Source organism: Cetorhinus maximus, chromosome 19 (genome assembly GCF_964194155.1).
Source record: "Cetorhinus maximus chromosome 19, sCetMax3.hap1.1, whole genome shotgun sequence".
NCBI lineage: Eukaryota > Metazoa > Chordata > Chondrichthyes > Lamniformes > Cetorhinidae > Cetorhinus > Cetorhinus maximus.
This window is the reverse complement of record NC_135897.1, coordinates 81,893,004-81,953,951: the sequence shown is the minus strand read 5'-3', so window position 1 is coordinate 81,953,951 and position 60,948 is coordinate 81,893,004. Positions and strand designations below refer to the sequence as shown.

At 43.7% G+C, this 60,948-nt stretch overlaps 2 protein-coding genes across 2 annotated transcripts; both read right to left on the bottom strand.

The window, feature by feature from the left end:
* Positions 1 to 497: 497 nt before the first annotated feature.
* Positions 498 to 14,736, bottom strand: cpb1 (carboxypeptidase B1 (tissue)). Its single transcript, XM_078564573.1, has 11 exons — positions 14,635 to 14,736; positions 14,439 to 14,514; positions 14,216 to 14,340; positions 13,982 to 14,084; positions 9,518 to 9,619; positions 8,938 to 9,042; positions 7,769 to 7,879; positions 5,725 to 5,815; positions 4,224 to 4,426; positions 2,680 to 2,764; positions 498 to 732 (listed from the first exon to the last, which is right to left on the bottom strand). Exons 1-11 carry the CDS (start codon positions 14,703 to 14,705, stop codon positions 545 to 547), a joined length of 1,260 nt encoding a protein of 419 aa, XP_078420699.1. The 5' UTR covers positions 14,706 to 14,736; the 3' UTR covers positions 498 to 544.
* A 10,620-nt stretch (positions 14,737 to 25,356) lies between these two features.
* Positions 25,357 to 51,717, bottom strand: agtr1a (angiotensin II receptor, type 1a). Its single transcript, XM_078564241.1, has 2 exons — positions 51,434 to 51,717; positions 25,357 to 28,832 (listed from the first exon to the last, which is right to left on the bottom strand). Exons 1-2 carry the CDS (start codon positions 51,515 to 51,517, stop codon positions 27,681 to 27,683), a joined length of 1,236 nt encoding a protein of 411 aa, XP_078420367.1. The 5' UTR covers positions 51,518 to 51,717; the 3' UTR covers positions 25,357 to 27,680.
* Positions 51,718 to 60,948: the final 9,231 nt, after the last annotated feature.

Sequence of the window (60,948 nt, the reverse complement as noted above, 5' to 3'; positions counted from 1 at the left end):
GGATCAGTAACCAGGGGACACAAACTTAGGATAATTGGCTACATAACTGATAAAAGAGATGAGGAAAAGGTCTTTTCATGCAGTGAGTTGTTATGACCTGGGATGCATTGCCTGAAAGGGTGGTGGGTGCAGATTCCATTGTAACTATCAAAAATTAATTTGATACATACTTGAGAAGGAAAATAAATACAGGGATACGGGGAAAGGCCAGAGGAGGGACTGATTGGATACCTCTTTAAAAGAACTGGCACGGACACGATGGGCCAAATGGGCTGCTTTGCCTTGTTTGAATCTATGATTGGACAATAACGATAGCATGCAAATATAATGCTGAATATTTCTAAAAGTGTTTAAATTTCGATAGAATTTTTGCGTATATGACAAAAATATACATTTTACTTTACTTTTACTGCACTTCCAATGCAAACGCTATTGTAATCCTTGAAAAGATTAATGTTGCTCCATACTGGTCTCCCCATATAGAGAATACTGGACTATTGATTGTTAGATTTCTTTATTTTAACATGCTTTATACATATTTATTTCAATACAAATTGTTGACGACATAGTTGGCCACGTACTTAATGGCCAACATAGTTTCTTCACATGTCGGCTTGATTTGAGATTCAGGCAACATGAAGCCATATCTGCCAGTGTCACGGAGTTCAAAGGTGAAGGAATATTTAATGCCCAGATCATAGGCCCAGTCATCTGAACCTCCAGACGCAAGATCTGTACAAAGGCAGCGTACGAAACATTAGCATTGAGAAGATTTCAATCGGGCAATTTTGCATCTTCCACGCAGACAAAATCCTCAAATTAAAACCAGCAAGTACTAGAAATGCACAAGGGATCAATCTGTAGTCTGATGAGAGCAAAGTTAGCTTAATGTGCCAGGTAGAAATAAAGGGGCTAATATTAACACCATCTTCCCATCCACTGTGCTGACAGGCAGGAATGCTGTAGCTGGGAGGTAAAGATGGCAGGGGAGAGTATGCTCTGCATTCCTGATCTGTTTCCCACTCACCCTAGTTTACTGAAATCAGGCAGCCTAGCCCAGAGGATCAGCGGCCTGATTAAAACACGTTGGAATGTGATTTCACTATTTTAATTTCACGCTAACTGAGGGCCATAGAAACTTGTCAGTTGGCAGCATCCTTTTACAGGGGGCTGAGGAAGGTGTTCTTATTAGTTTTTAAAGGTTTCTTCAGGCCAGGAGGGAGAAGTGTTACTTCTTGGTCTTCAGGGCTAACTTGGGCCTCTCCTGTTCCACTCTTCTTGCACCCCTGCCAACAGTTCCCCCCACCCCACTGAGTGACCTAGCCAATCTCCCCTCCCTCACATTCCCCAATGCATACCATGCTGGGGAGTGTATTTATGGGTTTCCTGGCAGTGGTCTGACACCTGCCAATGTTGACATTGTCCCCACCATGTTCAGGTGAGAGCCCACGCCGAGACTTAAAAGACCTGGGAGTCAAAATATTCTGGGCCTCATGTCCCGGCGGGAGTGAGGAGTGGGGAGTGCAGGTGGTTTGACATCTGCTTCAGTCCCCACTACCCAATTCCTTGTCCAAGTTAAAATCATGGGTTTCATCTGTTCTCCATCAATGTGCTGTAAGGATTGGATTTAATTCCTTGCTTTGGGCCTATGGTTTTCTATAGAAGCACCAAAACAGCTGGTTCTTGCTGGTTTGAGACTTCTGTCCAACTGGCCTATCCTAATTAGAGTGGCACGGTTGATAGGTACAGTGAGGACTCAGAACTCATTTCTGAGGAGATTTCCAACATTTCCATTGTTTGAAGCATCCCCATGACCACAACTTGTATAGCACCTTCAATGTGTAAGCAAAAATCCCAAAAGCAATTCACTGTCAGAATAGATCAGGAAAGAGAAGCTGAGCAGTGGAGGAGGAGGTTAGGATAGGCGACTGATGGTTTGGATAGAAAGATGGGTTTAAAATGGAAGAGAAGCCAGTAAGAAGTGATAGGTTTAGGCAGGGTGTTCCAGAGAGTAGGGGCAAGGCAGCTGAAGGATGTGACAACATTGATAGAGTGAAAGAAAGAGGCTACACAAATAGCCAGAGTCAGAGGATTTAAGTGTGCAGGATTGGAGAACAGGCTGGAGGAGGCTGCAGAGATAAGATGGGGAAGGATTTACAAATGGGGATAGGGAGCTATTGTACATCCATTAAAGCACGGGTTAATAGACAAGTGGGACTTTGTACTCTCTGCTTCACTGTCAAATCTCTTCCTGACACGCCAGATTTCAAGACGTTCTGCCTCCTTGGCATGAGTTCTGCTGAAGGATTTCCCTTGAAGTGTTAAGCTGTTTATCTGTCTTAGAAATAGCCTGCCTTATTGTGCATTTTCAACATCAGAAGGTCACGACGATTTGTATTAATGTGGTACCTGATAACTGACTCCAAATGCTTCACACAGGGATATAATCGGAGAAAAACAGACTCTTAAGGGAAGGAAGGACATATCAGGAAGGGTGGTGATCAGAAACAAGCTCATGGAGGCGTGTTCTAAGAAAGTTTGTAAAGGAGGAGGAGAGGTTTGGGGTGTAATTTCCAGACTTTGGGATATCGACAGGCATTCATTTTATATGAATATTATTAACAAATAATTTTCTTGTTTAAAATGGTGAATAAATGTAGAAAGAAAGCAAAGGCTTACATATGGTGGTAGCTCCAGGACCATAGGTGTATTGTGTTCCATAGAGGCTGGCCAGACTGCTAATTGCTCCTTTAGCAATGCTATTCTGGGACAGAGAATGTCAATGGGAAATGGTTATTCATCATTTCGAGAATGATCAAACACTAAACAAAGATTCCAGATCTGTTTCATAAGGAGCTTAGCAAAACTTAAGTTACAAGTGGTGATATAAGAACAGCCATCACCAGAGCTGAGATCTTCTTACTCATAAATGTGGGACAATCCCAGCATTGCAGTTGTGTAATGGGAATGTTTATATCCAGCTAAACAGATAAGTAGGTCCTCTAAATTAATGACTTATCTGGAAGATGGCACCCTCGAGAGTACAGCACTTCACTGGAGTCTCAGCTTGGAACACGTGCTCAAGTCCTGGAATGGGGGACAAACCCACAAATCAATGACTCAAAGCCGAGTCTACTATAGTGAGACTAGCCGACCACCAATGAAGTTCACAAAACGCTGCTCTTAAATGCATTTAAAATAATGATTATTTTAGAATTGCTTTTTAAAAAAAGTAGCTTTATTCCTATTGTGCCAGTTTCCCCTTATTCTTTTTATTTCCATTTTCTCCTTCCCATTTTCCTCTCGTGTTATGAAGGACTGTGAATCCAGCCGCCATTCTGTTACCTTGACCAAATGGTACAGCAAGCAATCAGGAAAGCAAGTGTCATGTTGGCTTTTATCGTAAGGAGATTGAAGTACACGAGTAATGAAGCCTTGTTACAATTGTAAGGGGCTTTGGTGAGACCACGCCTGAATAAAGTGTACAATGTTTGGTCTCCATATTTAAGGACCGGTATAGTTGCATTGGAGGCAGTATGGAGAAGGTTCACTAGCTTGGCCCCTGTGATGAGAGGGCTGTCCTATGATGAGAGGCTGAGTAAATTGGGTCTATATTCTCTGGAGTTAAAAATAAGGTGTCTCCCAGTTAAGATGGTGATAGAGAGGAATTTCTTCTCTCAGAGGATCGTTATTCTTTCAAACTCTGTTCCAACGAGAACACAGTGCAGGCTGGGTCTTTGAATATATTCAAAGCCGAGTTAGATGGATTTTTGATCTACATGGGAGTCAAGGGTTATGTTTGCAGGCAGGAAAGTGGAGTTAAGGCCACAATCAGATCAGCCATGATCTTATTGAATGGCAGAGCAGGCTCGAAGGGCTGAATAGCCTACTCCTGCTCCTATTTCTTATGACCTTATGGATCTGACGCATAAGACATCACCTGACCAAGCACCTGTTCCCAGGTGGTGCGTGAAGTCACCCGAGGTGTGTTGGCATCCGGCCTATCCGTATTCTCTATGGGAGGAAGCATCTTTATTCCTCAGAACTTCCTGATAACACTGGGGAAATGCATTGTGAAAAGAGAGACATGTACCCAAACTGAGGACCGAGCAGCCCACCTTCCACTGAAGCCAAATGTCACTCAGGGAATATAAATCGAAGTGTTAAATTCTGCCATGCATGGTATTACTGTCTGTGAAGTACTAATATGCTGAGACACATACCAGTTCATTATGATTTGGCACTAAGTCATAAGTGTAGGAGTAAGGGAAGAGACACATCTGAGAGTATGAGTGCATGGTGAGGTAAGCTTTGATGCTTTCTTTGTGGAGACGGATGAAGTTAGCAACAGCCTGGACTTCCTTCTCAGATTCTACTCGAGGACCACAGTATGTTTCAGAACAAGGGTTCGTTGAGGCACCTCCAGCTGCAGGACACAATGTAACAGTTAGCAGCAGTACATGCGATGGTCCCTATTTGTCCCTACTTTGTAATATAGCCCAAACACAAACAGAAAGCTTTGGGAGTGCACCACAGGTCAGTCAGCACCTATAAAGAGAAGAAAGATAGGCCAGCATTTTGTGCAAGACTTTTCTGAAGTTCAGGTTATAGTTGAAACATTAACCTTTTTTTTCACATAACCTCTGGCATTCCTGTTGATGGGAAGGGCTAGAGCTAGGGTAAGCAGACATACCGGTTGTAATAATGTACATGTTTAAGTCTTAGATTTCTTTACAGCCTTTTACTTTGGTTACTTCAGCGATGGTTACAGAGCTCAAAGATATCCTCTTATTCCCCCAGGCATCAGGGAGTGCACTGGAGTACTGGAGGGTGAGGGGATCTTCTCCAGTGTCTTCACTGTCTCAGTTACTTTTAGTGCTGAGATCACAGTGTTTACTCTGTATATGGGGTGACAGTGGGATTTTTTTTCAGTCTTTGCTTAAACATGATATTTCAATAAGGCCTAGAAGAGAGACATGTTGCCAAAGCTTTTTGCCTTGAACTCAATCAAGACCAGCACAAGAATGCCAAATTTCAAACGATCACAACAATCTATATTACAGGAGGAAAGGGTGCCGATTGGTTGGCAGGTCGAGTCTGATTGGCCAAGGTGTTGCCATGGAGAAAGCAATGGGGAACTATAGGTTCCCCAAGCTCTCTGATGAACGCAAGACAGAAAGCTTCAGTAAGATGTCTCTCTTTTCAGCAATATTCAAGTTCTGTACTACCAAGAGAATATTCCAATAAATAGGGGATGCATTTCTGAGGGGAATCTCCAGCTGGCGTCTGATGAAACTTTGGCAGAAGTGGTGCAGAATCTCCAGGAAAATGCCTTATATGGCATTTGTTGAATATATGAGGTGAATTTCTTTATAGCCAAACACTATTAGCTTGGTTTGACAAAGTGCTTAGGGATAGAAAATCCTTTTGCGTTCTGGGCAATATTGTGTCAACTGCCCATTTAAATCCCCTCCTGATATTTAGTTCCATTAATATCGATAGAACAAGAATCAAATGGACATATAACAGGTGGCCAATAAGACATCGCAGGTTCAGCATTATTTCCCAAGATGAATGTTTATCCCCATGATTCTGTTTTTAAAATTCTTGCAAAAAGGTAGAGGAAATATACCTGTTCCATTTATCTACATGTTCGGGAATAACTCCTCTCAGCACCCTGCCACCACCAGCCTTTGCAACTAAAACAATTAGGAAAGTACTTACTGCACCAACCGGCATCCCAGTTTCTATTAGGGTCAACTCCGCGGCAACGACTGCCAGGAACCTTAGAGCGGGTTTTCCTCCACATGCGATTCTTTAGATAAATGAGTAACAAATGAGGGCATGTTATATACGTGTACAATGGACCTTCCACTTCCCAACATAACATCAGGGACTCCATGGTGGACACTTGTATATGGACTTGAAAAGAAAAATAAAATGCAGGGCTATGGGACAAAAGTGGGGGCGGGGGTGGAGTGGGGGGTGTGAGATGAGCTTAATAAAATTGCACTTTCAAAAAGCGTGCACAGGCATGATGGGCTGAATGTCCTCAATCTGTGCTGTAAGATTCTATGTGTGACTCTATGGTAATGGGAATCAATGGAGCACCCAGGCTTTGCATTCTTCGTGTGAGAACGGAGATAAATGCAACGCAAATAACAAAAGCCAAGTTTATTGCTTATTGTCTGGTTTACCTCAGATAGGGAAAGATTTTTGCGCATTGACATTAACCAGCACAGGTTGTGACAGATAGTGGAGGTTCTATTGCCCAGGTCTAGAGAGAGCATTTGAATCTTAAGCACATTCATCGTATATCTGCTGTGAATGTGCACAGAAAGCAATGAGAACTTACAAGAGGCGGTGTTTGTGTGCGTCTGTGTGCATGTGTGCGTGATCTCAGAGATTGGGTCGGAAAGTCCCAGCTCTCTGAAAACATCCTAAGCTACAGAAATCCCAGGGCAACACACAAGGGGTAAGCATTTGGAGCAACTGGTCTTTGCCCTTTTTTCTGACCTTTGCACTCGGGGAAATGAGCACTCCTCGGGGCACAGGTCAGGATCTATCTTGAGATTTTAAACCAAACTTGCTGAAAAGGTTTTGATTTCAAACTTCTTTGCTTCCTCTCTCTATCTCTCCTTCCCATGGCTAGTATGCCCAGAGAACAAATCAAAACAAAATCAGTGATTTACTTTTCAAGGAACAATGGATAGGATGTAGAACGAATCCCCCAAAGTCTGGTATTAAACCTGGAAAATCCTCTAAATGTATGGAATGGACATTGAATTGTTCAGTCACCATAGAGCAATATATTTAATTACAAATTAATCAATTCAAACTTTTAGAATCCCATAAGAATAAAAGTAAATTTAATCAATCATTATATAAGTGACCTTGAGAAACTTTCCACAACGGCTCCACTAATACAGGGAACTCATTTGTAACTGGATCATGCTAAGTACTGATATACCAAAACACTAATATACTACTAGCATACACCAATACAGGTCGAATGTCCTTTATCCATAACCCTTGGGGCCAATTGTGTTTTGGAATTCAGATATTTTCATTTATCAGATCTACAGTATATAGACCTACTTACACACAATAGCTTATGCCTAGGCTAGTTATAGCCTACAACTTTTTTTTTTCTATTCGTTAATGGGATGTGGGCAACACTGGCATTTATTGCCCTTGAGAAAGTAGTGGTGAGTTGCCTTCTTGAACTACTGCAGTCCATGTGGTACACCCACAGTGCTGTTAGACCATTAGACTTTTTTTGTGGTTTGATACAACTGAATGGCTTGCTAATTACATTTAAGAGTCAGCCATGTTGCTGTGGGTCTGGAGTCTCATGTAGAGCAAGACTCCCATTAGGGGACTGGATGAGACAATTGAAAATGATTTCATAGTCATCCTTAGACTTTTAATTCCAGATTTCTAGTGCTCTTGTGGGATTTGAAATTGGGTTCCTGAAACATTACTCTGGGTTACTAGCCCAGTGATAATACCACTACAGCATCACCTCCCCTAGAATACTAGGTTGTTTCTCCTTTTGCCAACTCTCACACACCCTACTTCTTACTTATTACACCTGTAATATAATATCGCATTGCTATATTAACATACTAACATAACTGACTGCATAGCCATTCAAAACAACATTCAGTTTCTGGACATGTTTGGTTTTCAGATGTATGAATAAAGGCTATTCGACCTGTAGATTGCACCATTTTAAAAAAAATACTGTGAAAACATTAGTACCTACATTAGACCAAGTGAAGGAGTAGCCATCAACATTAATGACTGGCACAACAAAGAAGTCCATGGTATCCAGAACATTGGTAATGATGGGATCAGATCCATAGGTGGCAATAGCCTAGAGGGATCAAAAGCAGCTCTTACACTAAATAGAACTTTAATTCAAGAACATAGGATTTGCAAGCTTAGTTGTTACATAGATGCACCGTTTGGATTTTCTCCCAATAAATTATGATTTCACTCCAGCAGCTAATTTCCCTTTTTTAAGTAAACAATTAGCATGGTCCGTGAAAATAAGAGCAATTGTGCTATTTAAGATTTTGAATACTGTGAAGTAAAATGTTAATCACTTGAATTAATGATACATGGATATTTTAAAATGCTGTTCTTCATTGTGCATTCAGACTCATGCATGGGAGGATTGATAGGGCTGTGTTCAGGCCCATGCATGGTGATCTTTCAGTAGGTCCATGCATAGGCTGTTTTCAGACCATGCATGGTAGGATAGATAAGGCTGTGTTCAGACATGTGTGACCTAACTAGTGTAATCTGGAAAATCATTCAATTTGAAGATTTTTAAATTTTGAATTAAAGGACTATCCAGGATTCTTCAGCCTTTTCGAAAACTACATAGAAAGATCCCAATACTGCAGGGGATGAAAAGTTCACAACAATGTATTTTTTGGCAGTGGGGTTAAGTTATTTAGTGTTTAACCTTTTGAAGTTTTCAGCAATAGATGCGACTGTAATTAGATAGAAAAACAGAATATTGCATTGAAATAACCCTCTAATAAACATGCCAAAGTACAATGAAGCTGTCACTGATCACCTTATGTTCATCTGGATGCATACCTAGCAGAGCATCTAGTTAACAATGCTAGCCCATAGCAATGTGACTTTTGATACAACTTGACGCAAAATGACAGACTTAGAAATATCAAATTATATAGGAGTTGGAATTTGTAATTCTTTTAAAATAATCTATAATAAAATGCAATTATTTTAAGTTTTGAAGAAGGGTCATACAGACTCGAAAGGTTAGCTCTGTTTCTCTCTCCACAGATGCTGCTAGACCTGCTGAGTTTTTCCAGCATTTTATGTTTTGTTTCAGATTTCCAGTATCCGCAGTATTTTGCTTTTATAACAAAATGTAAATATTATAAGTTTTGCGCTAACCTCTTTCACAAACCACTGGCAAAACGCTGGAGAAATCCACTCTCGAGCATGCATTCCACAGTCCATGAAGATCGCAGGTTTAGGCTGACCTGTTTTCTTGCCAATCTTTAACAGAAGAGTAAAATAAATAACTAAAAACAGTTTTCAGACAACCGGACTGTAGCAAACCATGCTCACACTCCATTCAAGTCAATGCAGCAGATCCACTTAGGTCACTTTAGCCTTCCCCTTCCTCAGCTTCAAGCAAACATTCTTATTATCTTCCTCTGATTATATAAGCAGTCACACCATTTCATTTTTTAAATGCTTCAGTCAAAGTCACATTATCTCGGGAATATATTCCATAAATTGGCCACTGTAAGTCCTCAAGTTGCATTTAGCTCAAGGTGTCCTTTAATTAGATCAGTTATGCTAGTCCGCTTTTCCTGGTCAATACAGAATGAGTGGGCTGCTTTTCTTTATGATTTTTTTAAACAACTTCGATTATGTCTTTTTCAACCCATGAGACCAGATTAAGTTTCCTTAAGCTCTTACATAAATTTTCTTCCATGAAAATGCCCATTGCAATAATTCCAAATACCTTGATGACATAGATTGGCCGTCCTTCATAGCTGGTTCCAATCTCCGTAAAAGACATTAGGTTTGAGTGACTGGCAACGGTGCTGGCAATCCAAGCGTTGATCTGTTCCAGGTAAAAAATAACATCTTAAAATGTGACGACAAATGATGATTTGGTAAGGCAATCCTCAACACTCACCATCCAACACCCCAAGTGCCCTTCAAAAATTAAGTAACTCTGGAATTTAGAAAAAACTAGCATCAGAAATGGTGACGGTGAAACTACCAGATTATCGGTAAAAACCCATCAGTTTTGTCAATGTCTATTAGGGAAGGAAACTGGCCGCCTAATCTGGTCTGACCTATATGAGACTCCAGGTCCACAGCAATGTGGTGGGCTCTTAGCAGGCTACCCAGTGTACCCAGAAGGCAGTCCACAATGACTTTCTCAAGAGTAATTAGGAATGGTTGGCCTTAGCCAAAAATGATGTCCATATCCCATAAATGAATTAAAATAAATGCATCTGAGTTGGTTCAGTGGTAGCACTCTCACTTCTGAGAAGTTTGTAGGCTCAAGGTCCATTCCAGAGATGTAAGTACATAGTCTAGGCTGGCACTTCTGTGCAGTCCTGAGGGAGTGCTGCTACTGGAGGCGATGTCTTTCAGATAAGGTGTTTAACTGAGTTATCTCCCTCTCACTATGATCTATGCTACCTAGAACACTGACAGCTTTATTTTACACTGTAGGATAAGTATGAATGTTGAGTGTATCAGGCCTTCTCAGGGACATCAATTTATTCACTCTAAAAGGGTCAATGTCTCTGCTTAAACAGAAGTGAGAGAAGTTTTGAACAAATCCTTAACAAGTTTGTTCTTTACTATTTTACTGTGTAAGTCTAAGATTATACTTAGTTCACTCTATGGTGAGGTAAAGCAATCATGTACTTTGTCATGTGTGTTAATAGTAATATAAAAGCACCAATCACTCATAAGGGATTGTGCAAACACACTGTGGGTTCATTTATTAACTCTAGACACATGTGTACATATATATATGGACAGAAAGCTTGAGGACATCAGAGTTGCAGTGCTGTACGTCTGTGTTCAGCTCCAGGCCGAAGTGAAACTGAAGCTGGATTACACGGCACACTTGTCAGGAAGATATAATAATTTGCGTTATGTTATTGGAATTTATTGTAAAGTGGAGGAATAGTGGTGTCTGTGTCTATGGGTGCGTGTGTGTGTTTGTGTGTGTGTGTGTGTGTGCACGCACACGTGCGTGGGACTTAATTGAATGTGAGGTGTAAAGAGAAGATTTGCATTTTTAAATAAACAAGACTAGCTTGAATTCAAAAGAGAGGGTGAAATGTTTCACCTAGCCAGGAGAAGTTAAGAAACAGTGTCTTTATTTTTCCCAAAGGTTACTGGTAACATTGGTGCTATGATAAATTTTTATTATTAGAGAAGCAAAGTGCAAAGACATAGTGAAGCAATGGAAATTTGCATTCAAAGGGGAAATCTGTATAAAGGAAATGAAGTTGTGTGTAGGAAAGAAGGAATTCTAAGATCTAACAAGTGTGAAAAGCCTCCAGCATATAATCCTCAAGCTGCTGTCTAAAGAAATTGAAGTTAAGAAAGCTCACTTTGAATTGGGTTGTTCAGGGTATCATGTTACTTTGCCTGGGTCTTTTAAAATACATGTGTTTTTATTGTTACCTTAACGGAAGTGTAACTGGGAGTAGCTTAATTAGGGGATTTTGAAGTTATCATAGTAGTAATTTGTAGATCAATGTATGTGCTTAAAATCATTTCTTCTATTAATAAAGGTTTAATTTAGTTTTGTAAGAAACCTATAAGACTTCCTGGCCTTATTTTTACTGAATTCAAAGCCCACATCTCAAAATAAGTAGAAATTGCAAATAGTTGTGGCAGCTGATTCAAGTTTCCCTCCGGGATTTGGGGAGCTTGGCATTTACCATGTGCCTGCCGTAACATACTTCCCTTAAAGTGATAGCATGCTGCTATCCCTTAAAGGCATTTTACAACATACTTCATACAACACTAACGTGGAAAACCATCCCAAGGCACCTCAGAGAGGTGTAATCAAAAGTAAATGAATGCCTACCTAGAGAAGTAAATTCTAGGGAGTGTTACCACAAAATTGATCAAGCGTGTGGGTTTTAAGGCAGCTTTAGAAGAAATGGAGAAGGTGAGGAGAAAAGACAAGCCCTAAGTGTGGTAATGGGTGGGGAAAAACATGTTTTGCTTGCTGGCTGCAATGGTGGGTTTTAATGCCGTATTGTCCCAATCCTGCCTCACTAATCATGCATTCCCGGGAAACACGTCATTTCGCTGGTGGGCAGCCTCCAATTTGCCCACCATGCTGTCATCTCGCCACTTCCTCAGGCCAGGTGCCATATTTAAAGTGCAGCCACGCGCACACCTCTCAGTGCTTTCAGCCCAGGGCTGCTGCACAGAAGACATGGCCCCGAAAGGCAAGATGACTGCAGCCTCCCACCCCCCGATTCAGTGACGCATCCCTGGGACGCCTTCTGGACACTGTTGGAGCCCTCCTCTACCCTTGCTCTGTCTGCAAGAGGTCCATGAGTGTCACCACTCCGGCTTGGGAGGCGGTGGCAGTGGTGGTCAGTACCAACGCTGCACACAAGAGGTTCGCCATCCAGTGCAGAAAGAGGATGAATGATCTAATCCGTGTGCCAGGGTAAGGCAACCATCTCATCACTCTAAACTCACACACTCACAAGCCCATCACACATTCACTGGCATCTCACTCACTGCCAGCTCAAGGGACATCACCACTCACTCTCTCACACACATCCTCACATCTGGGCTCATCTCCTCTGGGGACTGACTCCTCAGCCCTCACCATGTTGAGGCTACTTGCACAGGTCAACATGTGTCCCCACACACACCCTTCCCCAGTAATGCCCTAACCCTGCAGCCTCTTCCCTTGCCTGAGGCCATTTCTCCCCCTTCGCAAAGCAAGCCCTAGCCCTGCAGCCATTGAAAAGCCACCCCTGCCTTACTGTTGGTCCTGTACGTAGAGATCTGCCTGTGGGCACCCCCTAAAAGTGATGCGGTGCTACCTGCGAAACCTGGCGCTGATGACCGCGAGTGCTGCCCAAAGCAAGGTAGGCAAACAAACCTCAAAGTCCCGAGCAAAGTGCAGCTCACCAGGGCATCTTGCTTATATTCCATTGTGAAACACATCAGTGTGCAATCACGCTGAAATGCCCAGATGATCCAGCATGAGGAGATGACTCCAGTGAGCTGAGCTTTTTATAATATGCAGATGTATTATAATGAAGTTCCTGACATGCGGCGGTGGGAAACATGGCCCGCTATTGATGGGGGGAGTGGAAGATAGCAAACTGGTTTCACATGAAACTGATTTTCGGCCTTCCTGCCATATTGTCTGCTCATGCCCACCATGATGCCTGACGCCAGCGGGCACAGAAAATTCCACCCATCGGCTACAAATTTCAGAGCGTGGGGTGTAATGAAGACATGGCCACCGATTGTGAGGAAAGGGGGGAGGGGTGATGCACCGAAGACTAGAGTTGAGGGACCTGAGTTTGGAGAGCCGGATTGTAGGACTAGGGGGAGCCTATAGCGATGAAACCATGACGGGATTAAACACATGAGAATTTTGAATTGGAGGTGCTGGTGAACCAGCAGCAAATGTAGGACAGGAGCAACATGTGAGAATGACTTGGTTCAGGTTAGATTGAAGGCAGGTGGAAAGAAAACTATGTCTAACATCAGGCCCTGATTCTTCTGGCCAACAAGGAAACTATAAAACATTTAAAAGAACTTCCCTTGTGGGCTCTGTTTTGGGTCCAGGATTCAATTTCTCTGGCATTCAGTGTAAATCACATAATTGCATCTAAAATCACATTTGGCTCCTATTTGCATGGCAGAGCTTTAATGTTTAATTTATATGAGGCCCTTGGATGCATGTAGAGTGCATCCCACGTACCTCCCAAAACCTGGGAGTTCAACAATGGCCAGAATGCCAGTGCAGCAGGAAGAAGGAGTTAAGGACTCTGTCCTACTTCAGTCCTTTCTCCGCATGTCCCATTCTCATTGAATGCCAATAGTTAAAGTTGGGTTTTAACAATTAAAAAGCACCATCCTCCCAACATGTCCCAATGTATATCACATGCAATATTTGACAGTGCACTCACCACTGTAATGTTGCAAGTGGGAAAGGTACTTCTCATACAACAGTTCAATGCTGTAATACTCTGTTGCACTGTAGCCTCCAATAAAATTAGTTCTGTCTTTCCCCAGTGTTGGATCCAATTGTCCACGCTATCATACCAGCTGCTGTAAGAATCCCGCTTTCCCTTTATCCTAACTGTCTATCTCAGCAACAGTTACTCTCAACCTAACCAAAACAAGGACATGGTCGTAGAGCAGAGGAGGGGCGATGTATCTTTGGAAGGTAGGACGAAGGCATTACCGTATCCATGTGATTGTACTTCAAGTAGCTGTGCGCATTGGTTGAACGCTCCTTATTGTCAAGTTGTTGTTCAATGACTGTCTGAAGATCTTCAATTAAAACTCTGGATGGAAGGAAGAAGGTGGGGGTGGGGGGGGAAAGAAACACGAAATGTTACACTTGTGACTGGCATCGGTATAAGCAGCTGGACACTACCTTGCGAGCGGAAACATCGGAGGCTTTGACAAACCGTACTCATATTCCAGTCCACTCTTCTCCAGCAGATCTTCAGTCTTTGCAACGTCCTGAGCACTGACTCGGAAATCCACATCCACGTTTACAGCCACTTGATCAATGGAATCGGGTCGCCATAAATCCACCTGGATTGGATGGGAGAGAACGGGAGAGCTACTTTAGTCAGTGGGTTCGAGGGGAACTTTTGGGGGATATGTTGATAGCTCACGGGTGGGTGTCGAACCTTTGCAAAGGAGGCCAGGCTTTTCACAAACCACACTGCCCGATCACTCGTAGGCTTCAGGCGAAACACTTTCTCCCTTTGCGAGAAAAAAAAAAGAAGCAGAGCAGAAATAATGAGCAGGAGCCAGTGAGTGAGACCCATTAACACGTACAAGCCTTTAATATTATAGGATGCACAGGAGAGAGAGGTCTGTTACCCATCGAATCGCTGCGTGCCAGGACCAGCCAGAACGGCTGAAATCAGCCCGAGGAGACAAAGTAATTTCATTGTCAAACGAGCAGAGAGATGGACTCAATGCTGCTTTTTATATGCTGGAGTTACACTATCGCTGACAGCAGAGGCGTGTCTAGTCGTTTATCATTTGCTGATATAGTAGGATTTATGACTTTAATGACCTTGAGGGCGCCTTCTCTCTAGATTCAACCTCCCTAATCATTTGCAAAAGGAAAAAAATACCTGGAAAAAAAACTCAGCAGGTCTGGCAGCATCTGCGGAGAGGAACACAGTTAACGTTTCGAGTCCGTATGTCTCTTCAACAGAACTAAGTAAAAATAGAAAAAAGGTGAAATACAAGCTGGTTTAAGTGGGGGGACAGGTAGAGCTGGGCCAGTGATAGGTGGACTATCAGGTTAACTGTGCCCCTCTCCGCAGATGCTGCCAGACCTGCTGAGTTTTTCCCAGGTATTTTTGTTTTTGTTTCAGTGATAGGTGGAGATAGCCAAAAGGTGTAATAGACAAAAGGTCAAAGAGGTGTTGAAGATGGTGATATTATCTAAGGAATGTGCTAATTAAGGGTAGAAAACAGGACAAGCAAGGTACAGATAGCCCTAGTGGGGGGTGGGGGTGGGGTGAATCATTGTAATGGGATAAAAATTGGCACCTCCACAAACACAATTTCATCAGCCACTGCCTGGGTGGCCCATTCCACACACACACACACACAGAGAATCAGATGGATGCACCTTGTAGACCATAAGACCATAAGACATAGGAGCAGAAATTAGGCCAGTTGGCCCATCGAGTCTGCTCTGCCATTCAATCATGGCTGATAAGTTTCTCAACCCCATTCTCCCACCTTCACCCCGTAACCTTTGATGCCCTTACCAATCAAGAACCTATCTATCTCAGTCTTAAATACACTCAATGACCTGGCCTCCACAGCCTTCTGTGGCAATGAATTCCATAGATTCACCACTCTCTGGCTAAAGAAGTTACTCCTCATCTCTGTTCTAAAAGGTCTTCCCTTTACTCTGAGGCTGTGCCCTCGGGTCCCAGTCTCTCCTACTAATGGAAACATCTTCCCCACGTCCACTCTATCTAGGCCTTTCAGTATTCTGTAAGTTTCAATCAGATCCCCCCTCATCCTTCTAAACTCCATCGAGTATAGACGCAGAATCCTCAAACGTTCCTCATATGTTAAACCTTTCATTCCTGGGAACGTGAACCTCCTCTGGAACCTCTCTAGGGCCAGCGCATCCTTCCTGAGATACGGGGCCCAAAATTGCTCACAATATTCTAAATGTGGTCTGACCAGAGCCTTATGAAGCCTCAGCAGCACATCCCTGCTTTTATATTCTAGTCCTCTCGAAATAAATGCCAACATTGCATTTGCCTTCCTAACTACCGACTCAACCTGCAAGTTAACCTTAAGAGAATCCTGGACTAGGACTCCCAAGTCCCTTTGCACTCCAGATTTCTGAATTCTCTCCCCATTTAGAAAATAGTCTATGCCTCTATTCTTCCTACCAAAGTGCATGACCTCACACTTCCCAACGTTGTGTTCCATCTGCCACTTCCTTGCCCATTCTCCTAACCTGTCCAAATCCTTCTGCAGTCTCCCCGCCTCCTCAATACTACCTGTCTCTCCACCTATCTTTGTGTCATCTGCAAAGTTAGCCATGAAGTTCCTTCATCTAGATCATTAATGTATAAAGTGAAAAGTTGTAGTCCTAACACTGACCCCTGCGTAACTCCACTAGTCACCGGCCGCCATCCTGAGAAGGACCCCTTATCCCCACTGTCTGCCTCCTGCCAGACAACCAATCTTCTATCCATGCTAGTACCTTGCCTCTAACACCATAGGCTCTTATCTTACTGAGCAGCCTCCTGTGCAGCACCTTGTCAAAGGCCTTCAGGAAGTCCAAGTAGATAACATCCATTGGCTCTCCTTTGTCTATCCTACTCGTTACCTCCTCAAAGAATCCTAACAGATTTGTCAGGCATGACATCCCCTTGATGAAACCATGCTGACTTTGCCTTGTTTTATCATGCACTTCCAAGTATTTTGAAATCTCATCCTTAATAATGGACTCTAAAATCTTACCAACGACCGAGGTCAGTCTAATTGGCCTGTAATTTCCCGTCTTTTGCCTCACTCCCTTCTTAAACAGGGGGGGGTTACGTTAGCGATTTTCCAGTCCTCAGGGACCCTCCCTGACTCTAGTGATTCCTGAAAGATCACCACTAACGCCTCCACTATTTCTTCAGCTATCTCCTTCAGAACTCTGGGGTGTAATCCATCTGTTTCAGGGGATTTATCCACCTTCAGACCTTTCAGTTTTCCTAGCACCTTCTCCTTGGTAATGGCCACCATACTCACCTCTGCCCCCCCGACTCTCTTGAACTTTGGGGATGTTACTCGTGTCTTCCACTGTGAAGACTGATGCAAAGTACCTATTCAGTTCCTCTGCCATTTCTTTGTTCCCCACTACTACTTCTCTAGCGTCATTTTCCAGCGGCCCAATGTCCACTTTTGCCTCTCTCTTACCCTTTATATATCTAAAAAAACTCTTGCAATCTTCTTTTATATTACTGGCTAGTTTACCCTCATATTTAATCTTCTCCCTCCTTATTTCTTTTTTAGTTGTCCTCTGTTGGTCATTGTAGGCTTCCCAATTCCCTGGTTTCCCACTGCACTTCGCCGCATTGTATGCTTTCTCTTTAGCTTTAATGCTGTCCCTGAATTCCCTTGTCAGCCATGGTTGCCTCGTCCTCCCTTTAGCATGCTTCTTCTTCCTAGGGATGAATTTTTGCTGTGTCTCCCAAATTACTCCCAGAAACTCCTGCCATTGCTGTTCCACTGTCTTTCCTGCTAGGCTCATCTCCCAGTCAATCTGGCCAGCTCCTCCCTCACGCCTCTGTAGTTGCCTTTATTCAACTGTAATACCGTTACATCTGATTCCAGCTTTTTCCTCTCAAATTGCAGGGTAAATTCTAGCATATTATGGTCACTTCCTCCTAAGGGTTCCTTGACCTTAAGCTCCCTTATCAAATTTGCCTCATTACACATCACTAAATCTAGAATTGCCTGTTCCCTAGTGGGCTCCACCACAAGCTGCTCCAAAAAGCCATCTCGTAGACATTCCACAAATTCCTTTTCTTGGGATCCACTACCAGCCTGATTTTCCCAGTCTACCTGCATATTGAAATCCCCCATGATCACTGTAACTTTGCCTTTCTTACACGCCTTTTCTATCTCCTGGTGTAACTTGTGCCCCACATCCTGACTACTGTTCGGAGGCCTGTACATAACTCCCATTATGGTTTTTTTACCTTTGCGGTTCCTCAACTCTACCCACACAGATTCTACATCATCTGAGCCTACGTCATTTCTTGCTATCGATTTAATTTCATTTCTTACTAACAAAGCAACTCCACCCCCTTTGCCAACCTGCCTATCTTTTCGATAGGATGTATATCCTTGGCTATTTAGCTCCCAGTCCTGATCCCCTTGCAGCCATGTCTCCATATGATGCCCACCACATCATACCTGCCAATTTCAATCTGTGCCACAAGCTCATTTACTTTATTTCGTATACTGCGTGCATTCAGATAAAACACCGTCAGTCCTCTATTTCCTGTCTCCTTTCTCATTGTCGTCCCTTTATCTGATGTGCTTGAAGTTAGATTCCTAGCCCTTTCCAAACACTCTGTCCTATTTTGTGTTCTGGGGACTTTAATAGCCTCTCCTGGGCTCTCCTTTCTTTTCAGTTTTTTCATAATTTTCCATGAAGTTGAATCCACCCCCCCACATGCTAACCTGCTGCTTTGTTTCCCATTAGTCATACTTCTTGGAGTTTTACCCTTGCCTCCTCCCTCACTTTCTAGTTTAAAGTCCTGTTGACCACCCTATTTACCCTTTTCGCTAGAACATTGGTCCCAGATCGGTTCAGGTGGAGACCGTCCCAACAGTACAGATCCCTCCTGTTCCAATACTGATGCCAGTGCCCCACGAAATGGAACCCCTCTTTCCCGCACCACTCCTTTAGCCACGTGTTTACTTCCCTTATTCTCACGTCCCTCTGCCAATTTGCACGTGGCTCGGGTAGTAATCCGGAGATTATAACCCTTGAGGACCTGTTCTTTAGTTTAGTTCCTAGTTCCTGATAATCCCCAAACAGGTCCTCTTTCCTAGTCTTACCTATGTTATTTGTCCCGACGTGGACCACAACAACTGGATTCTCCCCCTTCCTCTCCAATATCCTTTCAAGCCGGTCAGAGATGTCCCTCACCCTGGCACCGGGCAGGCAACATACCATGCGGGACTCTCGATCCTGCTTACAAAGGAAGCTATCAATTCCCCTAATTATAGAATCCCCTACAACTACCACTTGTCTTTTTGCTCCCCCTCTTGAATGGCCTCCTGTGCCACGGTGCCGTGGTCAGCTGGCTCATCCTCCCTACAGCCCTGTTCCTCATCCACACAGGGAGCAAGAACCTTGTACCTGTTGGACAAGGTCAAGAGCTGAGGCTCCTCTGTTCCTGAACACAGGATCCCTCTATCTGCCTCACTTGCAGTCACACCCTGCTGACCCTGACCACTGACCGAACTTGAGGTACTTAATCTCCTGGGTGTGACCGCCTCCTGAAACAAAACATCCAGGTAACTCTCCCCCTCCCAGATGTGCCGCAGCGTCTGGAGCTCGGACTCCAGCTCATCAATTCTGAGCCGGAGTTCCTCCAGCAACCAACACTTGCTGCAGATGTGGTCACTGTGTCTCGCAATGGGATCTGCCAGCTCCCACATCATACAGCTACAGCACATCACCTGCCCAGCCATCTCGACTTAGATAATTAATTTATTAATTAGCTTTGCAGTGTTTTTTTTTTCAAATTTGGTGCAGATTTCCAACAACCAATCAGGTCACAGCTTTCCTGTAATTTAATTTTTTCAGTTTTGGCCTCAGTTACTCTGTGCCCCAAGGTCACCACTCCGGTGCTCCTCTCTCTGAGTCTGCTCCCTGGAGAAAATGCCATGAATCCCCGAGGTATGCTAGATTTATACTCACCGCTCTGGTGCTCCTCCCTCCGAGTCTGCTCCCAGGATTTACTCACCAATCAGCTGCTTCTTAAGCTGTCTGGTTGCCTTTTGAATGGATCTTGTGACAAGACTGCTCCACACATGAGTTCAGTCAAGGATTCAAGGCTGAGAAACTGGGATCCAAATGTACAGACTGTTGGCAAGATTCACCAGCCTTAGAAAGTGTCTCTGACTACAAGTTCAACTTTTGTTTGCCTACTCGCAGACTGCAGGTTGCAAAAGCTTCGTAGAATCTTAGAGCCTAGAGGTAATATGACACTTCGATAAAAGTTATCCAATTAGCCTCACTCCCCTGCTCTTTCGCCCTAGCCCTGTATTTTTATTTCCTTTTCAAGTATACATCTAATTCCCTTTTGAAAGTTATTATTAAATTGGTTTTCACCACCCTCGCAGATAGCATATTCCAGATCATAGCAACTTGCTGAGTAAAAAGGAATCTCTTGTCACCTCCCCTCTGGTTCTTCTGTAAGTCACTTTCAATCTATGTCCTTTGATTACTAACCCTTCAGCAAATGGAAATAAAATCATCCCTCATCATTTCCCATTTTCTTTAAAACAACAGGGGTGCAAATCTTTTTTAAGGTAACTAATCCTGATTCTGCTTTTACAAGCAGGGTACACACTTATCCAGTGTCTCTGTTGAAGAGAGCAAGTTCTCTCTCCTCCTTAAGGTTGTGTATGGTCCAAAAGCCTCTTCCATTTCAGTTAACCAATGTGGTATTCCCACCTGATCAAGCTAGCATGCGGAAGAGATCAGGACCAGGTGAGGTCCAAAGAGGTAAGTTTTTAAACTTATTTTTGTTTGAACATGGCCGCCACATGGGAGAGTTAAGGCCTCCTGAGTCCTGGGCTCCCTCCCTTCATGATTGTGAGTCCCTTCCGAAACCTCGTACAGATTCTGTTTCTTTATTCCCAGCAAACAACCACCTGCCATCCAACATTCCGCTCCCACCCATTGGACAGCTGAATGTTTGGGAAGTCCAGACTGAGACCCTTAATGGGTGTCCACAGGTGATGTTCAGCTGTCCAGTACAGCTGGTTCCCCAAACTCACGATGATCTCTAGGGCATCTCCATAGATGAGGGCGTGGAAAGCCCCTGGTATTGGGATTCTTGTCTTAGCTTTGTCCCTAGTCTTGGCAAAAAGAGATTTGGCCATTTGTTTCTTTGCTGTTTGTGGGGTCTTGCTATGTGCATATTGGCTACTGCATTTCCTACATTACAACAGTGACTTACATTTAAAAAGTACTCCACTGGCTGCAAAGCACTTTGGGATACCCTGAAGTCATGAAAGGTGGTATATAAATGCAATAAATCTAGTTTGGTTGGAAGAATAATAAAGCAAAATATTATTCAAATGGAGATCGAAAATGTGGTACAGAGGGATCTGGGTGTACATGAATCATAAAAAGTTAGCATGCAGGTACGGCAAGTAATTACAAAGGCAAATGGAGTGTTGGCTTTTATTGCAAGGGGAATGGAGTATATAAGTAGGGAAGATATATAAAGATTTTTTTTTAGATATATAAAGGGTAAGAGAGAGGCAAAAGTGGACACTGGGCTGCTGGAAAATGACGCTGGAGAAGTAGTAGTGGGGAACAAAGAAATGGCAGAGGAACTGAATAGGTACTTTGCGTCAGTCTTCACAGTGGAAGACACGAGTAACATCCCCAAAGTTCAAGAGAGTCGGGGGGGCAGAGGTGAGTATGGTGGCCATTACCAAGGAGAAGGTGCTAGGAAAACTGAAAGGTCTGAAGTTGGATAAATCACCTGGACCAGATGGATTACACCCCAGAGTTCTGAAGGAGATAGTTGAAGAGATAGTGGAGGCATTAGTGGTGATCTTTCAAGAATCACTAGAGTTAGGGAGGGTCCTAGAGGACTGGAAAATTGCTAATGTAATCCCCCTGTTTAAGAAGGGAGTGAGGCAAAAGACAAGAAATTACAGGCCGCTTAGCCTGACATCGGTCGTTGGTAAGATTTTAGAGTCCATTATTAAGGATGAGATTTCAAAATACTTGGAAGTGCATGGTAAAATTGGGCAAAGTCAGCATGGTTTCATCAAGGGGATGTCATGCCTGACAAATCTGTTAGAATTCTTTAAGGAGGTAACGAGTAGGTTAGACAAAGGAGAGCCAGTGGATGTTATCTACTTGGACTTCCAGAAGGCATTTGACAAGGTGCCGCACAGGAGGCTGCTCAGTAAGATAAGAGCCCATGGCGTTAGAGGCAAGGTACTAGCATGGATAGAAGATTGGCTGTCTGGCAGGAGGCAGAGAGTGGGGATAAGGGGGTCCTTCTCAGGATGGCGGCCGGTGACTAGTGGAGTTCCACAGGGGTCAGTGTTAGGACCACAACTTTTCACTTTATACATTAATGATCTAGATGAAGGAACTGAGGGCATCCTGGCTAAGTTTGCAGATGATACAAAGATAGGTGGAGGGACAGGTAGTATTGAGGAGGTGGGGAGACTGCAGAAGGATTTGGACAGGTTAGGAGAATGGGCAAAGAAGTGGCAGATGGAATACAACGTTGGGAAGTGTGAGGTCTTGCACTTTGGTAGGAAGAATAGAGGCATAGACTATTTTCTAAATGGGGAGAGAATTCAGAAATCTGGAGTGCAAAGGGACTTGGGAGTCCTAGTCCAGGATTCTCTTAAGGTTAACTTGCAGGTTGAGTCGGTAGTTAGGAAGGCAAATGCAATGTTGGCATTTATTTTGAGAGGACTAGAATATAAAAGCAGGGATGTGCTGCTGAGGCTTTATAAGGCTCTGGTCAGACCACATTTAGAATATTGTGAGCAATTTTGGGCCCCGTATCTCAGGAAGGATGTTCTGGCCCTGGAGAGGGTCCAGAGGAGGTTCACGAGAACGATCCCAGGAATGAAAGGCTTAACATATGAGGAACGTTTGAGGACTCTGGGTCTATACTCGATGGAGTTTAGAAGGATGAGGGGGGATCTGATTGAAACTTACAGAATACTGAAAGGCCTGGATAGAGTGGACGTGGGGAAGATGTTTCCATTAGCAGGAGAGGCTAGGACCCGAGGGCACAGCCTCAGAATAAAGGGAAGACCTTTTAGAACAGAGATGAGGAGTAACTTCTTTAGCCAGAGAGTGGTGAATCTATGGAATTCATTGCCACAGAAGGCTGTGGAGGCCAGGTCTTTGAGTGTATTTAAGACCGAGATAGATAAGTTCTTGATTGTTAAGGGGATCAAAGGTTATGGGGAGAAGGCGGGAGAATGGGGTTGAGAAACCTATCAGCCATGATTGAATGGTGGAGCAGACTCGATGGGCCGAATAGCCTAATTTCTGCTCCTATGTCTTATGGTCTTATGGTCTTAAGTCTTGCTACAACAAACAAAAACAAAAAATGCTGGAAAAACTCAGCCGGTCTGACAGCGTCTGTAGAGAGAAAGACAGAGTTAACGTTTCAAGTCTGTATGACTCTTCTTCAGAGCTTTTTTCCAGCATTTTTTGTTTTCGTTTCAGATTTCCAGCATCTGCAGTATTTTGCCTTTATCAAAGTCTTGCTACAACTGTACAGGGCATTGGTGAGACCACATCTAGAGTACTGTGTACAGTTTTGATCTCTTTACTTAAGGAGGGATATATTTGCATTGGAGGAAATTCAGAGAAGGTTTACTAGGCTGATTCCTGGGATGACAGAGTTGTCTTTTGAGAAAGGTTGAGTAGGTTGGGACTATACTCATTGGAGTTTAGAAGGATGAGAGGTGATCTTATTAAAACGTATAAGATTCTGTAGGGGCTTGACAAGGTTGAATCTGAGGGCTTGTTTCCCCATGTGGAGAAATCTTGAACTAGGGGGCATAGTTTCAGAATAAGGAGCGGGCCATTTAAGACAGAGATGAGGAGGAATTTCTCCTCTCAGTGGGTTGTGAATCGTTGGAATTCTCTACCCCTGTAAACCATGGAGGCTGAGTCATTGAGTATGTTCAAGGCTGAGATAGACAAATTCTTGAACTACAGGGGACACGAGGGATTTGGGAAGAGGCAGGAAAGAGGAGTTGAGGCCACAATCACGTCAGTCATAATCTCATTGAATGGCGGAGCCGGCTTGATGGGCCAAATGGCCTACTGCTGCTCCGAGTTCTTATGTTCTTTCTTTCTACATGTAATACATGACTCAAATAATGGAGGCAGTTTACAATTATACATAATAATTAAAATAATTTATTCAAGATAACTAGCGATAATAGAGGAAACACTTTATTTCAAAGCTGTGTGTTTTTAAAAATGCAACAGCAAATAGGACAGAAGCAATAAATTATCATGCACAGCAAGAATTTACACAAGTTGAAATGTTCTACATTTTAATTGCTAAAAGTTGATAAACTGCACTGAATAAAGTTCTATCAGTTGATTTCCTGGATGGAGGAGTAGTCGCAGCAAACACAATGACTTATTTATTGACACAATGACATGCAACTTTGGCTGTCTCCCCCTCTTTCAGGGTCAAAGCAGTGATCCCCCGGTCTCAGTCAGGAGCTTTGCTCAGGAAGAATGTGGGTTGAAGAATTGACCTTTACAGGCGGCCTCCTCACACAATGGGTTTGAGCGAGCAATTCGATTGACGAGACAGGCTAATGAATTAGCTCATTATTTACAGCCTCCTAGGCAGAGAAAGATTAAAGCCCAACTCATCTGCATTTTAACCGCATTTCATCTTCTCTCTACTGACAGAAGCAACACTGAGAAAAATGTTAATACTTTAAATGTGGTCGCAGAATTTCTAATTGTTATTGAGAACACTATGGCTTGAATTTGTTTGGCGTGTATGTCTCTTAAAAGCATGGTTCAGTAACAGAGGGTTAATTTGCTAATTTTTTTGTAACTGTTTTGCATGTTCTCTCCGCAAAGGCCTCAATGTCTGCTGATGCTTCATCCTGAGCCATTCTCATCAGTTGCCTCTCATTCTGAGGGGCAGGGTAAGAAGGCAGGTCCGAAGTCTCCCTCAGCTGGAATGGGAATCAAACCTGTGTTGTTGGTGTTATTCTGAACAGTTAACCAACTGTGCTAACCTGCCCCTATTGTAAGGGTGTAGTGTATGTTAAATTAGTAATCTTAAAATAAGGCATTTATTTGGGAAATAAATTGAACACGCCAGTGCGGGGGCGGGAAAGGGGGGATGGAGCAGTTGCTGGATCTGCACTTGGCAGTCTGGTTTTTGATTGAGTTTTCTTATTTTGAGGCCTTCTACACAGAGGAAACAGTGCCACACGAATAGTGGTGAATAGTCATGCCAACTTTTCAGGGTACTCCTGCCAGGAAGTGGGCTAGCTGACCTGAGTCACTGGGTAGACCCATTTAATGTGCATGTCAGGGCCTCAAGTGATTCCATTTGCAATTTCTGGGCAGTGCTGGGGGTGCTGGCACAGAGACGGGGAAGAAATAGGAACATAGGACTTAGGAGCAAGAGTAGGCTGTCCAGCCCTTCGAGCCTGCTCCACCATTCAATAAGTTCATAGCTAATCTGGTTGTATCTCAACTCCAATTTGCTATCTGCCCCCCTTAACCCTTGATTCCCAAAATCTGTCTAACTCTGCCTTGAATCAATTCGATGACCTAGCCTCTGCTGCTTTCTGGGGAAGAGAATTCCACATATTAACTACCCTTTGAGAGAAAAAAAATTCTCCTCCATTTAAACGGTAGACCTCTTGTTCTTAAACGTGTCCCTTAGTTATTGTGTCCTGAGGGCTTCTCTGGGTTCCACAAAGTTAGCCTGGGCCTCGGCCACTCCAGGTCTTCTGCTACCCCTAAGATCAGATCCACCACTGTCGTCCTCAGGCCTATCTTCTTTCTGAGTCCAGAGGGCAGGCTGCTCGATGTAGCCGCCCTCCCATGCATCCTTCCCACCCCCCAGGAGAGGGCCGCTCTGCTGACTGGCCACCCAATGTCTGCATAGGATGTGGGTGGAGTTAGATGTTGGATATCCACTGCATTGTATCAAATCCATTCTCCCCTGCCTTGCTTCAATTCTGGCCTCCTCAGCATCACCAATTTTGATCTCTCCACCATTGATAGCCTACATCTAAATTCTCGCATTCCCTCCCTAAGCCTCTTCACCTTTCTACCACTTCCACATCCCTTAACATGCTTGTTAGAACCTATCTCTTTGACCAAGCCTTTGGCCACCAGTCCGAATATCTCTGTTGTGTTTTATGCCTTGGAGATATGTAGAAATGATATACTCTAGGTCATATGTCTGAACAGGAGTTTTAGTCAATATTTAAAAATGTTTGTCCTCAAACTTCCAGCTACTTGCCTACAGTTTATTTTCTCTTTTGCAGTCACCTCACCCCGGCTTAACTAATTACACATAGGTATAGAGAACAGATACGGACACACATAATCAAACACCATACAATTGAACATTACAATCTCATTATGTGGCTAAGTGACAATATTTTTCTGATACTGCTTCTGTGTCCTAAGGACATTTTAGTATGTTAAAGGCACCATGTAAATGCAAGTTGCTGTTAGTGACTTTTATTGAATTTCATCAGAAGCAAAGTAAACAACACAGCTCAAGTCGTGTTCTTGTCTGTATCCTCTCTGTGCTTTGGATTTGGCAAGTGGTTGGAGACTCTAAATACTTCTTGTCAAATTTTACATGGAGACGGCAACACACTCTTGAAATGTAGTGGGGGCCATCATTCCCGGAATCTTGCTCCACTGTCAGGACAGTCCTGCTTACAGTGACTTTGTCTTAAATCCTGTGGATGGCCATTAAAATAAAGGGATTGTGTGTCTGCACCATTTCTGGTGCTTCCTGATGATCATCTGACCTTGCAACTCCGTCAAGAGGCCAGGCTTGTTCCGATTGAAGAATGGATAAATAATTGCTTCTGGTTCTTGTTTGCTGCTTTCCAATTGATTGGCACTGGGAAACCCATTTTGAGCCCCATCACTATACTGGTTAAGTCCTCGTGTTTCATGTGGATGATCTTTACCTTGGCCCATTTAAAGGCAGCGCTGGTGGGTTTCCGCCTCTGGGAGATGTCAGCTTGCTGGTCCCAACTGTTGGAGCTGACATGAAAGAGCTGGCGCAAGGAGTGACTTCCCCCTTTCTGTCATAATTTGTCAACTTCCAAAAAAGGGCCAGCCAATTGCGGTGAACTTGAATCTTCCTTCTGCCCAGACAAACTCAAGAATATCCGGACCCCTGTGTTTTGCATACTATGTTTTGCTTTCTGTTTCACATTGGTTAAATTGCTGAATTCACAAGTAAATGGTAGGTGTTGCTAATTGTTGATCTTTACCTCAAGATTTACTAAAATGCCAGCCCAAGTCCAATCCTGACTTCAACAGAACACTTCGAAAGTTGTCAAACAACGCTCACTTTTTTGATACAAAAATAAAAATAGCTGGAAAAACTGAGCAGGTCTGACAGCATCTGTGGAGAGGAGCACAGTTAACGTTTCGAGTCCGCATGACTCTTCACCAGTTCCGATGAAGAGTCAACAGGCCCCAGCATACATGTTCGAATAGCCTATGTTCCCAATCCTGAATCCCGATCCAGTGACTCCAGCTGGAAAGTGCCCTTGAATGGACATTGGATGAGGAACCTATTGGGCTTTGCTGTGATACCTCGCTGTTTAGGCTGTCACACACAGAATGGGCACTTGACCAAAGACCAGAATGGTTAGATAGCTCTTGGGAAGCAGAAGCTCAGCAGAGGCTGCCCTTTGAAACAAGGAGTCGAGTAACTGGGAAATAGATAACAGAAGTAAAGGGCAGATTGCAATTTCAATCTAGTGACAGAACATTTGGTTTCTCGGGGTCTTGGAACCTGGTTACTTTGTTCAAATTCACCATCGACAGCAGATCACTCATGATATGTCTGCAGCCCTTTTTTGAAATCCTGATGGTCTGGTGATGCCCCGTGAAGTAGGGCAGCTTAAAATTCACTTGAGGAGACTGGCTTCTTGGTTACTACATTCAGGATTTCAACGGTATGGTACGACAATGAACTCATCTTAGTCGACAGCCTTGGGTGAGTTCTGACCTTGGGGGGTATGCACCTCAAAAGAAGGAAGAACTTTTCTCTGAAAGTGTGGCCAACAAAGCCGTAGAGGATGGGGTTCAGGCAACTGTTGAAATAGGCCACACAGATCGTAAAGGGTATGGAAGTGTCAACAATTTCAGGAATGTGGCAGCTTTTGATAACTTTCAGCCGGGAAAGCATATCCAAGAAAGTGAATACCTGGAATGGAAGCCAGCACAAAATGAATGACACCACGACAGCCACAATCAGCTTAAAGGCTTCATTGCTCGCAGGTTTGCTTTTTTCAATCTGGTAGGCTTGCACTAGGCTCTTGACAATTAGGGAGTAACAGGTTACAATAATCAGCAGGGGAATTAGGAACCCCAGAAAGGTCTTCAACAGGGCCATGCCAAATATCCATTGATTCTTCTGCTCGTCTGGGTAATGGAAAGCACAGATGGTTTTATTCCAGTCGACATAGTGAAAGGCATCACGGAAAATCATGGCGGGCAGGCTTGCTAAGCCAGCCAGTAGCCAAACCATGATGCAAACCATCCAAGCATGGACTAAGGTGCGCCTCGTCCTCGATTTCATGGGATGCACAATGGCGAGGTAACGGTCGATACTGAGACAGGTGACCAGGAAAATGCTGGCGTTCATGTTCAGCAGTAGGATGGTGGCACTCATCTTGCACAGGAAGACCCCAAAGGGCCAGTGGTACTCCATTGCGGTGTAGGCTGCCCAGAGCGGCAAAGTGATCACAAAGATCAGGTCAGCCAGTGCCAGGTTCAGCAGAAAGATATTTGCAACTGTTTTTGGCTTCAGGTAATAGTAAATAACAATGATGACCATGCTGTTTCCCAAAGCTCCCATCACAAAGATGATGCTGTAAATGACAGGGATCATAAGGAAAATGTAAGTGTGCCTCCCACCAGTTATGCAGGTCAGGTTTGAGGTATTCCCCATGGAACTGTTCAGCATGGTTTCTTCCGTGTCCAGTGCAAGGTCAGATGGTGACTTGTGAAATACACTGGAGTTTTCAGCCATCTGCATCCAATTCATGTCCTGTCAGCAGAAAGGGTACCATGTTAGTTAATTTTTAAAGACACTTAAACTGCATTATCTATTTCCCCACACAGCTCCTTCAGGACAACGCAACGATTCCCTCCGGGAAAATCGAATGCTCCGGGCGCCTCAGCACTGAATCGGACAGCTCTTCTTACAGAAAATACCTTAATCCAATTTATTTGCTTTCAAATGTGCATGTTGATTCAGACCACCCTGGGGTGAGGGGGAGGGGCCAGTGGGTGTCATTTTAACCGAAGCCCTCCCTGTGGGCAATTGATGGGATCAGGATAAACACTGCAGTTTTACAGCATGTCACTTTTCGGGGAGTTGAGGGATTTGGGGATAGTGTGGGGAAGTGGAGTTGAGGTAGAAGATTAGCCACGATCATATAGAAAGGTGGAGCAGTCTAGATGGGCTTTATGGCTTACTCCTGTTCCCACTTCTTATGTCTTACCCTCCATTGACTTGAGTGAAAAGTAAAATCAGGCGCTTTTTAAAACCAATGTTTGATCTGATCCCATCAGTTTTCCACCAGGCAGATTCAGGAACAGGACTCATCATCTCTACACAGCTTCCTTCAGGAAATTGGTCCAGATTAAATAATTCAGTTGAGGTCACTGGTGCAGTTTTGTAATTCTCATCTAAGCTGGCCATATTGGTCCAGAGCCACAGTGATCTCTGCAATTGTTTGATAAGTTTTTAAATTGAGTTAAGAAACCTGGGATCATTTTTGTTTCCTTAGACAAGGGTATTTCTCCTAATAACTAGATTGATTTGTGCCAATATGCCTAATGAAAAGTTTGGGTATCCCTGGGATTTGAACCTGGAGCCTTTGCTCTGTAAAACTTTAATTGCTTTCACGTTGCTTGCTTCGCATGCAAACATTTAATGAACAAGCAGCCAGGATCATACTGGACGATCGGTGGAAAATCCCCCTCTTAAAAATATCGTGTTTGCTACGTCCAATAAGGTTAAGAGTGAGAGCGGTTGAGATTGATTATTGACAACTCTCAGGATGGAATAATTAACGGTCAATTCTTAATAGAACCATAGAACACTACAGCACAGAAAACAGGCCATTCGGCCCTTCTAGTCTGTGCCGAAATATTATTCTGCTAGTCCCATTGACCTGTGTGTTGTTAATTAATTTTTGGTCCACTTTATCAGTTGCCAGTGAACTCTCTGCAGCTGATTCATGGCGACTTTAGAGGGAATGTCAGCGCCTTGGAGAAGACACAGAAGATATTTACCAGAATGAAACCCAGGGATAAAGGACCTTGGTAGGTGGAGAGATTAGAGAACCTGCGATGGGTCTCCTGACAACATAGACGGTTAAGCAAAGGTTTAATAGAAGTGTCCAAAATTAAAAGGGATTTTCGTCGAGTATGTAAGTCAAAATTGTTTTTACTTGCAGAAGGATTGGTAACCAGACTTAAGATAATTGGCAAAAGAGCTTGAGGGGAGAGGAGGAGAACTTGGGGGTATTTTTTGCACAAAGAATAGTTATGAACTGGAATGTAAAGCCTGAAAGGTTGGTGAAAGCAGATTCTAAAGCAACTTTCAAAAGAGTATATACTTGAAAAGGAAGAATTTTCAGGGCTCTGGTGAAAGAACAGGGTAGTTGGTTTAATTGGATAGCCCTTTCAGAGAGCTGGCACAGGCTTGATGGGCCGAATGGCCTCGTTCTGTGCTGTATCATTCTATGATTGCTATCATTTTGTGCTTATTTGTAAAAAAAAGTAAAATTTGACTCTGTGCCAGAATATATCATTTTTATTTTTACTTTTTGATGTATCATAGCCTTTAGTGTTAGGATACCTAAACTTTTACATCACATTCCAAATATGTCATTATTAATACATCCTATTTTCACATTAAAATGATCAAATGAACTTTGCCAACATTCTGGTGCTTGACTTACCTGGTTGGCAAAAGCTTTATGCTGATCAAATACCTTCAGTAAATTATCAATAATCATGTCAAATGCGTTTTTATTCGTTGAATTTATTGTTCTAATTAAATGACAAAAAAGCCCTGGGATTCAAACCCATAGATACCTAATATGAGAAACCAAGATGTTTCCCCACTTGTCCACACTACATTATAGGACACATGAATGCGAACTTTCAGTCAGTAAGAACTTGTTAGTCACGTCCATCTTCAGGGTTAATGAAGTGGCCAGAAGGTCTACGATTAATGACATCTGGGGAGTATCTCAGGAATTTTTGTATTAAACTGCTGTCAAAATGCCATTATAATTTATAGGTGGCAAATGCAGAGCGTAAATTCCTTCCCACAACTGTCCCATAAAGCCAAACTGATATACTTAAGGATGTAATATGTCCATAATTCAAACAAAATACCAGGCTGATGTGAAAATAAATGAGTGTTTTTCCTTTACCTACAGGGAACTGTTAATCTGCAGTACAGTCAAGTTCAGCATTCATTTGATTTCTTATGTCATTCAGAAAAGAAAACAGCACCACATACTAACAGCACAAGCACTGTGCAAGTGCCAGGCAGCCCACAGCCCGAGTGTAATCCATCTCATTTCTTCTTGCTTGATAAACACTGCAATTCGGTACAACTCCCTGCAGTGAATGGATGTCCACTGGGATAAGGCAAATCTAACAGTCCTTGTTCCAAGATTGTAGATTTGAAACATGGGAGGCTAACGGCAAACAACAGCCCAGAGTTTCCTACACAAAGCCGAATTGCCTCTTAGTTCATATGACTGGAAATAGTGGCATCAAGTTTCCTGGAGTCCTGCCTTCTGTCCAAGAGTGCTGTTAGTCTTGTCCAATATTGATGCTGTTACAAGTCCTTGGGTCATTAACATAAAGGGAGTTTGCGCCCATGTCTTTTAAGGCACTTGTTGGGCGTCTGTCCAGTGGGGTCCCAGGAATATCAGACCACTCTGCCACTCTGTGAGGAGGCTAGGACTATTTCATCCAAAGTTTATAGTTGCTGCTCTCCTGATGGCAATTGACCTGCTTGAATCAGTTGCCATCATGAAACTGGTGTGAAGTACTGGTCAAGTAAATGTGCATACTTCATGCATCTATATTTCCCTTGGCCCTTGTAAAGAAAAAGGGATTTGCATTTATAGAGCAACTTTCATGACCTCAGGATGTCCCAAAGCACTTTACAGCCAGTGAAGTGCTCTGCGAAGTATAGTTGCGGTTGTAATGTAAAAAAATGCAGTGGCCAGTTTGTGCACAACAGGATCTCATAGAGAGTGATGCGATAATGACCAGATAATCTGTGTTTGTGATGTTGTTTGAGTGATCAGGACCCAGGGATAACTCTCCAGCCCAGCCTTGGGATTTCTTACATCCACCTGAGAGGGCCTTGGTTTTACACCTCATCCAAAAGGCAGTACTTCTGACAAGGCAGCACTCCAACAGTACTGAAGTCCCAGCTTTGATTTTTATGCTGGAGACCTGGAGTAGGACTTGGACCTATAACCTCCTGACACAGAGGCCTGAGTGAACCACAGCTGACACCTGTTAAGGTGGCAAAAAGGTAGAGTGGCAGGATTTCCAGTGCATTCTGCCAGTTTGAGTGACAACACAATGGGTATGAGAACCCATCCATTCTGCTCCCATTGAAAAACAGCAGTGCCCCACACTCAGCACCTCTGATGCAATAAAAAATTCTTAAGGTACTTCTCGGAGGTGCAATCAACCAAAAATGGACAGCAAGTTAAAGAAGGAGGTGTTGCAAAGGATAAGCAAAAGCTTTGTTATAGACTTGGGCTGGAATTTTCTAGGCCCATTGGCATTGGGCATCATGGCTGGCGTGAGTGCATAATACGATGAGAAGGCCAAAAATTGGTTTCCCGCTGTCATGAAACTAATTTACGATCATCCGCTCCACCCGTCAATGGCAGGCTGCCTTCCCAGCCACCGGACATCGGGAACCTAATTTCAATGCATTTGCATTTCACCATCTTGCCTGCCCACCAGAATCATCCCCCCACGCTTGATCATCCGGGCACATCAGCGTGGTTACATACCGATGTCTTTCACAACTGAACATAAGCGACATGCACCTGGTGAGCTGCACTTTGCTCAGGATTTTGAGGCTTGTTTGCCTACTTTGCTTTGGGCAGCACTCGTGGTCATCAGTGCCTGGCTTTGCAGGCAGCACCACATCACTTTTAGCGGGGCTCATGGGCAGGTCTCTACTTACCAGGCCAGCCGTAAGGCTTGCTTGGGGAAGGGGAAGAAATGCCCTCAGGCAAGTGAAGAAGCTGCAGGGGTAAGGCAGCACTGGGGATGGGCGTATCCCAGGGTGTGTGGGGGGGACACATATTGATCTGTGCAAGTAGCCTCAACATGGTGAGGGCTGAGGAGGAAGTCCCCAGAGGAGATGAGGTCAGATGGAGATGTGAGGTTGTGTGTATCAGAGTGGGTGGTGATATCCCTTGAGCTGGCAGTGAGTGAGATGCCAGTGAATGTGTGATGGGCTTGAAAGTGTGTGAGCTTAGAGTGATGAGATGGTTGCCTTACCCTGGTGGCATGGACGAGATCATTCATCCTCTTTCTGCACTGGATGTGAACCTCTTGTATGCAACATTGACACTGGTCACCACTGCCACCACCTTCCAAACCGGAGTGGTGACACTGATGGGCCTCCTGCAGCCATAGCGGGGGCAGAGGACATCATGGTGGCCCTCCACGGCGTCCAAAGGACGTTCCAGGGACACGCCAGAAAAACTGCTACAGTTCAAATATGGCGCCTGGCATGAGGAAGTGGCAAGGTGATGGCTTGGCGGGTGAATTGGAGGGAGCTCGCCAGCGAAACAGCGTGTTTCCCATGACTGCGTAAATAATGAGGTGGTAAGGGAATGATAATGCATGAAAACCCGCCATTGCGGCTGGAGGGTAAAATGTTGTTTTATGTGCCCGCTACCTCACCTAGCCCAATTCTGGGACAATTCTGCCCTTGGGTTTTCAGAGGCTATTAAAGGAGGAGAGGCAGATAGAGGGCTGGAAGGATTACCAAAAGGAGATTCAAGTCTAAATTCTGGTCCTTCAGCACCCCCTAATTTCGGGACCAATTGCCTCAGTTTAAAATAAATAGCGATGCAATTGGTTACACAGACCTGCTGTAAGTCAAACTGCAGTTGGCTGCCCCAGGAAACACAAGCCAACAGCGTCAATCCTTTCAGGAAAGAAGCAGAGGTGAGAAGCTAAAAACCCTTCTTAAGAAATGGAGATATAGAAGAGGAAGCAAAGATGTATATCACGCCTGTATGGTCTTAGTGAGCAATCACTGAGTGTTATAGCCAGAGCGATGAGAAAAAGGATTGCAGCAATTGAACAGGAAACAATTAAATTGTTGACTGGGTGCAAGGTTCACCCTCCCACTATGGAAACCACCAATATTTATTTTCATTAAAATCGATGGGATGAAAATCAGATGAGCTCTATGTTAGGAGGCCAGTCTGCATCTCCGTATTTACACGGAGTTGAAAATTAACTCTAATACCATGAGAATGAAAGAAGCGCATGTAATTGTGAAACCTGGAAGAGATCCTGTGGCAAGAAAATAGAGCTTCTCCTCTATTAGTTTGTTGGCAGAAGTGGAATGGGTGGATATGTTCAGTATGTCCGCCCATGAGTGGATGAATGTACTGAAATGATATTCAAATCATTAAACCTCAGCAGCAGCTCAGAAGGAGGCCATTCAGCCCAACTGTGCCTGCCCTGGCTCTTTGAAAGAACTACCGATTAGTCCCACTCCCCTGTTCTTTCTCCGTAACCCTGCAAATGTTCTCTTCAGAAGAACATCTTGCAACATATTTGCCTCCACCTCGCTTGTAGCAGGCTGAAGACGTTGACTTCAATGGGAAAGAAATTAGGGTGCATTGGGAAATGGGTGGCTGATTCGCCATCGCTTGTACCGTGCTGCTGCTGAGGATCATTTTTACCCCCAAATTCATTAAAAAGCAAATTCATTGCAACATTTCTACATTACAACAGTGATGACACTGAAAAGAAAAGCACCTCATTGGCTGTAAAGTGCTTTAAGATGTTTGGTGGTCATGAAAAGTGCTATATAGTTGCAGGTCTTTCTTTTAATCTCATTTGACATGAATATGTAAATACCTGTATACAACTATTGAACAGAGCCATTTCTAGGCTGTACTGTTTAAAAATGAAAGTAGACTTTCTATAACCAGCACACATGGGGCATCAACCCTATCCTCCACAGTGCTCTTGACACAATATTCAGTACTCTTGGAGTACCCTTTGACCTCCTGTGAAAGTGATGGATTATACCCATTTTGGGACCCAGCATGTTTAATGTGCTTTAGGTCTGCTTGAAACAAGTCCCCTCAGAGGTCTTGTGCTGTTTACCTTTTCTGGAAAGTTCCACATGTCAACAATGCAAAAGCTTCACACAAATGTGCCATACTGTTAGCAATAAATGCAGGCAGGTTCCTTAGGCAATGTTCAAAGATCAAGTTATCTCAAGGGCTTTTGGTACATTATTCATGTGGATGTGTGAAAAACTGTAATGGAAAACAGCTGAATAAATGCACACTCATATCAATTTGTATTTATTTGGGACAAAGCTGCAAAGTACAGTGTGGAAAATGGCTTAACTTAATAGCTCACTTATAAATGGTCCTCAATGCGTCAAGACACTCTGAAAAGTGATCACTTGTGTTTCCTAATGATTAATCATAGATTTTTGTTTCTGGCTCAATATGGTCTGGAAGTTATGAAAGTAAAAAGTTTGACCTAATATATACTGTTCTCCCCTTTGGCTTTCTACAGTCTAGCACTCACATTTCAAAGCAATTTTTGGTGAAATATTTTCAACCTGTAACTATTTTCTGACCATTTCAGTTCCAGCTTAATATGAAGAATGAGCCTACTGTTCAGTTTTCTGTTAATTATCCAGCCCCTTTTTGACTCAGTGAGATATTTCTGGTCCTCTCACTTAGGTGAAACAGAAGTAAGAGAAGACGTAGGGCTGGATTTTCTGTGGTGCAGCAGGAGTGGTGTCAAAGTAACTGGCAGACAAATACATACTATCACCAACACCACTAGCCTGGCCGATCCAGTCAGGGAACAAATATTTTATAATAGTTTTTGTCTACTGTTTATTGTACACTTCAGGAGCTGACATTGGGTTATTAATGAGGTATATAGCAGCAAATGCCATTTTGAGGAGATGGTGGCATAATGGTAATGTCACTGCACTAATAATCCAAAAGTCCAGGCTAATATTCTGGGTCAATGGGTTCAAATCCCACAGCAGCTGCAGAATTGAAATTCAATTCATAAAAAATAATCCAGAACTGAAAGCTGGTCTCACTAATGGTGACCGTGAAATTATAATTGATTGTCATAGAAACTCGTCTGGTCCGTTGCCATTTAGGGAAGGAAATCTGCCATCCTTACCAGGCCTGGCCTACATGTGACTCCAGATCCACAGCAATGTGGTTGACTCTTAATTATCCTCCGAAATGGCCTAGCAAGCCATGCAGTTCAAGGGGCAATTAGGGTTGGGCAACAAATGCTGGCCCTGCCGATGATGCCCACATCTCATCAAAGAATAAATGCAATGTCGCTGCACTTTCAGATGCAATCTGGCATTTCTTTAGGAGCAACCTGGTAAGTATGATCAGAGGAATGGTAATTCTCCCTAAATTTACAACCATAAAAATAGCCTTCTGTCTGTAAACTCCACCAGTCTACATCCCTCTGAGAACTCTGGCCTCCTTATTTCCTTTGCCTCAGCATTGGCAGCCATGCCTTCAGCCATTTGGGCTCTAAACTCTGCAACTTTGCCTCTCTGTCTCCTTTAAGGTGCCCCTTAAGACTTTTCACATTGACCGTGCTTTTGGCCACTCGTCCTGAAATCTCCTTCTTTGCCCTGGGAGCCATTTTTCTTCTGCCTGTGAAGTGTCCCGGGGCACCATACGATGTTAAAGGTGCTATATAAATGCAAGTTGTTGTTGCTGCTTGAAATAATCAGTCTGATGTCTGGCGTAGGCAGCGCTCCCCAAAACTCATAATTTGTCTTTTTGCAGATGCTCCCCCTGTCCAATTGCATATTTTGGCATCTGTTTTTTGTTTCTGATTTCCCGCTTTTATTTTCATATTTTAAGCCTTTAAAATGGCTGCAAAGACTCCAGGGCAAAATAATTGATTGTTTTTCTCCTGTGAGTTCGGGCAGCTATTGATGGAAAGCCATCCTGGGGTTATGAGCAGGTGTTTCAGCCTCGAAGGGAAAACCTTCTGGACAGAGAGACGACCGAAGAGAGATAGACAAGAGAGAAAGACATGTTTATAAAGCACCTTTCACAAGTTCAGGGCGCCTGAAAACATTTCGCAGCCGAAGGAGTTCGTTTATTTTTTGAAATGCTGACGTTGCCGTCGTATGTGAAAGGCAGCAGCCAATTTGCCCACAGCAAGCTCCCACATGCTATAGTGGCATAATCTGCTTTTAGTGATGTTGGTTGAGAGACAAACATTGTCCAGGGCGCCAGAGGGAACTTCCCTGCTCTTCTTCAAAATAGTGTCATGAAATCTCTTACATTCACTTGAGAGGCTGGGTGGTTCCTTGGCTTGACACCTCATTCGACAAGTGAAGGTAAAGAGTGAAATAACGTATGCCCATGTTTTAGTGGGCACCGAAGGTACTTGTCACGGTAGAAGTGAAGAGATACGACCCATGTTGGCAAAGACCCTTTAATATCCACTGTCAGACTGGTGGGTGTTATGGACTCTCTGGAGTTATTGATATACCATTCCAGTGAGCCAATATTGAGTCATTTCCACTGGCACCAGTCTTTAACTTTTTGCTGGTGGAAATCCCTCCACATTAGTCAAGCATTACCTCTACCTAGCATCAAGAAGTTCACTGATATTCTAATCAACAGAGCTAGGGAAAAACAGGACATGCCAAAATAAAATGGCACAGACTCTTTGCAAGAAAAGAAGACTACAGCACAAGACCAGAGGGGTCAAAACCCTTTTGTTTGTTATTTTAACTGTTCATCGTTCTTGATTGTCCATCTGTTCAGCTGCACGGAGAACCTATCCCCACCAGTACAAAGGGACAGGCATCCAAATTGCAGGTTAGGTGCTTTTGACTTACTTCTGCGTTGGAGAGGTACGTGGAAGTGCTGAGGCTTGTTTTTGGAGCTCTGTTGATGAGCTGCTGCAGGCAATCAAGGAGGGCAGAGGGTTTGGACCGCCCAAGTCTGCAAGAGGTAGAGGGGCTGTAGTTGCAGTGGCCGTGGCCTGCGACATGACCAAGATTACAGAGCAGAGGCTGCAGACAGGGGAAGAGGTGGAGGAGGAGGGTGAAGTCTCTCCACATAAAGCCCGACCCCCTAACAGGTTTCCATCTCACCCTGGAGCAATGCAGGTTCATCAAGGCGGTGATTACAGAACTGTGCCACCTTCTTCAACCGAAGCACCCCTATAGGATTTTCTCCACAGTTACTGCAGCACTGTCCTGGAGACTAACCTTTAATTTCTGCAGATAATGTGCGACAGTTGCTAACCCTAGCAGTTCTTTGATTCAAACAATCCAGTTTTGTGCCTGGGTGGTGAGTTGAACATTCACCCAAGTGTATTCATATGGTGTCTTCATGGTTGCTGTCTCAAGACCTTGAAAGGCCTTAACTAACTGCCTTGCTTTTAAATTTTTCTTGCTTATTCATTCATGGGTGTGGGTGTCACTGGCTAGGCCAGCATTTTTTGCCCATCTCTAATTGCCCTTGTGAAGGTGGTGGTGAGCTGCTTTCTTAAACCGCTGCAGTCCATGTGGTGTAGGTACACCCGCCGTGCTGTCATGTAGAGAGTTCCAGGATTCAACACTTCAACAGTGAAGGAGCAGTTGTATATTTCCAAGTCAGGAAGGTGACTGGTTTCGAGGGGAACCTGGAGGTGGTGCTGTTCCAATGCACTAGTGGCCCAGCTTGTCCTTCTAGGTCGTAGAGGTTGCGGGTTTGGCAAGTGGAAACTTCTTTCACTACAATGGCAGCAGTTCAAAAAAAAAAGTTCACCAGCACCTTCTCAAGGGTAACCAGAGATGGGCAATAAAAGCTGGAATTGGGAGCGACGTCTATATTCCAAGAATGGATAAATATTTTTAACTGATTCCAACTTTTTGCTTTATTCATAGGTTTTCCTTGTTATGTATTGATCGGGAAGTTGTATGCAGAACATTTATTTTTTTGAAGTTTTCTATTATTGGTTTGCTGTCTATCAGGTTGGGGAACAGTGCAGCACATTGAACCTTTGATAAAAATCACCAAGATGCACATGGTCCCCTCCCCTACCCCCTCACCTCTCCCACAGCCCCCTTGTGCCAAGGTCAGTTCCCAAATTCTAGGCCACCCCCTTGAGGAAGGAAAACTATCGGAGACTGAACCTTGCTGGCTGACTCAAACGTATCTTCTTCCTCTTGGATCATGAGCAAGCGGGCAGAAAGCTAGTCAAAAAGTTGCTGCAGGTAAGAAAGAGAGCCAACCGCAAGGCAGACCTGCAACAGGGCAAACTGAAAAGCCCAAGAAGCAGCTATGGCTCAATGGGCTACACCTTGCACTCAGGCTGAAGGTTGTGGGTTCAAACCTCAATCCAGAAACTTGGGCATAAAGTTTTGGCTGATGCTCTAGTGCCAGCACTGAGGGAGTGCTGCACTGTCAGAGGTGCTGCCTTTCAGATGGGATGTTAAACCATGGCAGTGCCTCTCAGTTGGTGGGAGCTTGCTGTGTGCAAATTGGCTTCTGCTTCCTCCATTACAGGAGTAGCTACACTTCAAAATTACTTTATTTTGGCTTGTTGTGAAAGGGACTGTGTGAATATATGTTTTCTTTTCTCTCTAGCCATTGTCCACCAGTAGAATGCATTTAGGTTGTATTAACCTGAGATCGGACCGATAGAAAATGGTTACTCTTACAGACAGAAATATTCAATAGTTAATATTTAAACTCCTATTTTACTGTTCTCAGTAAAGCACTGAGATCGAGGAGAGGAAAGCAATAAAATATGATCAAACTGGTTAGGGAATCGGAGGCATGAATGTTAAAGGGGGGAAACCAGCTTCACAAAAACTGTTTTATAAAACAAACTTTTGCTTCTGCAAAACACTTGAGACATGTTGGCATGGCAAGATGCTCTATAAATGCAAAAGGTATCAGAATATATATTTTCAAGTGTCTTCTATTAAAACATTAATAGCTTCTGAAGATCATATGGCAGCATAAAATACCAGACACTGAGGTGTTCACCTGAGCTGGCATGTCAAGCATCTGCACCATATTGAGAGAGTCACAACTCAGTTGAGCTGGTCAAGTGGCCAGAATGCCTGACACTTGCTTACCAAAGTGAATCTGCTTGAGTTTGGGGTGCACTCCCATGGCGATCAAAAGAAGCGCTGCAAGTTCACTCTGAAGGTTTTGCTTAGGAGTTTTGATATCAGCTTTGAATCCAGGGAGAAGCTCGCCCAGGATCGCTGACCTAACGCAACCAAATAAAAAACAGTGCGGCCTCCTCCGCACATCAGAGGCAGAGAGAAAGCTCAAGGAGAGGAAATCCCGAGCCAGCAACTCGCCCAAAACTCAATCACCTGCGGTATCCTCTCCTATCTATAGCAGAACCTTCCAGGCTCGGATTGGCCTTAGGAGTCACCTTGGTATCCACTGGAACCCTACCAAACACCCCAGATGATGAACATGGTCACCTTCGCCGTGAAGTAAATGGGGTGGGCTTTAATGACCAGGCCTCCTTTCACCGGAATTTCACCATGTACCAATCTTGTCTGTTCTCCTTTTTTCAGATAGTGTTGACTGGGCAACATTTGTAACCTCACATTCTCAGTCGCTGTCCTTAATCTCGTCCTCCTTGCCGTGCTAACATTGCCCTGCAATACTTAGTGCCAACCACCAGGTGGCAGGCTATTTCCAGCCCACCACTCGTGCCATTGAAGACACTTGCGAGGAGCGGGTGGCAAAGCGGGCAGCCAGGAACTGAAACCCAAGGACTGCTTCGCTACAAGGGGCAGAGGCAAATATAGAGAGGAGTGCTCACTGTATGAAGTAACTTCCGCTGTTATCATTGTTAGTTAGGGCAGAAACTTCCACTTCTTAATGGGGCAGTTTACTTTTTAAATAGGATACCCAGAAATTTGTAAAATGTGCGAAAACCTCAGGAAAACCTTTTATTTTTAAATCACGTTTTCTTGGGCAGTAGAGAAGATCTCTGAGGCGCCATTTGGGAACAGCAGCATAAGAATTATGGTCCTGGATAGTTAAACCCAGGGGCATCCTTGGTTTTAATTGCTCCAGCATTAACGGCCCAGTGACCAAACAGCCTATGAATTGTTCCCCCCCCGTCCTCTCTCCATCAGTAATCTATTCCCTTTGTTGATAACTCTTTCTGTGATCCAGATATTAGTTCAAAATTCGTCTTTCCCCGGATGTGTGCCTGTGGGTTTAATTTGATGTAGTGTTCTGCATTTACCTCCTCTGTGCCCATTTCCATCTGTGTAAAACTCTATGTTTTAGCTTGTATTGTCTTGAGTATGGAAGATTAAGGAGGGGGTGATCTAACTGAGGTGTTTAAGGTGATTCAAGAATTTTTATGATGTAGATAGGGAGAAACCATTTTCTCTCACGGGGGAGTCCAGAACAAGGGAGCATAGCCTTTTAAAATTAGGGTTGTGTCATTCAGCGTGGTGTCTGAAAGTACTTCTTCACACAGAAATATGGAAATTTCTCTCCCCAAAAAGCTGTCAAATCTAGATTGATGGATTTTTGTTAAGTGAGACTGTTAAAGGACATGGGACCAAGGTAGGTAGATGAAGTTGAGATACAAATCAGCCATGATCGAATTGGATAGTGGAATACACTCTGAGGTTGGGGGGAGCGGGGGGGTGGCGGGTGACCCTGGAAGAAGTGAGGGGGATGTCGGGTCCGGAGGTGGGCTGGGCGGGAGGCCTGTCTCGGGGCTCCGACACTGAGTAAAACATGAAACACCCTTCCAGGCCTCGCCCTCAGCCGCTTCAACACCCACACACTCCCCATGCTTCATCCATGGAAACCAGGGACTCCATTGGATTGGTCTATGATCGTGCTTGGCAAAGTACTGCAGTGGTTTGCCATTGCCTTTGGCAGTATGGCTGACCAGGAAACTCTCCTACTTTTATCACCTGCCATTAGGTATATTGGAAGTATTTGCAGGCTCTTAATAAACCTGTTTGGCCGTATTACACACGCAGTTTCCCTGGACATCAAGCCCTGAAGTGGGACTTAAACCTGGAGCCACCACCACTGTGCCACAAGACCTCCCATCCTTCAACTGAATAAAGCCTTATAACAACAAACATTTCTTTCAAGTGCACAATCCCTTCCAACAACAAGCATTGGAATTCATAGTCCCATTTCAGAGAGTCTATAACTGCTTGTAGCCGTCAATCAAACTGTGGAAATGCAGCCTACTGTGATAATGGATAGTTGTGAAATCAGTGAGGAAGCAGTAATCTATTCATGCAAACCATCCAGCTTATGTCAACAGACAGAGCGAAATAGCAAACAATGCATTTTTTTAAACACTCCAGACATTTATTTTTCAAAGATTTAAAGGGCAGGACTTTTAAATGCCTTGACAGCTTAACAGTTCCTTTTACAGGTACTTTTGACCGTTCCTCTTGACACTTTTGACAGATCCCCTTGACAGGCCCTTTAGCTAGTTGCATTTGACAGTTGACTATGATACAACTATTGACAGTTGCAATGAGCTTGAAAGTTAATGAGCTTGTGCACTTTTTACATATATTTGTGCCTGCCTATAACAACTCCAAAAGGCACCTGATCTTCTGCAAAGGGCACCTGCCCTTACCAAACATGTCTCTGTACCATATCCAAAGAGGTACCTTGCCTCTCCAAAGGGACACCCTGGCTATCCAAAGAAATGCACAAAGTTCAGACCTGCTCTTACCAGGTCTACTCGGCACACTTCAGGTTTTGCACTTCTGGGGTACAAAAATCTGAATTCGGTGGAGGGTGCTGATGATTTAAACAGCCAGCCGCCTCCTTGAACCGTGCATGCGCAAAACGCAAAATGCCAGCCAAAAAATGGGAATTGCCGTGTTCGGGGGCGGGACTTAGGATTTTCGGGCAGTTCTGCCATTTTCTCCACGACGGAGAGGCTCTCCAATGTGGCGAAAATCTGGGCCTATGTTTCTACGTTCCTTCCTCTGATTTTAGGACGCTCCCTCTAAGTTGCCACGAGTTAAGTTTGGAAAAGCTTCTCCAGCCTTCCCTCATGACTTTGTAGCGAGGGGTGAACCTTGTGACTTGATTCTGCGCTGTCTCCTGGACTTGGCTATCTTCCTTTGTTCCTTCTGGTGTATTTTGTTATTTTTTTTCTTGTTCTGGAAGGGAACAAGCATCATGAACGATGCTTGAGGCCAGGTCAGTGAGCTAATTTAAGAAATCATGGTTTTCTGTGGAGGGAACGTGTAGGAAGGATGAAATTAAATGGGCCAGACGCATTTTCGAACCCAAACTATCAGCTCAAATAAAACGATTGGCAGCTTAGCAGTAGAAAGTTAACCCTTCAAGTGCTGAAAGTTGTACCACAAAGCTCTGTTAGGTCATGTATACTGGGATGGAAAGAAAGACAAACTAGCATTCAGCCAATGAAATACTCTTGAAGTGTGGCTGCTGTTGCAGGAAAAGCAGCACCCAATTTGTGCACAGCAAGCTCCCACAAACAGCAACATGATGATAAGCAGATAATCTGTTCTTTCGTGATGTTGGTTGAGGGAAATGTATTGGCCGGGACACTAGGATTAAAACCTCCATCATCCAGTAGGATACCAGCACTCACTGTCTAGGCTGTCACATGAATAATGGCCACTTGATTGAGATACTGGAGAGTTATAATGCCTATTTAACCATGCCGCAGTGTGATTCACCGCCCTCAGAAGCGGAAAGGACAGGGATGAAATAATCTCACATCTGAATGATGACCCCTATAAGAAGAGCATGTAATAAGTGGGTTAAGGCACCAAATAAGTGGGTTTCGCTGTTAGTCACTTAGGACGATGACCGCTTTTGCTTCATAAATTACCAAACATAAAGGGATGGATTTCCTGGAGCCTCACTCTACCCCTGGAAGTGCAGTGGGGCTGGATCTCCGGCTCTTAATCTGATCTGATGGTGAGTCTGCTGCAAATCCCTGGGCGTGTGTCATCAGTATGAAGGGGGCAGATTCATGCCCCATTTGTGGCATTTCCTCGATGTCTGTCTTGTCTGTCCTGGAATACAGGAGGAACCCCTGTCCACTCTGTCAGGGAACCATGAATATAGGAGGAACCCCTGTCGACTCTGTCACGGAACCATGAATACAGGAGGAACCCCTGTCGACTCTGTCACGGAACCATGAATACAGGAGGAACCCCTGTCGACTCTGTCACGGAACCATGAATACAGGAGGAACCCCTGTCCCCTCCATCAGGGAACCATGAATACAGGAGGAGCCCCTTCCCACTCCGTCAGGGAACCATGAATACAGGAGGAGCCCCTGTCCACTCCGTCAGGGGACCATGAATATTGAAAGGATATTTTGTCACTTCATCAGGGGACCAGAGTAGTTTCAGTCAGAAGCTATTTAAATAAATTGCTGAAATATCTTGGTTGCAACTTTCCTCCTAGCAGCCGATTATACTGCCTTTAACTGCCGCTGGAGATACAGGCATCAATTCTCTACCACCCACTGGTTCAGTAGCTGCTCCTTCTTCAGATCGGTGTACTTTCCCTGGCGCCTGGCAAAAGCAGGTTTCTGGATGGGCTGCGCAGTCATCTTGGTAGACTCACCTCAGGCACAAGTAACATTCATTTCCCCCTTCTACTAACGCTTTTGTACACTTAGCAGTTTCCCAGACTCCCTAACTGTGAGGTAGACTGTGAAAAAAAGGTTTTCATTTATATAGCGCCTTTCACAACCTCAGGATGCCCCAAAATACTTGAGTAGATTGAGCCTGTGCTCACTGGAGTTTAGAAGAATGAAAGGCGGCCTTATTGAAACATATAAGATTCTTAGGGGGCTTGACAGGGAAGATGCTGAGAGGTTGTTTCCCCTTGTGGGAGAGTCTAGGACCAGAGCGCATAGTCTCAGAGTAAGGGGCGGGGGGCGCTCATTTAAGACCGAGATTAGGAGGAATTTCTTCTTTCAGGGGGTAGTGAATCTGTAGAATTCTTTACTGCAGAGGGTTGTAGATGCTGAGTCGTTAAGTATATTCAAGGCTGAGATAGACAGATTTTTAATCAGTCAGGGAATCAAGGGTTATGGGGAAAAGGCAGGAAAGTGGAGTGAGGATTATCAGATCAGCCATGATTTCATTGAATGGCGGGGCAGACTCGAAGGGCCGAATGGCCTACTTCTGCTTCTATGTCTTATGGCCTTATGGTCTTAAATACTTTTGAAGTGTATTCTCTGCTGTATCCTTGGAGACATGAAGGCAATTTGTGCAGAGAAAGACCCCACAAACAATAATGTGATAATGATCAGATAAATTTTATTAAATGAGGTTAGTGGAGGGATAAATATTGGGTAGGACACCAGGAAGGGCTCTGCAATACTTGTCAAGTTTAATACCCAAGCGATCTTTTGGGGTGTTTATATTTTAAAGGGTGCCTTTGTCACCCGCAACATTGGGCAAACAGTGGCAAACAAGTGCCCTGGCATCCAGGGTGGCTATGGTTTAAGTGAAATATTTTCATCAGTTCCGTTTGACTTCAGTAAGCCTGCCCTTGTTTGTACTGTCCATCCTGTCATGAGTCGTGTTGTGAAGCAGCCTACAGCTGATGGAGCAACCCAGCCCCCAATAGCTGCTGGAGTTAAGCTAGCTCCCCAGTTACACTTCAGTGGAAGATCAAACCTGAAATCTCTAAGAGAATTGGGTTCTTCAGAACATTCAGGTACTACCCTTTGACCTTCTGTTGCTTGGATTCAGATCCCGTCCAGAAATGGAATATGATTATTTCCCACGTGAGATGCTTTTGCATCATTCAGTTTATACTCAATTTTTCTACTATGTAAAGGTGCCCACTAAGATCTGCATTTAAACTCGCCTTATGCAGTTTATTTGCACCATTAACATGCTAACATAATTGTTAAACAACCAAGAAGCTGAGCCCAAAAGCATGACCATAGGAGTAGACAATAGTGGTATAGTGGTAATGTCTCTGGGCTAGTAATCTAGTGGCCCAGACTAATGCCCTGGGGGCATGGGGTCAAATTCCACTACGTCAGCTGGTGGTATTTAAATTCAATTAATAAATCTGGAATATAAAGCTAGTCTCAGTAATGGTGACCATGAAACCATTGTCAATTGTTGTTAAAAACCCATCTGGTTCACGAATGCCCTTTAGGGAAGGAAATCTGCCGTCCTCACCCAGTCTGGCCCACATGTGACTCCATACCCACAACAATGTGGTTAAATCTTAACTGCCCTCTGAAATGGCCCAGACATTCAGTTCAATGGCAATTACGGATAAATAACAAATGATGGCCTTGCCAGTGACACCCACATCCCGAGAAAGATTAAAGGAAAAAAAAAGCCCTCAAACCTGCTCTGCTGTTCAATTAGACCATCAATTAGGTTATTCACCTTAGCTCCGATTCCCTTGATATTAGGATTTTTTAACTCCCAAATTGGAGTTATGAAAAGCTTCTGAGATGCCACCACCTTAAATTTCTTTGTAAATCCTATTCAGTTTTTGGTGGGAAGTGATGCATTGGCTGTAATTTTTAAGAGCCCACCAGCATAACACATGAATTCTATAAATTATGAATCCAATACAAACAGCAGCCTATGACATTTCCCATCTTGTGAATTTTAGAACATTTCTTTCAAAACAGCTAAGAGGCGTCACACAAAAGGTAGGAATGATAAACTCCCCTGCTCTACTTCAAATGTGCCCACCTGAGAGCTGTTTAGACTCTACGCTTCGGAATTCCCCCCCCCTCCCTAAATATTTCTGCCTCTCTACCCCTCTCTCCTCTTTTAAGCCGCTCTTCAAAACCTACCTCCTTCACCAAGATATTTGTCATCGGTCCAAAGATCTCACTGGTTCAGTGTCAGATTTTGTTTGATCATGTTCTGTGAAGTGTCTTGGAGATGTTTCACTATGATAAAGACACCATTTAAATACTAGTTGTTATTATTGTAGTTCACATCCTTGCTGAATGTTCACAGACTTGCCAGTGAGAGCGACTGGATACAGCTTAGAAATTGTCACCCAGCTGACATTCTTCATCTTCTTTCTAACCTGGATTTCTAAGGTCAATTTCAAGAATCCAAGCGATACCCTGGCTGAGGTATCAGCGAACCTGCCACCAGGAATGGATGCTGGGCCTGTGTTCGAAAGTAGACTCGAGGATCGCTTCCTCCCTCCTTGCAAGGTGAAGTTTGGTTTTGTCACAAAAACAACAGCTCCAAGATTACTAACTTCCTACTTCAGTTTTATCCTTAATCTGCTTCCTCGGTGCGTTAACGTGCACCACGCCTCCTGGGTAAATTTACACACTACATCAGCCCGTGGTTTTAGCTTTCAAACTGCCCAGCTATAAACGCCTCCCTCGGAGAAAATTAACTGGTGACATTACCGGGGTTGAAGAAGAACGGAGGAAAGCATGAAATGAGAAAGCGTCATTGCTGCCCAACTGGCCTGTTCCTTTCATCAACTTATAGATGTCGATTTTGACTTTGTGAGGAAGAGTAAATCAGGTGATAGTCAAAGAAAAAGATGCACAACAGGCTTCTGATTTACTATCATTCATCCTGTACTGACAGGTAAAATCTAGCTGGCACAGTCTACCCTAGTATTGGCTAAACGTCTTACAGCCAGTTGGTGAAGGAGGAGGCCAGGAGTTCAATGTTTACTCAGCTTTAGATTTATTCACAAAGTGAAACATTACAAATGTATCCTAGCTACAGTGTCAATATGTGTCTATTTATTCCCTTCTGAGTAAATCAAATAAACAAATTAGCCAATAAAAAAATTAACACATTGACAGCGCCTTAAAGGGGCACCGTTAGAAAACAAATCTTTAAAGGGAACCTATCTAATTTAAATTAAAATAACACTTTGGGGGACATGATGCACTCCACTCCCTGTGGTGCCCACTGGCCGCGGAAGGTCTCAAGTGTACTGGCGGACACCGCTTGCTCCCTCTCCGAGGGCGCCCTGATTTAACCACGGAAGAGAGGCAGGCAGATGGCATGAATGACTCCCCCCCCTCAGCCGTCTGCTGCCTGGACCTGTTAGTAGCCACCTTGGCCAGGCCCGGCGAGCTGGCTTACAAGCAAGTCCTCTCCCCTGCCCGTCCACCCTCTTCCCCCTGCACCAGGTGGCCAAAGATTGGGAGCGTGGGACTGAAGGGCAAACAAGACTCAAGCAGCAGCCACCTCAAGTAGTGGAAAAGGGGCTGAAGCCTCAGGCAACCTATATATATATATATGTGGAACACAGACTCCTCAAGGCCACAGAAGATACAGGCAGCCTGGGAGTCTGTGAATCATCTTAATCTTCTATTACACAGGACTGCTGTGTGCAACACATGTGTCCCTTTACACTCTTTTGAGTACCAAATGAACAAAATGAATTCATTAACTAAAGAACCACTCCTTATAGGGGTGCTGCAAAAAAAAACTTCAACGGAAACCTAATAGATTAAATTAAAATGTCATTATGAGCAAATAGCGAAGCAAATTGGGTCTATTTTCTCGGGAGTTTAGAAGAATGAGATGTGATCTCATTGAAATGTACAAGATTCTGAAGGGGCTTGATAGGGCGGATGCTGAGAGATTGTTTCCACTGGTCGGGGAATCTAAAACACGGGGGTGGGAGGCACAGTCTCAGGATAAGGGGACAATCATTTAGGACTGAGATGAGGGGAAATTACTTCACTCAAAGGGTTGTGAATCTTTGGAATTCTTGACCCCAGAAGGTTGTGGATGCTCCATCACGGAATACATTTAAGGCTGGGATAGACAGATATTTGGTCTCTCAGGGACTCAAGGGATATGGGGAGCGGGCAGTAAAATGTAGTTGAAGCCCAAGATCAGCCATGATCGTATTGAATGGTGGAGCAGGCTCAACGGGTTATATGGTCTACTCCTGCTCCTATTTCTTGATTTCTTGTGTTATGGGTGGAGATGACACACTCCAACCCCTGCAGCGCCCACTACTTACGTAAAGCCTCAAGTGCACCGGGTGAACCCGGCATGGGACACTTAGGGGTCCATGAATCATCCTAACCTTCTATTACAAGGGACTGCTGAGTGCAGCACATGTATGTGTCCAAGTAATTATCCAGATGAGTGCCACCCCCCCAGCAATTTAGACAATTAACAGTATTGACTCCATCCACTTCATCAGTTGAAAGGAAGTGTTGCATAAAAACTCCTTGATCCCTAGATAATAAACAAATAGGCTTCCAAAGTACCAATCTTATCCTATATTTTTTCACTCATTCATGGGATGTGGGCCAGCATTTACTGCCTTTGTTCAGAGGCATTTTAAGAGTCAACCACATTGCTGTGGGTCTGGAGTCACATATAGGCCAGACCAGGTAAGGATGGTGGATTTCCTTCCCTAAATGACATTAGCGAACCAAATGGGCTTTTACAACAATATTTACCTGTACACCCTGCAATGGTTTCATGGTCATCATCAGACTTTTCCAGATTTTTATTGAATTTCAAATTTCACCATCTGCTGTGGTGGGATTCAAACCTAAGTCCCTGGAGGATTATCCTGGGTCTCTAGAATACCAGTCCAGTGACAATACCACTATGCCACTACCTCCCCTCTGTGATTCAACCCTGACAAATTATGTCACTTGGAAAAGACAATGCCCGAAATGTTGCTGGAAGAATTCCTCACCAATAAACCATCCCTTGACATTATTTCCAAGGAATAGGGGATAGGGTTAACAACAGGAATGTAAACGGGTTGCCGGATAATGTGACAGATACATAGCCTGACAGAATGTTGCTCATGTCAGTTTGATCACCTTGATATTTACCTGTACACCTTAAAGACACATCTTATTCCTGAAACATATTCTTACCCAGGTTATTTCTGTAGGAGTTAAATGACTCGGCTTCACTGGTTGCGAGTGTGGTCCACAAATTCACCATTCTGTGAAGGAAATGGCTTCTTCTAATCCTTGCTTAAGGTTCATTTAATTTAAATCTGCGCCAAACATTTCTGTGCTAATGAATTCTGCATTTTAAAGACCAGGGGCACACAATTATCTCTCGATTTGATCCTCTTTGAAGAACTCGGAGCTCTGAAAATCTCACCTTGTAATTCAGTCCCAGAATCACCTTTGTTGCTTTTAGTTAAACCCTCCCGAACTCATCAACATTCTTTTGAAAGTTGAATGCTGAACCCTGTACACAATATGGCACAAGTGGCCTCAATGGTTATTTGTACAAGAGTACAAGAAATCCCTTTAGAACATAATGGAACATTTGTTTTGTTTTGGAGCTAAGGAAGTTAATGTGCAGCTAATTATTTATAATGGGGATCTGACATGTGCTCAAATATATGTAAGGGCTTAAACAGTATGAGATTATTTCTAATGGTCAATGAATTAGTAATAAGGGAAAATACATTCATGCTTGGCGCTGGAAGCATCAATGAGGAGATTACAAGGAATGTGTTCACCCAAAGGGTTATTAGATTATGAAATACATTACCGCAAGTGAATACTGAAACTGAACCAATCACAACAACATTTAAGAGGCAATAAACAGTCAAAGATGATAACTATTAAATGGAAAAAGCAGGGAAATGGGATCACAGTAAGGAGTTCTGTCGGGGAAGGTAGGGCCAGCACTGGTAGAAAGGACTAAGTGGCATCCTTCTGTGCCAATATTTCTATGACTCTCTACCAGTTTTTCATTGTCTGGCTTCCTTCATGAAATCACCAATAATCCCATTCAAATCCTTTTCTTCTCCACCTTTGCCAATACTTATCCACATACCGCTCTAATTTTGTAAAGTTTTGCTCAGGTTAACTTTGTGAAGCCTTTTTGCTAATGGTGTGCACAGTAATGGGTTTAGGCTTATCATACTTCAGCCTGACTTGTTGATGACTGGGACTTGAGCCTCAGAAAATTACCACGAAAAGCTAACTTTTGTACCTTAGTGCAAAAAACTAGACTAAAATAACATCCTCCTCCTGATAAATCACTGAATCCTTCACTAATCCTTTACCTGTGGTAAAACCAAAATGTACTCAGGCAGACAGCAACGACAGTAATTCCCCTATTCTGTAGCAATCTGCAAAAAAATGTGTTATGAGAAAGAGGCACATTAAACAAAAGCACATTAAAGCTTTATTAAAAATGATTACATAACAGTGTTATGTACGAGAGCACACCCGAGCAAAACCAAATGAGTCGTAGGAATAAATATTTGCCTCGTCAGGGAAAGGGATGAAAATGTTGGAAATTAACCTGGCCACCATTCTACAAGTGCGATGGGTACGGGGACGAATACAGTGCCAGAGACTTTAAAAGAAGAGTGATGGCTTTCTTACCTGACGATTGACCAGTGAGCTCTTCGCCTGGAGTTCACAGTCTGCTTGTATGCCGAGGCTGGTGACTGGGTAAGATGAGCACATGCTGCAACCCAGCTACTGGAAGGGTGACAGCAGATCCTCTTTTATATTCAGCCTGACACCCACGGAGAGGTGTGGACACTGTCAGGCACAGATGGTGATGAGCCTCCCCTTTCCGAGCTGATCTGCGAGAGGCGATTGATTCTGCCAGAGTTTCCCAATTTCCTGAGAGCTGCTTATTGCTGACTGCTGTGCTTCAGTGGCTGCGCAGCCCTGGCGTCGAGTGACCTGGGCTATGAATCTTATTTCTAGTTTGTTTGTAATCATCTTTTGCATCATTAATTGAGTCCTGAGAGTAACGGAAATGATCATGAAGTAGGGTCTCATGCACTCCAGAAATATTCTCCTTTAACCCTGTAGTCACTAAATCCTGCTTTGCAGTGCCCAGTCAGTTTCTGCATATATTTTACTTTATAACTTTGTACATGTTATAGACTTAAAAACTTTCATTGATTTGATCTGCTTATAACGTCTTTATTTATTATGACCTTTTTTTAAGACCTCGCCTTTGTGTCTATGGTCTTTTTTTTTTCGTTCATGGGATGTGGACATGACTGGCAAGGCCCATCGCTGGCCCACCCCTAATTGGCTTTGATAAGGCGGTGGTGAGTCGCCATCCTGATTGGCTGCAGTCCATGCAACTCGCATTTATCTAGCACCTTTAACATAGTCCAATGCAAGTAAAAAGAGGTGGCCTGACAGAGGTCTTTAAAATGATGAAAAGGTCTGTGATACATAGGGAAGATATTTCCACTTGTTGGGGGGGGGGCGTGTGGGGAGAGGGGCTGGGGTAGTGGGGGGTGGGGAGGGGAGGAGCCCAAAACTAGGGGTCAAAATATTCGCTTCTCCAAAGCATAATCAAACCAAAATAGACGCTGTTCCCTCTATTTGCTGTCACTGATAGAATCAATAGAAGTAAAACCTCTATTACAGTCATACGATCCACAATGCCAGTTTTATATCTGGGTGACAAGGTAAAAATATCTGTCCCATCCCCAGTGTTCCTGACTTCAGGGAACTCCCTTTCCCGACATCTCGGAACTTCACCTCTCTCCCTAGTTTTTAAAGCTTCCGAATAACTCTTTCATTTTATTCGGGCTTTCACCACAACCTGCTCCCTGATCCCTCTTTTCATTTTCACCCCAATGTCCCTGTCCGCTCTTTTGCTTACCCCACCACCCCCCAACCCCGCGTAAACTACTCTGAGATGTCTCACTGCAGAAATCTAAGCAAATGCTATTCCAAAAAAAAATCTTTCAGCTGCCAAGATACATCTGTGCTATCGCTACTGGCAACTCTCCTGGGGAAACACAACCAATCATTGCAGAAAATGTTACTGAAACTTTAGCATTTGTGATATTTTCCCGAATATCCCTCTGCATCTGCCCAATTCTCGTTGTGCATTTACGCCACAGGGTTTGACCTGCAGCTCCCCAGTGGGACTTGAGATGGGCCTGTGACAGACACTGAATATCAATTTAAGGGCCATTAAGGCTTTTCTTGAAACAGGGCCAAGCTGGATCTTGGCAACCTACGTATAGTGGGACAATTTAAAGTCACAAATTATGTAGCAATCTGGTATTTTGTTAAAGGAAACCGGGCTGGAGGTCGACGCTTCACCTAATTGGATCTTACCAGCAACGTTTGCCAAATGCCTTCTATTTTGGCCCAAAATCTGTTTCCAGAATAAGTGAGTTTATTGTCAGTCGCCATTATTATTGTGTAAATCATGTTGCAACTCATGACAAGGGAGAGATACCCCAGTAACTGCAAACCGTCACGAGTTGTTGGATGATTTGCACAGCTCCTCTGTTAGCCTCACTTGCTCTTGCCCTCCCCGCTACTTTTAAGAACTTGCTGAATTTGCACATTAATCTCAAATTAGGTTCACCAAAGCACCGGCATCCTTTTAATGATGACATAATTATTAAGGTAATGCCAATAAAACTGTCTGGCCCATAAAGAGAGCTATTTAAACTGTTGAGTCTGCTTCCTGAAGGCAGTAAATTCTTTGAGATTTAAAGAAGCATATTTTTTCTTACTTTCCACTGATGCCTGTTTTTCCTCTTTCTTGTAGTCCAATCCTACTTTTCCTCTTATTTTTTTTCTCTATACAAATGGCAATGATCACCCAATTTCCTTCTCTGTTGTCATAGAGTCATTATGGCACAGGAGGAGGCCATTTGGCCCATCGAATCCATGTTGGCTCTCTGCAGGGGAATCCAAACAGTCCCATTCCCTTGCTCTATCCCCATAACCTGCAAGTTTTTTTTTTCCCTCAAGTGCTCATCCAATCTCCTTTTTGGAAACATTCATCATCACAGCTTCTGCAGAATCTTCACTTCTACCACCCTCATAGGCAGCCAGGTTATTACCATTGAATCATATTGGCCTTGAAGCATTGATTCTGTTTCTCTCTCCACAGATGCTGCCAGACCTGAGTTTTTCCAGCATTTTCTGTTTTTGCAATGAACCATTGCAGTTGGCTTCTCTTCATTATTGAAGATGGTAATTTCTTGCGTGCGAAGAGTCATTTGTTGTGTGTTCCAATGTAGCCGTGGAGCCTGATCGCAGACCTGCATGAATTTCCACGGTTGCGGGCAAGGATAAATTGTCTGATTTTGTTGGGACTGCCCGGTCTTTCTAAAGTTGCCCTTTGTCCTTAGCTGCCAGTATTTTTTGGAGTTTGAATGAAAAAATGCTACTACTTGAGATTGCTCTCCAGGTTGTTCTTTCTTGTGCACTTTTCTCCCAGTCTGTGCTGGACATTCCACATTTCCTGAGGTTCGACTTCAAGCGCCCCTTGAACCTTAACCTTGGTGTACCTTGCAGGCAGTGCCCAATTTTAATTTGTGAATACATGACTGCCTTAGGGATTTTATCATCAGTCTTTCATACCAAATGTTCACTTCATCTGAGCTGGGCTCTGATGATGAGTGCTTCAATTGCAGACATTTCTGCTCATTGAAGTACCTCAGTGTTGGACACTTTGTCCTCCCATCTGATGCCCATGATGGTCCACATGCATCTCATGTAGAACCTGTACAACTGATTAATATGTCTGGAGTAAGTAGTCCATGTCTCACAGGCATATAGAATGGTAGTTATTACCACAACTTTTTACATAGTATGGTTTGTTTAAGTTTGATTCTCGTTTCCTCCACAGTCTCTTGAATAGACTGGCAAGTGCTGAGCTTCCTCTGGCAATCCTATTTGCCACCTCACTGTCAATGCAGACGTTCCTGGAGATTGTGCTTCCGAGATGGGTGAAGTTATCTACAGCCTTCAGGGTTGTGTCACGGATAGTTAGAGTTGGTAGGGTATAGTCAGAATTTGGTGGTGATTGGTGGAGCATCCCTGTCTTCCTTAAGCTGAAGGTCAGCCCATAGCCATCAGCTGCTTTTGAAAAAGCAGTTCATGCTCCCTTCAAGGCCATGCTTACAGGGTGACACAAGGGCACAGTCATTGGCAAAGAGCAATTCCTGTATGCTGCCAGAAAGTAAAAGTGGATTCAGGAAAGGCAGAGTCACTCGTGACATGATCTTTACCCTTCGACGAATACAAGAGAAATGCCATGAACCATAGATGGGACTCTACTGTGCCTCTTTTGACCTGACATAGACCTTTGACACAGTAAATAGAGAGGTCTTGTGGAAAGTCTAAGCCAAACTTGTGTGTCCTAATAGAGCTGTAAATCTGATACAGCAGTTTCACCATGGAGCGATGGCCAGAGTTGCTGACATTTGAGTCACTCTGGAAGCTTGTCTAGAACTACCTATATGTGGTGGATGGGCGGTTAAGCACACTACTAAAGTAACAGCCTAGCACTCTTTGATAACTGTCCTGTCATTATCACATGTTGTGTTAAAAACAAGTTTTCTTCACATGCCCCTTGCACCTCTTGCCCCAAACCTTGAATCTATAGACTGTTCTTCTGGTTCTTTCTTAATCGTTAAATGTCATTGGTTAAGGAGATAGATTGTTGATCCCACCATGCACCAAGGCCCCAGATGCTCCCTGCCCTAACTGTGCTGTTATCAGCTCACACATCCAGCAACTTACAGGGCAAAGTATCTTCAAGCTGAAGGGTGAGAGAAGCAAGTCTAACTAATGGACCACACTGCAAGATGATTTGATGCATCAAACTGTGAGCCATTGAGTTTGTTCTTTGTAATAAAAGCCCATTTTGTGAGATGCTCTATTTTTAGATCATGTCCATGGTGAGCACATTCCACCATCCCATGCATACTGTTCCATTTGTGTGTACTCTGTGAGTTGGGCTTCTTTTCCCTTACACTTCAGCTTGAAGATATATTGCTCAATGTCGTGGATTCTGAAAATAGTTTGGGTGGCATTTAAATTTTCCCAATGAGCTGTGGGTGGCACATGAGCATTTGGCAGCAGCTCACCAAGTTTGGCGCCAGGGTAAATGGCTGCCTTCAGCAGGTTGCTGGCTAGCAGGAAGAAGGGCCTGTTGGAGGGGAAGTGTGGACTCATGGGGATCGAGAATTGCCTGACAGGACACAGTCAATAGAAAGGCTTTGTGGAAAGTCTAAGCCAAACTCGAATGTTCTGATAGAGCTGTAAATCTGATATAACAGCTTCGCCATGGAACGATGGCCAGAGTTGCTGACTATGGTGAATACACTGACCCCCTTTGATGTAACAAGTGTTGTGAGGCAGGGGTGTGTCATGGTCCCATTGCTCTGCAGTATATTCTTTGCTGCCATTTTGGGCATTTGATGGAAATGATAATGGAATGTGTATCCAACTCAGCGCTGATGGCAATCTCTTCAACCTGAGATAACTGAACTCCTAAACGAAGGTATCAGAGATGATGATTTTGTAATATAATTGTATGAGTTTAATGGCTAGCTGGGTCCCGCAGATTTATAAATTTCTCCTGTCTGAGCCTGGAGCTTTCCTGGAGGGTAGGGATCTGGTGGTTTTGGCAATCTCCACATCAGAGTGTTTGCTGCCCAGGTTTTCACATTTGAGAGGGGAAGGTGGAAAGGAGACAGGGAAGCCAGAAATCTAGATCTGACTGGCATAGTCACGATAGGAAATTTACCGTGGGAGAGCCAGCATACGTGAAAAATTTCGGGGAAGGACCAAAGTAGTTACCGGGTGAAATAAGTGTGGTGACTGGACCTCTATCTTACCACATGGAGGCGAAAGGCTGGATCATTCATAAACATATGGACCATTTAAGGGAGAGACAAGTCATCAAGATATGGTTCCACCAGTGATCATGACCGGGTCTGCATTTCCTGTTGAGGATACTCAACCCAGGACAGACATGTCTGATGTTCTTGTAAGAGTTGAGGATACAGAACTGTAAGTGCCCACCGAAGCACCTGATGTTCAGAAAACTCCGGAGAAGGAGGTTCCTGGCAAAGAATCTGAACTTGTGGAGCTGCGACATTCCACACGTACCAGGAAACCACCTGAAAGACTGAACTTGTAAGTTCCTTACCCAGTGTAAATATTATGTTGTCTTGAAAAATATGTACTTGTAAATATATGTATAGCCGAGTTAAAGGGGGAGGAATGTAGTAATTATGGTTTTATTTAGTACGTAATGTACCTTTAAGAATAATACGTGTTAGGCAAGATCACATGATCTGTAGTAACCAATAGCAGAGTAGCTGATGCTACCTCAGCAATCAGTTTAGAGTTAGAGTTGGAACTGAAAACACATGTGCAGTTGCTGCTGAGTATGTTGTAAATAAACTTAATGTTTCCTCCCAAGAAATGTCTGCAGATCAACTCTATCATTGATAGCACAACTCAGCCACCCTACAACACTTGCCTATTTTGGGTGGGCGTGCTGCTCGTCATCCATTAACTGTCTGCCTGAAAATTGAAATAAGTGCACAAGGTCCCCATCAGAAATTCCATTTCCGATCACAGGTTTCTCTGGAGAGAAAGAAAAGAGGCAACTGGATAGAAATCTTTAAAGTTATGAAGGTATTTTATAGGAGAGGTGAAGAAGGTATTTCTATTTGTAGGGGGGAGTCTAAAATTAGATGTCACTAATATAAATTTGCTTTTTTAAATTCTTTAATGGGAAGCGGTAATTGCTAGCAAGGCTAGCATTTGTTGTCCATCCCTTTAATTGACTGCCTTACTAGGCATTTTCAGAGGGCAATTAAGAGCCAACCTCCAATCTAGAGTCACATGTAGGCCAGACCAAGTAAGGACCGCAGGTTTCCTGTTCTAAAGGACATTAGTGAACCAGGTGGGTTTTTATCACAATTCAGTGATAGTTTCACGGCCACCATTACTGAGACTAGCTTTCAATTCCTGATTTATTAATTGGACTTAAATCCCACCAGCTGCTATGGTGGGATTTGAGCCCGTGTCCCCAGAGCATTTGCCTAGGCCTCGAGGTGACTCATCCAATGATGTTACCATTTTGTCACCATCTTTTGAGGGGATGCATGTGACCCTCAAAGGCCACTTACTCAATTTTACAGATCACAATTGCAAATTTCAAGATTGATAGATTTTTGTTAGGTAAGGTTATCACAGGATATGGTTCAAAGAGGGGAAGGTGAAGGTGAGATACAGATGAGCCATGATCTGACTGAACGGCAGAAAGTGCATGAGGGGCTGAATGGCCTACTCCTGTCCCTATGTTTGAGCAACAATCGACAATAGTTTTATTACTGATACTGGCTTTCAATTCCAGATTTTTAAAATTAATTAAAGTTAAATTCCACCAGCTGTTGTGGTGGGATTTGAAGCCTTGTTCCCAGAGCATTTAGCCTGGGGTCTGGATTACCAGTCCAGTGGCACCACCTCCCACTGAGACACACGTCAATAAATCCAATGAGGAATTAATGAGAAAATAGGTTACCCAGAGAGTGGTGAGAATGTGGAACTTTCCAGCACAGGGAGTAGTTGAGGAAAATCGCACAGATACTTTTAAGGGGATAAGCATACAAGGGAAAAAAAAGAATAGAAGAATATACTGATAGGGTAGGGGAAAAGTAAGGTGGGAGGAGGCTCATGTGGAGCATCAACGAAGGCATAGGCCAGTCGGGCCGAATGGTCTTTTTTCTGTGCAGTAAATTCTATGTGAAAAAAACAGGTAGTTAGCAGTCAACAGCTTCCCCTACCCCCACACTCCCCATCGTCACTGCCCTCTTCCCCCATTCTCCCGGAGTCTGATTAATACAAAAGTATGTGGAACTACTGGTGGTTCTGATCATTTCTGATCAGATGATCACTTTGGACAAAATATTGAGTGACTTGGTAGCACGTAGAAACAACTTAAAGGATTATTAAACTAAATCAGCCCCAGGACTTGATGGTCTGGTTATCATTAATAGTAGGTCCTCATTGGTTGAATCTGAGCACCGAGCTTCGGCCTGCAGCAATATTGTAGAATCAAATCAAATAGCAGGTACTTCAGTGTTACAAATATCTCTTTAAGCTGCATCTTTCCCATTGCCACCAGAAGTCTCTCTTAAGACTAATAGATCATCACCCACTTCTCCCTAGTTATTATTTCCTGTTTCCCAGTAACAACAACAACTTGCATTTATCTAGTGACTGTAACAGTAAAACATCCTAAGGCACGTCACAGGAATGTTACCAAACAATTATTCCTCAACCAACACCACTAAAAAGAGATAATCTGATCATTATCACATGGCTGTTTTTGGGATCTTGCTGCACTCCTACACTTCAAAATGTACTTTGTTGGCTATAAAGCACTTTGAAACATTCTCAGGTCATAAAAGGCATTTTATAAGTGCAAGGCTTTCAATCAAATTTGACACCCTGCCACATAAAGAGATATTAGGATGGATGACCAAAAGCTGGGTCAAAGAAGTAGATTCTAAGTTCCGTGTCAAAGGAGACAAAGGAGATGGAACGGTTTAGGGAGTGAACTCCAGAGAACAGGACAAAAACAGAATTACCTGGAAAAACTCAGCAGGTCTGGCAGCATCGGCGGAGAAGAATAAAGTTGACATTTCGAGTCCTCATGACCCTTCAACAGAACTGAGTAAAATTAGGAGAGGGGTGAAATATAAGCTGGTTTAAAGTGTGGGGGGAGGTTGGGGGTAGAGAATTGGGGGTGGGGTTGTAGGAACAAGCAAGCAGTGAACAAGGCAGAAGAGAGATACGGAAATCCTGTCGGCGAGCTGAGCAGTACTTCTTCAAGGTAGGCATTTCTTGAAGAGGAGTGGCAGTCAATTAAACACAGAGATAAAAACAAAAAACTGCGGATGCTGGAAATCCAAAACAAAAACAGAATTACCTGGATTCTTCTCCGCCGATGCTGCCAGACCTGCTGAGTTTTTCCAGGTAATTCTGTTTTGGTTTTGGATTTCCAGCATCCGCAGTTTTTTGTTTTTATCCAGAGAACAGGAGCTGGTTAGCCAAAGGCACTGCCACCAATGATGGATCAATGAAGATTGAGGATGGACAAGAGACCAGAATCCTCCTGGGAAGAATTTTAACGTATTTGTTGTTTTTCAGGAAGTCTATGTTACTACAAGTGTTCTCCATTGCAGGGACATGATGCCTTTGCCAGCTGACAGCCAGAATCTGCAGTGTTAATGTGATTGAGCTCAGTGTTATATACGTTAGGCCAATGTATCATCCAACTCCCATCAATATCCTGTGAAGATAAGGTCAGCAAAATGGCACGTTCCAAATGTCATCGTACTGATGAGTGGCAAAAAACGATACTTTTATGACAACAGATAGTGTACAGGACATGCCATGTGTTCTGGTGTTAAGACTGTTATGATGTTTCACAGTGCGCAGTATGCACAGTGCATTGAGGGATTAGTGGGAGCATAATTATTTAATCGTGTTTTATGGCTGGTTAGGATAGACAGTTGAGTTTAGGGACAAACAAGATTGCAGGACCGGGATAATTAGGTTATTTGTTCTGGATCTTCTGACTTACTACTAAGTAGTTTGTCATGGTAGTAAATGGATGTAAGTGATAACAGCTGTTTGTTTACAATTTGTAAGCGTCACTATCATAGGCAGGACGTCTGTCTCAGAAACTATTATTATACTACGAATTAATAAATCGTTTTTACAAGAGAGTAGAGAGGGAATTGCCATTAACCCGACCCAAACTAGAGTTAACTGAAAGGGAGGTTCTAGCACACTGCAATAAGTCAAGGAAATTGAGCCATTCAGTCTCTCGTATTGTACACTCATATTGCACAATGGGCTTTTGCAGCTCACCTTTCCTTGTTCTGCACCAACTACTTTCTCAGAAATAGTGAGATGGGTTTTCCAAAGGGCATCGGGACCCCAATGTCGGGCCCATTAACGGGGGTCCCGGGCCAGCCCTTCTTGTCAGCATGTGCACCAATGCAACCTCCTGGGAGGTAGCCTCCTAATTGGTCGCCTCTGTGCTCAATGGTGGGTGGGCTTCCAAGGCTGCCGATCCAATCAGA

Coding starts and splice junctions, on each gene's coding strand:
- cpb1 (XM_078564573.1), bottom strand. CDS start 14,705: ATGAAATTACTTTGTCTCCTCGGGCTGATTTCAGCCGTTCTGGCTGGT. Junction 14,515..14,634: donor GGCACGCAGCGATTCGATGG/GTAACAGACCTC, acceptor TTTCTCGCAAAG/GGAGAAAGTGTTTCGCCTGA. Junction 2,765..4,223: donor TGCCAAATCATAATGAACTG/GTATGTGTCTCA, acceptor TCTCTGTCCCAG/AATAGCATTGCTAAAGGAGC.
- agtr1a (XM_078564241.1), bottom strand. CDS start 51,517: ATGTGCTCATCTTACCCAGTCACCAGCCTCGGCATACAAGCAGACTGT. Junction 28,833..51,433: donor GCTCACTGGTCAATCGTCAG/GTAAGAAAGCCA, acceptor TTCTGCTGACAG/GACATGAATTGGATGCAGAT.